The 53,513-nt window shown below is 37.5% G+C and overlaps 8 protein-coding genes and 1 long non-coding RNA gene across 11 annotated transcripts; 4 read left to right on the forward strand and 5 right to left on the reverse strand.

The window, feature by feature from the left end:
- Window positions 1-179: 179 nt before the first annotated feature.
- On the reverse strand, window positions 180-1,206 carry LOC114758092 (BRI1 kinase inhibitor 1; the record flags this gene model as incomplete). Its single annotated transcript, XM_028947112.1, has 1 exon — window positions 180-1,206. A coding segment is annotated over one exon (807 nt), but the record flags the coding sequence as incomplete, so codon positions are not given.
- A 10-nt stretch (window positions 1,207-1,216) lies between these two features.
- Window positions 1,217-21,405, forward strand: LOC114758093 (uncharacterized). Its single transcript, XR_003741747.1, has 4 exons — window positions 1,217-1,285; window positions 2,513-2,514; window positions 9,962-9,969; window positions 21,394-21,405. It is a non-coding gene; the product is annotated as an uncharacterized LOC114758093 (long non-coding RNA).
- On the reverse strand, window positions 5,105-10,222 carry LOC114758087 (probable protein phosphatase 2C 12). Of its 2 annotated transcripts, none has more exons than XM_028947107.1 (10): window positions 10,084-10,222; window positions 9,301-9,588; window positions 8,537-8,708; window positions 7,519-7,672; window positions 7,366-7,429; window positions 6,765-6,872; window positions 6,522-6,647; window positions 6,121-6,359; window positions 5,836-6,035; window positions 5,105-5,716 (listed from the first exon to the last, which is right to left on the reverse strand). In XM_028947107.1, the coding sequence occupies exons 2-10, from the start codon at window positions 9,496-9,498 to the stop codon at window positions 5,691-5,693; spliced, it is 1,287 nt and encodes a 428-aa protein (XP_028802940.1). In that variant the 5' UTR covers window positions 9,499-9,588; window positions 10,084-10,222; the 3' UTR covers window positions 5,105-5,690. The 2 variants fall into 2 exon arrangements, with proteins under 2 accessions (XP_028802940.1, XP_028802941.1); XM_028947108.1 differs by lacking the exon at window positions 10,084-10,222 and adding an exon at window positions 9,685-9,947.
- On the reverse strand, window positions 15,832-19,455 carry LOC114758089 (putative dihydroflavonol 4-reductase). Its single transcript, XM_028947110.1, has 5 exons — window positions 19,029-19,455; window positions 18,814-18,942; window positions 18,554-18,718; window positions 17,014-17,319; window positions 15,832-16,869 (listed from the first exon to the last, which is right to left on the reverse strand). Exons 1-5 carry the CDS (start codon window positions 19,299-19,301, stop codon window positions 16,729-16,731), a joined length of 1,014 nt encoding a protein of 337 aa, XP_028802943.1. The 5' UTR covers window positions 19,302-19,455; the 3' UTR covers window positions 15,832-16,728.
- LOC114758088 (uncharacterized) lies at window positions 20,718-24,628 on the reverse strand. The gene is made up of 7 exons (XM_028947109.1): window positions 24,071-24,628; window positions 23,556-23,613; window positions 23,278-23,358; window positions 23,093-23,125; window positions 22,607-22,846; window positions 22,322-22,463; window positions 20,718-21,600 (listed from the first exon to the last, which is right to left on the reverse strand). Exons 1-7 carry the CDS (start codon window positions 24,247-24,249, stop codon window positions 21,137-21,139), a joined length of 1,197 nt encoding a protein of 398 aa, XP_028802942.1. The 5' UTR covers window positions 24,250-24,628; the 3' UTR covers window positions 20,718-21,136.
- A 2,544-nt stretch (window positions 24,629-27,172) lies between these two features.
- LOC114758091 (uncharacterized) lies at window positions 27,173-32,481 on the forward strand. The gene is made up of 7 exons (XM_028947111.1): window positions 27,173-27,953; window positions 28,284-28,372; window positions 28,460-28,613; window positions 30,494-30,589; window positions 30,692-30,814; window positions 31,224-31,486; window positions 31,651-32,481. Exons 1-7 carry the CDS (start codon window positions 27,791-27,793, stop codon window positions 31,759-31,761), a joined length of 999 nt encoding a protein of 332 aa, XP_028802944.1. The 5' UTR covers window positions 27,173-27,790; the 3' UTR covers window positions 31,762-32,481.
- A 1,483-nt stretch (window positions 32,482-33,964) lies between these two features.
- On the forward strand, window positions 33,965-36,646 carry LOC114758086 (uncharacterized). Of its 2 annotated transcripts, XM_028947106.1 has the most exons (3): window positions 33,965-34,627; window positions 35,700-35,878; window positions 35,986-36,646. In XM_028947106.1, exons 2-3 carry the CDS (start codon window positions 35,705-35,707, stop codon window positions 36,430-36,432), a joined length of 621 nt encoding a protein of 206 aa, XP_028802939.1. In that variant the 5' UTR covers window positions 33,965-34,627; window positions 35,700-35,704; the 3' UTR covers window positions 36,433-36,646. The 2 variants fall into 2 exon arrangements, with proteins under 2 accessions (XP_028802939.1, XP_028802938.1); XM_028947105.1 differs by lacking the exon at window positions 33,965-34,627 and having other exon boundaries at window positions 35,190-35,878.
- A 630-nt stretch (window positions 36,647-37,276) lies between these two features.
- On the reverse strand, window positions 37,277-40,468 carry LOC114758085 (26S proteasome non-ATPase regulatory subunit 14 homolog). The gene is made up of 6 exons (XM_028947104.1): window positions 40,248-40,468; window positions 39,823-40,000; window positions 38,718-38,799; window positions 38,397-38,573; window positions 38,127-38,294; window positions 37,277-37,775 (listed from the first exon to the last, which is right to left on the reverse strand). The coding sequence occupies exons 1-6, from the start codon at window positions 40,378-40,380 to the stop codon at window positions 37,584-37,586; spliced, it is 930 nt and encodes a 309-aa protein (XP_028802937.1). The 5' UTR covers window positions 40,381-40,468; the 3' UTR covers window positions 37,277-37,583.
- Window positions 40,469-40,673: 205 nt separating this feature from the next.
- Window positions 40,674-53,311, forward strand: LOC114758094 (uncharacterized; the record flags this gene model as incomplete). The annotated part of the gene is made up of 8 exons (XM_028947113.1): window positions 40,674-41,692; window positions 42,549-43,712; window positions 43,906-45,048; window positions 50,315-50,356; window positions 51,225-51,301; window positions 52,730-52,814; window positions 52,986-53,069; window positions 53,195-53,311. Coding segments are annotated over exons 1-8 (3,441 nt in total), but the record flags the coding sequence as incomplete, so codon positions are not given.
- Window positions 53,312-53,513: the final 202 nt, after the last annotated feature.

Raw genomic sequence — 53,513 nt, forward strand, 5'->3', positions numbered from 1 at the left:
CAGAGCTATCTTGGGCTTAATTCCTGACGCATGTCTGACTGCCATATGTTCGTTCAATCTTATGTCAGAATTTCCTGGTATCAGTACGGTAAGGGTGAGAAAAATAGAAAAGAAAACTCTGCCTTATCAAGAAAGTAATTAGTGCAAACCGAATGGACAAAAAGAGATACTGTTATTGCAGGGCTGGAAAAGGCAAATTATAATTCTTGGTTATCCGAGTACCCCAGTTGCTGATTAAGGGCATGAGTCCAACAGAACAAGTTTTTTTGTCCTTAATTACTATCTCCTCTCTTAATTATAAGATTTTATTTATAAACAATCAAGGAGTGATATTGGCTGATTGTGAAGATGTGAAAACAATAATATAAAAAGTAAATACAAGTACGACATCTTCGTCCCTCAGCATTTGAGTTTCTCTTCTTTTGCAATTGAGTTTTTGCAGTGAGCAATTGCAGCTTGAATGGCAGCCTGCAACTCTTCCATGGTACTATCATTAGCAGGAGGAAGAGTCATAGTAGGAAGGAGGAGGCCACTATTACTTGGAGATGTCCTTATTGATGCTGGTGCTGAATATTCTCCTCTTCTTCCTCTTAATTCTGCCTTATTTCTGACGCTAAAATTTTCTGAATACGAATAACTCTGTCGACGGACTCTAATTCTCTGTCTTCTCCCTGTAAAACTCGACATTAATGGTTGCACCATTCTTAAGTACCTTTTCAACACATGGACAACCTGAAACTTCTGTTTCTTTTTCTGCTTCTCTGTATCTTCTTCCTTATCTCTGACTTCACACCCTTTTCGCCCTCTTAACCGGAACAATGAGAAAGACTTGGACTTGCCTCTTCCTTCTTCTTCCTTTGTTCTTCCATTGTTGTCACTGTTGACTTCTTCATAGTTGTCCAGGGCCATGTTGCTTCCACAGAGATCTTCCTTGCTGGGTATTTCATCCTGTATTAATTCTGTGATGGGGAGGGTGAAACTGTCCATGGATTTGGTGGAAGAACGAGGAGAAACAGAGAGGTGGGAAAGGAAGTGAAGAGGAAGCAAGTGGCCATGGAAGAAAATGTCATCAGCAGGAGATAAATCAAGTGCAGATGAATTAGGTGAAGTTGTAGATTTATGAGTACTAGTAGGGTTTGTAGTTGAGGAAGACGAGTATAGAGAGACAGAGAAGGAAAATTCGTGAGAAGGAGAGGAGGATGCAGAAAAGGAGATTCTGTAGATGATGATTGCTTTGCTGATTGGCCTTCAATTATCTTTTCCACATCGTTTTCTGTGTAATTTTGTTGCTGATGCTTTTCCATGACAAAAATTTTCCCTCCTAACACAAACAAGATTTGATGCAGTGCCTGAACTCCTCGCTCTACAATCTTTCCTGTTTTTTTTTTGGTAGGAGAGATTCTCTTTTTCTTGATGTATGGAACTAACCAAGCTTTGGGAGGGATAAAGGGATTGGAAAAGCAGAGGAAGAGAGAGAGAGAGAACAAACAAGAGAGTCTTTGTCAAACCAGAAGCGGACTTGGAATGTCTCGCTTGAATATCATCATCAAGAAAACTTACCTGCGTACATTATTTTAGATTTTAGGAAGCATTATCGTCGAGTTGTTTTTTCATACTTTGTTACTACCACCACTATCCACACGGATGATTGGTGGTGACCCTAAAGCTAGAGTAAAATAAATACACAACACTTTGGTGTGTCAAAAAGAGTTGTTGCTTTGGTAGGTCCAGGTCAAGTCGTACACAGCAAATGCCGGTACTGATTTTGGAAATGAGGTAAGAAAAATCCAAACTTGGCCACCAAAGGAAGATGGGATTGGCACGGCGGACTGCACTTTAGAAAATGTGTCTTTATTTTGGAGTAGTTTATGCAAAAGGGAGGGGTCCCCAGTGAAAGAATTAAGCTGCCACGAGCATAATGATGGGAGAAAAAAAAATGGAATCTTTGAATTCATATACAGCTGCGGAGAAATTATCTGCTTCTTTCGTTGTCATTGGGTTCGTTCCTCGTGTGCATTCAAAAAGCAAAATGATCGGCCAACGTTGCTACTTAGTGATTAATTAATTAATTAATCAGTTTAAGACAAAGTTGGGTTTTACGTCAACCAGAAAAAAGGCCTTCGACTTTTGGCGTTGAAAATGATGCCACTAATTAACTTTTTTGAGTTGGATGAGATGGATGATCATATCTTAAATGTCAATCTAATGGAACGCCACATTCAAAGCAAGTTGCGATGCGATTATTGGTCCAGCAGGTTCTCGTGAATGATAGGGCTCGTAGGAAGACAAACTATTTATTTATATATAAATGCAACTAAGGATGATAGAAGAAGAATCCAATCCTAAAAGACTAACCTAGAACTCATATAAATCATACTCTTCCGATTCTAAATATAAGATCTTTATACACACTAATATAAAGATTTTATATTTAGGGCCGGAAAAGTATCATGTTTATAAGATTTCTCAATATAAAACTCATGACAGATCATGAGCGTTTAGATTGTTACAGTGGTAGAATTGATTAATGAAGAAGAAAAGTGGAATGAAGGAGGAGGAGAGAGGACAGGGGGGTGAGTCCAAAAGCAAAGATTGATCGGAATCGATGCGCAGAGAGAGGAGACCCACACGCACGTGTATAAGCTTAAGGTGGTCCATCCAACGTATAAAGGAATTTTGCAGTGTTGGTTAGCCTCTCCATTTCTGCATCAATCATCATGCATGCATTATGTGGTTGGATTCACTGCCTCATCTTCATCCATCCTCGTTTTGTTCGTTTCTTTCTCAATCAACGCCCGCTGATTTCAATGTTTATTGGGCTTTTTTTTTTCCCCCTTACAGGAGGATATCGAACTCACAATCTTGTCTACGAGAAGAAATATGAGGTGTCATGTGAACTATAAGTTACTAATATACGTAAATAATTTCATGAATAATCTATCACGAAAAACGTGTCTGTGTAATATAATACGTAACAATTGTTGTGCTATATGATACTCCTCCGGTCCTTAATGTGAGACCCATTTAACTAATTTGATTAGATTAAGGAAGTTAGGTAAGTTAGTTAATTATAAGAAACGAAACACATTTTTTCTAAAACACCATAATCATCTTTCTTAATACCCCATTTCCCTCTTCTACTTGGTTATGGTTGAGGAGTATCCATAGGGGTAATTTAGAGAAAATTGATAAATATAAAAAAATGAGTCCTATATTTAGGATCAAAACCAACTCAACAATTGGATCTTATATTAAGGACCGGAGGAGTATGATATATTTTGAACCATATATATCCACCTCACAGTTACAGTTGTCTATATCAAATACTCCTCCGGTCCTAATTATAAGACCCAATTGACTTATTTGAGGAGATTAAGGAAGTAAGTTAAGTTGGTTATTTATAATAAATAAGTGTTGTCATTCCTAAAATATCCTTGTTAATTAAGTATATTGGCTAAAACTATCATTATTAGAAGGATTATCTTGGAAAAAAATGTATAAATATAAGAGACAAAATGGATTGGGTCTTATAATTAGGACCAAATAAAAAGTCAAATTGGGTCTTATAATAAGGACCGGAGGAGTATCAGATATTTGAAGATTAAAAAGAATTACTAAATGTCACATGTGCCTGCTTCAATAAATACCACGGCATTAAAAACGATTTTTTTAAAAAAAATTAATTTGTCTTAATGGTAAAATTCTTAGAAAATAAAATTATATATTCATTATTTATAATATTAAGGAATATATATAGGTGAAAATAGCCAGAGTTAGAAGGGGAAAATCGGAGCAAGACTTTACAATTCTTCGTTTTCAGTACATTTTTAAAAATACTCAACCATAAAAATACAGGGAAAAATTAATTTAGATAATCATATGATATTTTTGCGAGTTATTAAGTATACGTAAATACTCTGGTCAAAAAGGTATACGTAAATACAAAACAAGATGTCAAAAGGAGACATTTCAAAAGTGATGATGGATTATGAATATTTCAAAAAAGATGGCACACGGCATCATATTGTCATATCGGCCATTGGCACTGTAAAGTGTAAAGTCACATGGCAACCCGCTTTTTTTCCTTTTTAATATTAGACGAATGCACATTATATAGAATATAAGAAATCATTTGTATATCTATAATTAATAAATAGTAATTTCTTAATGTTTTTATGTTTTATATATTTTATATTAACATCGATTATTGATGTGTGGGTTCATGCTCTCATCATTTTCCCTAGCATGGTAAATAAAAAGAGAAAAAGCTGGTAAAATAAAAAATAAAAAGAGAAGAAAAGGGGCAAGTTAGAGTTCCGTGTATAGAGAAAAGATTCACTATAGGAGAGTTTGGCAATACTTAAAGTTAAAATCATTTGGAAAAATTATATTTGAGGTACCTATTTTTTCTCAATTTTTAATTTGGTATCTTCGTGTTTTTTCTCTTAATTAAATTATGTAATTTTACCTTTTTAGTAATATTAATTCTTGCATTTTTGTTCTATTAACATTTTTAGTTTCTATGAAAGGATAAATGACGCTAATAGAACAAAATTAAAAATTTAATTAAGAAAAAAAAACACATATTCACATAGATATCAAATTAAAAAGAAAAAAAACAACTACCTCCAATATGGTTTTTTTTCAAAGTATATTCACAAAACCCTTCTCACGTACTTATTTAGTACATGATAAAATTATTTCTAAAAAACTAATATAAATACATAGGAACCTATGATCCGGAACATGTCCTTGTCCTATAACCCCTTGTAGTTATATGTCTCGGTATTTACATGTGCAAACACACCGCTGGGCGGGGCCATGTATTTTTTCCTTCTTTTTTATTTTTTTTTGTTTTGAACCTTTTTGCCAGCGGGGCCATGAATCTAATGCCCCACCCGACTCATACCCGTCCTCTTGGGGCCGACTTGATTAAATTACATGGCCTGACAACGCCAAACAAATCAAATTGATCAACACCCCGAATTATTTTATTGGTGCACACACGCAAATACATGAAATGGTTGTAGACACCATCGAAGATCTTTGTCCCCTTCGCATGCATCAAATAAACGTAAAATCAAGAACATTTCTATTACAAGGGTGAAGGGGAGAAAAATCCAATCTGGCTAAATCGGGGGGGGGGGGGGAATGTAATGGATAACATTTCTATTACTGGACTGGGGTTAATGTTCGTTCAGTAATAACCAAAATCTAATGCCACAACAACAAATCATTTAAACGGCTCAATACACTTCTAACCTAACGGGGGATTGAATTCCCGACAGCACATTTTACAACAAAAGCCCCTTCTTTTAAGGTCCATACCGTGATTCCAAAGGACCCATATACAAATGAACGGATTCGGCGCAGAATAATTATAGAAAAGAATCAATGGCCACCAACATCCTATTTTCTTATTGTACACTGCGGTTAATACAGCCTTCCACAGCACTTGGGCGGTTGCTATTCCACTTCTCCAAGTCAGAAATCACATAACATGCAATTGGCGTTCTGACTCTGAAGCACTGGGAAAAGGACAAATCCATATCAATTTTGACGTGTAATTTCAAACAGATCCAAAATCTCGAGAAGCTCCATGACAATGGAGGGAAGTCACTGTTCGGAAGTTAAATCCTCCCACTAAGAATCATTAGCTCTCTCAAAATGCAAATACACACGCGAATTCGTTAGTCACTCCCGCTGCCACGTCTATCTGAAAGCAAAAGATCAAAGAATAATTTACTATAAGCCTATTACCTGTGTATCATTGCAAGGCAGAAAATAGAAGTGTGCGCGTGTGCGTGGTGGAAAGGGTCAGGGTTACCAAATCACCTAATTTTCTCTTCCCTTCCATGGCTTCTTTCTTGTCTTGGCAACTTCGGCAAAGGAATGGACCGTCCCAGGGACGCAATTTCCCCAGGTTGGATGCCCCTTCGTGTACTGATATACCCTCCCCAGGCTTCATCTCAACTTGACAGACTGCACAGGTAAACAACTTGAACATGTTGCAGAGTGGATATTTCGTATCTAACCTGGATTACAGATGAAAAGGTTTTAGCGTTAGGAGACACAACACAGAGCATGCAGCTAACTTCAATGCTTTTTACGCAACCAAACCTTTCTGAAAGCATAGCAGATCCTTCCTCGTACATCTCCATTACCACATCAGGCTCCATATAATCTTTCTCATTATAAGAAGATGATTCCGCAGATTTTCTCCGAAACATGGATTTAAACATTCCTTTCATTGGTCTTTTAACTTGTGTCAAAGGAGGAGCAGGTGGTTTCTCTTGGGGCAGAATATCAATAACAACGCAGGTTGTGTCATCTCTAAGCCCCTTTGCTTGTACCGCCTCCTAGAGTTGAAAAGAGAAATGGAATAAAGGGTAATAATAGGCAATTAGTGCAACAAAATGACAAATTAAAGCAGATGGTGTTGAAATCACAATCAAATTAAGCAACCAACATGAAAACAAACGAACTATTTAGAATTAGAGAGACAGGTACACAAAGCATACTTTAACTATATGCGGTGCTGCAACTTCTGGTGGCATCCCACGACAACAATCAAGGGCTGTTTCTGCAGATAGAGCATCCCAAACACCATCACTGCAGATAATAAGTCTGCCTCCAGATGTGGACAGCTGCAAGAGCAGATAGAGCAATTATATAAACTAGAGCGACCTAATGAAGAGAGGCAAGTGAAAATTAACAAATAAAAAAAAACAAAAATATAATGGGCGAAAGAAGTTAGTGACAACCTTCACTTGCTTAACGTAAGGTACAGGAACAATGAATTGTCCAACATCCATATCACCAATAGATCTGGAAAGACACAAGCCACCAGGCCAACATCTCAAAGGACCAATCTACAACATAATTGTGCTAGTTAGGCATAAAATGTCATTTATGCAAATGCAGAAGCCTTTGAAGAATAAATATTGGTAAAATTAAAAAGCAATATAATAAATAAATATATGGTCAGTATGATTTTGAAATGTGAAGGACAGATTTTTCAAAGCTCAAAAGATTGTAAAACATTAGTGATCTGTCAAATAAGTATTGTTTGGTTGAAAATGTGTTCGATATCATCAAGCGTCTTCCGTTCTAATCAACGAGAGTATACTTGAATTTTTATGTAGTACACTACGAGCTGTTGCTTCTTAATTTCTCATAGCAAGTTTAACCGAACAAGATTAATTATGCCCAAAAGAGCATCAGCTAGAAGCCCCGGATCAATGCATTAGCAGTCCCACAGCTGGTGAGTGGGCCTTCTTTTTTTTTTAAAAAAAAAAATTTGTAGCCTGTTGACGCAGCCAAAATATCAGGGGAAAGAAAGGATCATAGTCAAAGGAGATGTACCTCTGCACCTCCACCAGTATTGAGCCGACCAACCTCACCTCCACTGCTCGTTATACGTGCCACCCTAACCAAAGGAAAACTAGGGATGAGGCTAAGCTGTAATGAAGTAAATCCAAAAAATGGTTCAACAAAAGCACGGCATTCATAACTTACTCCTCTTCATTGGTGTCTAGCCTATGATCCGCTGATAGGTAATAAAGCCCACCTTCAGAAGGTTCAAGTATGCATCGGGAATCACCAACAGATGCAACTGTGACAATCCAACCTTCTATAATCACAAATGTCACAGTTGTTCCTGATGTTTGAGCTGCACAAATGAAATAAGTATAAGAACCATACATCGCTGAACCTAAAATAGCTTAATAATTCTCATCAATGGCTACAAATCAAAGCCTCTTCATGGACACCAACTTATGATGCTTTACATGAGGAATATTTCATAAATCTACAAGCATGACCTATTAAACAGCCCACTAAAAAAAATATAAGAAAAATATAACCTTACATACGCAGAATCCCTAATGGATCTACTATCTACATACGCAGAATCCCACGTGGAACCTAAGCTTAAGTCTCAGGTCTTGTTGTTAATTGAAAGAAGAACTTCTCATAAAAGTCAAAATCATGCTCGCAACATAGAATGCTGCCCATATACTGGCTTCAACCCAGGAAGTATGGATCTCTAACCTGGCACAGGATTTTTTAAAGAGAAGTTTTCTCCGAATGTGAAAATGTAGAAATCTAATTATCTTGATCAATTCGCTTATTCAGGACACGGTAGCATCAAAAAGTTATAGTTGGATCTGCTGCCTGCAATAAGCACAGGTCCATATCCAGTGGGCTAATTCTAGCATTAACACACAAAGACAAAGAAACAATTCCTGTTTCTTACTGCAACTTTCTCATTCATAAACATTGGCAATCAACATCTTCAAATAAATATCAGTAGAAAAGCGTATTAGTGATGAATTGAACACAGGTAGCCACTCCTATCAGACAGAAGTTCAGTGATATTTCAAAGATTTTACAAATTTGTTAGGAAGCATCTCCATCAGAATTATTCTTTCTTCAGTGTTAACATTTTAACCTTCAGGAGCTCCATGTGATCAGCAATCACAAATACATTAGGTGATAACATAGATGGGAGCAATGAATACAATGACAGTTGTACCTGTCTCTTGAAAATCTTTATCAGTTTTTACAAAGCCCGCAACTAACGCCCTAGGCAAAGCTGCTATCCACTCATCTCTGTTAAGATCCGAAGGAATCACACTTAAAATATTATTTAGTAGATTCTCCTTGGCATAAATAGCAGCAGCAGATCCTTTGTGTCCATCAAATAGCTGCAAAACTTCGGGATTAGAAGTGGGAGGAAAACAGCCAACAAGAGAAGAATAAAACAACAGGTGCTAGGAAATAAGAGAGTGTATTGAGACCCAAAAAAAAAAAAGAAACATTCGATGCACTGGTAGCTAAAGATTCTTATGGCGATACCAAGTTAACTAATGTGAAGCTTGAACAATAAGAAATGAAAGCATAATTGATTTCATAGGTACAAATGAAAGCTTGATGATAACGATAACTGCCTAATGAAGATTATAACAGATGAAGACATCATATGCAACTCTCTAACCTTTAATCCTCTGTCTAAGTGGGTTCCAAAGCACGCAGCAAGTAAAGCAAAGTATCAAATATAGACCCAAAAATGAACAAAAGAAAAGATAGCAAAATGAGTCAAACAAAACTACTTAGTCAAGCCGCTCAAGTCACATAGTTAAGTAAATTTCGTTGTCAGTTGCGATTATTAGCATTTATCTTCGTATATAAGTTACGTAAAAGAATACATCACAAAGTGAATTAATACATCGCAAGGAAATCTATCCATTAATAAAAGCCATGCTTTTACTTTTAGCCAACAGGATGAAGGTAACATACCGCGAAAACAGAATATGTCGACACCCCGTCCCCCACCACCCTCTGGCATTCCGTTTTTAGTAGCGTGAAGTCCTCTCCCTTTTTGCTCTGGCTTGCTTGACCATGGTGAATTTCTGGTTTTTCAATTTTCTCGCTTGCTGATTCACGCTTCAGGAGCACCGAAAGGGGGACCGTATGGTGTTCGCCCTTGGTTGACATTGTCGACGCCCCTCAAGCTCAAATGCCAATATGACCAATTGCAGAAAAATGGTATAGTTCTAGTACTCCATGCTTTATTGTAACGAAATCCTGAACACAGAAACAAATACGCATTACTCAAAACATCTATTTCCACTTACTCCCAATTTAAATTCTGATCGAGCTTTTATTCCTCGAAATACGTACGGAATCAACAAAATCTCCAAACAGTGACAGGAAATTTCGACTTGTATCGGCAAGTGTTGTGAATGATGAAATCAAAACACATTATCAACACAAATTGCCCAAAATAAAAACATCGTTGATCGATCAGAATTCAGAACACAAATTGCGAGAAATACGAGAATGTGGAGTAATATACAAAAATCTAAGTCAGACAAACAGGATATTAACACTTGGGATTAAAGCGTTAAACCGAAATCCTAATCAATGGATTCCCCCGTTCGGGAAGGGGATTAAAAAGTCATGGAAGTCAAAAAGGAGGAGGAGGAGAGAACAGTAAAGGAAAGGGAGATTCAGAGAAAGAGGAGGCGAAAAGGTAAGAACATCAATCGTGCAGTGAAGTATGGAGAAATATTGAATTACATTGCTGGGTGTGATCGAAAAACTCGGATCCCGACGTCCTGCAAAAATTCCATTGTTGATAGAGGAAGAGGTTGATAAGAGAGAGAAGGAATATAGCTCCAAATAGAGCAATTTCTTGGGTGCCTTTTCCTCACTTTTTTCTGTCTTCTCAAAACACCAAAAGCGAAGATAAAGACGATGACATGGCAAAAACGCTTCGTTTCCTTCGCTGGAACTGGAACGCCGCGAGCCAGCGACAGCGTATATCCTGCGCCGTAGACCTGGTCATTTTCACTGTCTCTTTGCAGCACTCCATCAAGTGTTGAATTATTAGCCCTTGCCTTTGACTCGCACACAGCAATAATCACTCTTGTTCCCCCGCCAACTCAACTGGCATAACGAAATCGCGGTCCTTTTTTTTTTTGGTCCAAAAGAAATCGGGGTCCTTTGTCTATTTGTTTTTTCTTTTTAAAGCCGCGGTTGATTTACTTTTTTTAAAAAAAAATTAATTAAAAAAATTTTGTTAACTAAAAACAATCTCATCTAATTAATGGCCTTCCCAGTTTAATTAGTATTCTCAAGTTATTTTAAACTTAAAATTAGTTTTTATTGAACTGGGAGCATGGAATTTTATTCCCATTAACAAAAATTTGATTGATAATTAAATGTTCAAGTAATCTGTTGAAAGGAATAATATGATCAGTTATTTTTTAAGAAAATAATGAACAATTTTCTCAGTGAACCGGACATAAAAAAAATTAATAACTTTTATTTAATATTTATAATTATGGGAATCAAAATTGTGAATGGACAAATGATTTAACAGGGAAACCACAAATGATAATCATCACATGTGCCCATATGCCAGTCTGAACTAAAGGTTCTGGTCAGGAAAGCAGGGCGAAGGGGCGGCCACCGAAGCCACATGTTTTTTAAGGCTGTGTGTCCGAATGCCCAATGCTCAACACAGTGCCCTCAATCAAAGTTCCCACCCCTAAATAACAATAAATAAAAATAAGATTTAGTATTTAAAGAAATATTCTTGATAAGTTTGAAAAAAAAAAAAACCAGAGGGGTGCCAAACGGGCGGATAGCAGGGTCATGCAGGGTAGGCTACAATGAGCTTCCCTTTTTTTTTCTTCTCCTTAAAATAAATTGTCAAAATATATTTAGCGGGGAGATCAAACTTGAAACTGAAAGATAACAAGACCATTGACCCTCCTCGGAGGAGACCGCAATTATCGGAGCCAGTCACCGCTCGCAGCTCGCAAGGAGGGCCGACCTTATCTCTGCATGTGGTGCGCGTGCATTGCACTGCCAAACTGTTGGCTCTGCTGGTAAATCATTTTAATATTTTATTATACCATGATGGCCAACTTATCCTGCTTTACGTAGATATTTTATCTTCGATGATTATATAAATTTTAAAAAAAATTGTTAAAAGCTCCTACTAAAATATTTTTATCTGAAATACTTAAAATTTAAGAACTCAACCTCTTAGAGGCCCCATATAAACGAGGGCTAAAAGATCAAAATGTCTTTAATTATATAATTTCTAAAAAAATAATATAATCTTTGGTTTTTTAAATTTATCTTTATTTTGGTTTTGATCTTTTAAGTTTTAAATTATAGGTTTTGATTCTTTTGAAAAGCAAAATAGTCCAAATTTTTATTGGATTATAGGGACCAATGTTAATAATGTTATAAATAAAAAGAAACATGAAAGATCAAAATATATGGTTTGAAACTTGAGAAACAAAAATCAAAATAAAAATAAATTTAAGAGAGTAAAGTTTGTATTTTTCCTTTTCTAAAGCACCTAGATGATTGGGGCCTGTTTAGATTCACGATTAAGAATACTTATAAGCATATTTTATATTGTTTTTCATATATTTACCTCATATTTTATAAACCATAATTTAAAAATTATTTATAAACTATTTTAAACATGTCTTTGGTCCTTAGAAAAGACCTGAGAAGCTCTTGAACGATAAATTTTTTGAATGGATGTTTTTTGGGCAATTCTCCCTTAAGATTTATAGCTTTTTTTTTTTTACCTAGAATGAAATAGAAAAGATATAACTTTGTTTATATTTAAGTTGAAAACAATGTGGATGAACTACCTCCTATCTTTAATACTCCTCTGATCCTTAATATAAGACTTAATTCTTGAGTTGGTTTTGGTCCTAAATATAAGACTCATTTCTCATATTTATCAATTTTCTTTAAATTACTCCTATGAATACTCCATCAACCATAATCAAGTAGAAGAGGGAAATGGAGTATTAAGAAAGATAATTATGGTATTTTAGGAAAAATGTGTCATTTTTTTTATAATTAACTAACTTACCTAACTTCCTTAATCTAATCAAATTAGTTAAATGAGTCTTATATTAACGACCAGAGAAGTATTATTTTCGGTTTTAAATATAAGAGCTAATTGACTAATTTGAACAGATTAAAGAAATAAATTAAATTAATTATTTGTAATAAATATGTGTTATCTTTCCTAAAATATCCTTGTCAGTCAAGTTGGTTGGCTAGAACTACCATTATTAGAAGGATTATCTTAAAAGAAAGGATAAATATGATAGATAAAATGAATTAGGGTCATATATTTAGGATCAAAATAAAAATCAAATTTTTTATTTCTCTAAATTAATTAATTAAATATCATATTAAGAATTGGGGTTTTTTTCTTTGGGGGGGGGTTTTAAGGAGGTAATATTACATTGCTGGGAAATGTTGTTTTCGAAGAGACTCTGGCATGGAGGAATAGCGTTTTCCATACGGGCGTTAGGGGGTGTTTGGGTTCTTACCTAAATGTTTTTTAAAAGTAATTTTTCATAAATCGAGACAAATTTTTTTATATATTTGTTTCATATATCGTAAAATCACTTTTAAAACCATGGTTTGATTTTCATCAAACACCCCGTTGGTGGCGTCTGAATAAACCCCGCGTAAAAGTAATTTAATTGCAGACCCTGCGTGAAATACCGATCATTTTCCTAGTACTTCTCTCCTCTTAGTTTTTTAAATTCTATTCACAAGATATTTTATTAAATTTTTAATGCAAATTTATTATATTTTTTAGATATTTAAAAAAATGTGTATTTATTAAATAAGAGTAAAATTAAAAAATTATTATATTTTGATGAATAATTAATACAATTTAAGGTAAACTTGGTCTGTATGGAATATGTTAGAAGTGCCTTACAAATAAAACCTGATATAACGCTCTACCCAAAAAACTCACTTATAACATTTTTTTGTATATCAAGAAATATATTAAATTGATAAAAAATTTTATTTTACTCTGATTAAAAAAATTTATTTATATTTACAAATCATGTTCACTTTTTTCGCGTTCTCTCTCTTTTTAATAAAAATGAACTTTAAAAACAAGCATTAAATAATTATAAATTACTTATATTTAAGACAAACTTCCTTATAAGTGATTTGGATTTAGGACCAGGGTGGTCAGCGTTTTCTATTTATTATATATTTTTATAATTTATATAAAGACTTTGTAATTTTATAATTTAGCTTAGGGAATAGATACTCCAGCACTAGCTATAATTTCTCTGCAAGTTGTAAACATGCCCTGACCTTACTCCGCCAAGCTGGACGGCAAATATAGATTTTTAAAACAACTAATTTTCTTAAGGAACTATAAAAGTCACTTTGCTTTTACTTGAACAAACGGGCTAAAAACACTTACTATTTTTTTCATGTTTTTCTTATGTTTTTACTATAAATATTTTTAATAAACATGTGAAAAATGTAGTAATTATTTGACAATAACGCGAAAAGTGTATAATTTAAAGGACTTATTTAAAAATAATGTAGTTATTTTATTTTAATTAAAGAACTTGAAAATAAGAGTCAGAAAGCATGTAGATTGTTTTCTACGTAAAAATTAAAGGACTTATAATTTAAATCAATAATATTGTTTCTTATATACACAATGTTACAGAGTACTCGAGTCCCTTGGAACAAAATAGAAGGTATTGCCTGCGGGGGAATTTAATCTTTAGACTTCTCCGGGAATTAATGGTTGAATGGACCTTTTCTTTGTGTCACGATTTTTTCTTTTTTTAGTGGTTCCGAGTGCCAGAAGTAATGCCAAATCCAAACAAGTCAATTCACTGAATTCGGTACTCCTACTGGTCTTGTACGAAAACAGTCAAATACTTTATAGTACGGGTAGCGCGACGGACCTTATCAAAATGCAGCGATGGTCTCCGTATGCGGGTTGTAGGGTGTTTAATTTAGCTTATGAGAAGTAATTTTGCGATATATCGGTGACAGTAATTTTTTAAAGTGGTTTTTCTTTTCTTTTTTTTATGTGGGAGTTTTCCAAACTCTTATTTTAAAACCTACCTTGCCCATCAGATTTAGAAAATGTTTGGATGAAATCAAAAATATAGTTTTAAAAGTACTTTTATAGTGTACGAAATAAATATGTGGAGGAGTTTGTCTTATTTTGTAAAAAAATACTAACACTTTTGAGTTTTTCCAAACACCTTTTTATTCCTGGTCTGTGCGTGATGCATTGACCTGGTCTTAAGCTGTGGTTAAACTAAAATGAAAATGATTTTCAGAAACTAAAATCAATTTTTTAAATAAAATAACTTAAGAGTGATCTTGCTTCAATTCATTGCATATGCTTCTACATGACAAGTCTCATGTAGAAAAAGAAAAGAAAGAATAAAAATTAAACAATTGAGAATTAGATATTGTATAAGAATTGAACAACAATCGCAGGACCCAGAAGAGTCTATGGGATAGAAAATCTGTCAATAAAAAGAAAAGAAAACAATCACGGGATAGAAAATCTACCAAGGGACCCAGAAGAGTTCATACGCACGATCGCAGAAGATATCCGCTCCCAAAGGGAAAAATCAGCATAACAATCAACAAATCAGTACTACGGAGCTAGTGATATATGCTATTTCCTATATGTTATTATTGTCTGTTAGAACGAAGCTTTAGAAGGATATCTTAGTAAATAACTAGGAGTTAGTTACGAGCCAAGAATGATATATGTTGTGTACCTCCACCATTACCTTTTTGTGGAATGAATTTTGCACTCTCTCTCTTTTTTGTTATCAGCTAATTTAATTTTTAATCTAGTTTTCAATATAAAACCCTAATCCACTTTATTTCAAATATTTATTGACTTTTCCCTCAAATAATTTTTATAATAATCACATATGTTAAGAAATTATTATTAATAGGTAATTCAAACACATATAATTACTAGAGATATTTTAGAAAATACACATATTTTCTATAAATAATTAAATTAACTTATTTTTTTAATCTTTTCAAATTAGTCAATTAGGTTATGTATTAATAACGGGGGTAGTAATTAATAGGTCAGTCAAGACCATTTGATGGGCCAAAAGCCCAAAACGAAGGGGTGGGCCCGTGGGTGTGGGGGAATGAAAAGCATTCTGGTGAAGCAGACCCATCTATGAGGCCTGAATCACACTCCGGCGTGCGAGTGAGCAGTAAATCAGTTGAAAGTAAGGAAATGGATATGAGTTATTTTTTAGGTTAGCCAAACACCCTCAAGTCACAATTAAAACTGAAACAAGAAAGTATGAGACAACCCGGACAAAATCAGAAGAAACAGGCAAGGACAGAGGAAGGTCAATTGAAGATGAAATTAACCTGCCAGGCCTTTTAGAGACACATAAACCTTGTTGTCCCTTCAAAATACAGATATACAAGGCTAAACAATTATTTGCTCCAGCCAAAAAATTGACAGAATGTGATGGGAAGTTAAATTGAAGCCCAGCCAAGTTTATCGTTTAGGCATCGGAACTAAAAAATAATTATTTTTTTTTTTTTCATAAAAAAAAGTTACACTACTCTCTGAGTACATGCTAAATTAACGAATGCACCCCAGAAAACACAGACGAAGCCTAGTTTGTGACCCACATTAAGCACATAGAGAAGTGCGTGAACACTTCGCCGATTGGGTAATCCACAATCCTCTGATGTTTCATTACAGGAAGTTCATTATATAATAACAAGCCACTAAGTTTTCGATGACTCACTGATCAAACTGTAGTCACATAGAATGGACAAATGCGTCCCAATTTGTGAGCAACCAAGACGCCTTTCCATTTACCACTACAACCCGTTTCAGGGATCAATATTACAGAATACCATTCCCCCATCACGATTTATTCATCTACCAAAGCCATTGTTCGCACAGCTTTGAATGCTTTTCTTCGAAAAACTAGGCTGGATGGCCGTGTCTCAGAGATTGCCAACATGATTAGTCCTCTGAATTGTGACCTCCCACGAGGTTATGTCATCAGAGATGCCCTGAGGTGAATCTGAAAGACGAGAAAAGACCATCAGCAGCCAAGCATGGATTAGGGATAGGCTGGCAAGCAGTTAATCGATATCTGGAAGGTGGAGGGAAGAGACCAACACCACTACAAGAGAGAAAGAAGAGTTCCAGTAGGCCAAAAAGCAAGGGATTGACTAGGTGTGTGGTTACTCTCCTGATGGGAAGAGGATTGAGCGCTCAAGCCTATAGCGTAAATAAATAAATTTCCATTTGTCCAAGTCTGAAATGAAACTAGTTCGCTTGTGCAGTACTGAGGTGTCATTCCCAGCTGAACATAGAAAGTTAGAATCTTCCCACTAGTAGCTTATGAAGCCCAAGTCCTTCAACCATGGTAGCACCTCTGCTAGTCCATCTTTCAAACTTCTGGGTCTATAATCTAACTCCTGTTTAGCTTTATCGCAGGAATATTCCCATCGATGCCTTAAAACACAAACCGTCTGCAACAAGGTTGAGGCATGGATATTAGAAGTTTAGAACGAATCACGTTAAATGTCTGAGAACAGAACAACATCAAGGGAGAAGTCTGATCAAATATGGACAAGAAGTCATCATTTCTTTTCAGTCTAAATCATGTAACTTACTGGTGGACTGATGAGGGGAAGCTTTCCGCTGATTCGAGAGAATAAAACTGATAGCCAACCATATGCTTCAATCACCCACAGAGGGATATTAAATAATGGTCTTTTTGTATTAGTGATGATTGCAGCTATATCAAACACATGTGCGAATGATGCATTTTCACCTGTCAGCAGAAACCTATTACCGGGTTGCCCTTTTTCCATTACAGCAATGTGTCCCTCCACCACGTCATCAACATGGCTAAAAGAAAATCTATCATTTCCGTAGCCTATGTAACCAGGTAATCGTCCATTAAAACGTTCTATCATCTGAAGTGTGGCAGCATAAAAGAGCTTTTTCAGTAAGATGTAAAATGTTAATGGGATTGAAAACGAAGAGATCAGGTTAAATCATGCCACTAGTGTTTATACAAGAATTAGTAATACTCCTCCGGTCCTAATTATAAGACCCAATTGACTTATTTGAGGAGATTAAGGAAGTAAGTTAAGTTGATTATTTATAATAAATAAGTGTTGTCATTCCTAAAATATCCTTGCTAATTAAGTATATTGGCTAAAACTATCATTATTAGAAGGATTATCTTAGAAAAAAATGCATAAATATAAGAGAAAAAATAGATTGGGTCTTATAATTAGGACCAAATAAAAAGTCAAACTGGGTCTTATAATAAGGACCGGAGGAGTAACAAATAAGGTCAGAAGATTATTTCATTTCTGAATGCATTTATTCCACTAGATTGCCAGTTAAAAAATACCGCATGGCGGAATATAGTGAAAGAGAAAGTTAACGCCTCATTTATGTGCTAAGACAGGAGGAAGAGAAAGCTACTTGTGAAATAAGGGCGAGCGGGAAATTGGGCATGAAAGGATACTGGGGGCAAAAAAAAAAAAAAAATCATGCAAATTTTTCAACCATTTCATTGTCACCGTCTCGACCAAGGAGACCCTAATTTCAGTGAGATGACCTCTTCCTCACGAGCTCGGTTTGCAGTATAGAAATACTTGCGTAAAACTTAAAACTCACCCTAAAATCTGTAATGCATAAATCATCAGCCTAACCTAACATCGAAGTGCCGTTTAGTGCTTTTCTTCATTAAACCCAACCTCAACCATTTCTCCATTAATTTTACGTATACAACTAAAGGTAGAAAGCGAATTGATAAACGGATGATTAGGGACCTGAACTGCAAACTAGATGATAATTTTGCGTTAACACATAAACAACGTAAGTTGAAAACAGCTAAAATTGAATTTAAAGAGAAAGCATCAAGTGGAATCGCTAAATTGAAATCCACTTGCACCCTTAGACTTATAAGCTTCACAAATTGCCCTTGCCCGATATTTCACATAAATGAACCCGCGGGCATTGAAAAAACTCCAGGCAAAAAAGTGCCTCCTTATGCCAAGCGTATATGATATACGCCAGGTAAAACCCATATATGAGAACCCTACAAACAAGCGATCATCTTTCTCATCTGATAAAACAAGAAAAAGGAACGGCATTGCTACAAGTTGAATAAGAGTAAAGAAACAGAAACAGTACCAGCTTACAAACAATATTTCCTGCCGTAACTTTGCCAGGCCCGTAGATAACCCCGGGATAAACCACCACTAACGGCATGCCCTCGGACGCAGCTTGCAGTGCAATTTTATCCGCAGCAATCTTTGATTTCTCATATTCCGTGCAGAAAAACTTTTCATGATGGACCTGTAATTAAAATTTCCGATACCAATAAGAAAAGCTCGTGACATCTTCAGAATATAATTCTGCCGAATAAGCAACAAAATGAAAACTCTTCCCACTTGATTCTCATCGGCAATGCTTCCATCAGTTGGTCCCAGTGCAAAAAATGATGAAGTGTAAATAATTTTCTCCACTGTCTTTGTCTGCTTCACTGCCTCCAACAAATTTTTCAACCCACCAACGTTCACCTAATACAATTAAAAGAAAATTGTGAAGCTATCAGATTCAGTTATATGAAATGTATATACAGAGAAGTGAAAGGTCGTGCTCTAACAGAAAAGAATTTGGAGGGGTCGGGAAGCCAAGGCTCGACAAGAGCTGCTACGTGGAAGATGATGCGGCAGCCGGAGCAGGCAGAGAGGAAAGAAACATAGTCAGTGACATCACCGTAGACGATTTCAAGAGCTCCGGCATTGGCAGGAGAAGAAAGGGCCGAGAGATCACTGGTTGGCCTTGCGAGGACCCTAATTGAGTATCCTTTGCGGAGCAAAGCATTACAGAGCCTTCCCCCGAGGAAACCGGATGCGCCTGTAATCAGAATCTTCATCTTCTCTCTGTTTTGCTTGACCGTATTCGAAACCACTTCTCCGTCGTTCGTCCTCCACTTCAGCTCAGCCTATGTCTTGCCTCAGTTCTGGTGTTGACCCGCGATATGCGGTTTCTTCCTTTCTTTTTTCCGAATCTTCCGATGGGTGACTGCGCCCTCCCTTCATGGTTTCTGTAACATTTATAGGATTTATATTTTTGCATTTTGACGAGTTAAGTCTAATTTATTTTATTTTAAAAGATATTGTATGTTTTCATCAGATGCGAGCAAAAATATGGAAAAGGAAACGACCCGGGAAACCCCATATATTATTCGCGGGCAAAAAGGAAACCCCCATATTATTACGTAATAACAGGCGAACCACTTATTTGGAGTGGGATTTGATTTTTTTTGGGGGGATGATTTCCCCAAAAATGCTTTTTCTTGAGTATTTTTATGTAAATTGAGATATTTTTTTTTTATAAATTATGATTTGGTTTTCATCCAAACACCCATTAAGTATAATACAAAATACTGTAAAAAGATCATATGAAACTTAGTAATGAATCTGAAGTCCCAAAAATACCTAAGTGCAATTTAATTAAGTGTAAAATGACCTCTCTACCCTGATAAGATACATCCAAAGCTGTTGCAAATCAACACCCTATTCGCAGAAGGCAAGAGGAAAAAAAATACGCAAACTTCATCTTCTTTCTTCCTTACTCCCATGTGAAAATCTTGCCCACTTTATTGGCATTAATGAAGTTTGGGTATTTTTTTTTTCCTCTTGCCTTTTGTGAATAGGGTGTTGATTTTTAGGTTGAAATAGAACAACTTTTCAACAGTTTTGAGTGTATCTTAACAGGGTAGAGAAGTCATTTTGCACTTAATTAAATTGTACTCATTCCTTTGGGACTTCAGATTCATTACTAAGTTTTTTAAGACCTTTTTGTAATATTTTGTGTTCTATAAGATCCTAGTGTCATTTTTCCTTTATTTTTTTAAAACTAATTTAATTAACTTGAGATATAATTTAATATTGTTAGGGTGATAGTTTAAATTTTTTTTGCCACATTTGTTATAATTGACTGATTTATTTGTTAATACATTTAAATTAGTTAAAAAGCTTTTATACTAAAAACTGAAAGAAGTATTATATAATAAATAATAATAAATTTAAAATGTTAAAACTCAGTAGGCTAGCCCACAGCCGTAAAAGTTAAAAGAGTGAAAAAAAAATTAATTTATAAAATATTTTAATGATATATAATTATAAGCTGTGCACGTCAAATTTCAATAATTCAAATTTTTTATCTATTTATTTTCATATAGTAATAATAATAATTTTATAAAATATCAATTCGAAACATTCACTTATTGTATTTATTTAAGTGTTAAAATGTGATTAATTTGTTGAAGAAAAAGGAAAGAGAGGAATTCGGAGAGGATGCCCTGCAATTTAGACGCATAAATGAGTAGCAATGTTAAATAGTGAGCAGTACAAAAGTTGTTAAATATATTACACTTTTCATAAGCACTTTGACACCCCGTCAAGTGATATCAAACAGATAATATATACCTTCTCCGGTGGAGTAGCTGTTCAATTCATATTTCAAAGTTACAAGCTGCCTCGACCCATTCGTTGTACTCTGCTCATAGAAAACAAACAAATGATATTTAAGATTTCACCCTTTCAGCCTCCTATTTCAAGTACCGCACACGTCCGCGCCTTGGTGAATCTGCCAGGGGCCAACCATTTGCGTCCACATTTGAACGCAACATCATCACCTTCATAAGTTCGAAATCATGCTCGTCTGAGGGTTGTCAACCTGAGTCCTATGAAACTAGTCAATAATCTACAACCTCGAGCGCCGGATGCATTTTATAGGATTGAAAGAGCCATGCCTTCTTGTATTCCTGGAATTTGATTTGATATCCCAATCCTCAACGTTCTTAGGAACACATATATCAAACAACGCTTGGCCAAGAACCCCATACGCATTGATGCCCGGGCGGCTTGGTAAGTGAATTAAACTTTCCTTGCGTTCATCTGATACTGAGCCGACGCCCTTGCCCTCATAATAATTCATTGAACCAGACAACAAATCATCAGAAGCAACAGCAAAGCCCTGAAAACTGGTTGAAGTCATTGCAGCTTTCCTAAAATTACTGATTGGATATGAGATTTCATCTCCTGTTCCCTTCTTGCCCAGTCCCTCATCCCCAGTCGGTCTTTTTCTAGAAATATAAATTGCAGCTGCCTTGCCCAGGATCTCAGTGACTGCAGCCTTGTAGTCAATCAGATGGTGCCGATAATGACCTGTGACAAATTCAGGAGGAATTAAATTCAATAACAGAATGAGGGAGCCCTAGTTACTGAGCTCAGTACACTTTAATGAAACGCAGGTTTCTTGATCCTTTGTAGCCACACTCAAACAGACTAAATGATGCCATCATCAGTCAGCTCCTGCCTCTCAGCTTAGTTAACATTGACAAAAACAGGCAACCCAAAAGAAAGAAAAAACCGGTAGGTTGCTTGTCTCTGCCACAATGTTGATCTGATGTAAAATGTAAATTTAGATGAACGCAAAATGCCTCTTCCTACCAAAATAGTCAAACAACTAGTGATATGACAACCAAACTTGCATAGATGCTACCTCTTGTCTTTAATATAAGAACTAGATTGACATACAATTTGATCCTAATTATAAGACCATAATCTACTTTATCTCTCATATTTATTCATTTTTTTCCTAAGGTAGCCCTTGTAGTTACACATGTTAAATATTCTAACTAATAGGCATAATTAGTAAAGGTATTTTATGAGAGATAACACCTGTTTATTACAAATAACTACCTTAGCTAATTTTTTTAATCTACTTAAGTTAGTCAACTAACTCTTATATTAAGGATTGGAGGTAGTATTAAAGAATGATATTTTATCTTCAAGAATAAAATCATGATACGATCTTCACAGTTCAAACAGGAACTGGTCCGTCAAGTAGGATCTTCTCACAAAAGTGTAGACTGCATATGCCTACCTACATGAGGAGAGGTATCCCATTTCACCATTTTAACATCACAGCCAAGGTCTTTTAGTCGTTGGACAAAATTTGAAATAACTTGAAAAGAAGCAAGATCATCATTTTCGGAACAAAAAATGAGATATGGGGCCTGCATCCTCTGCAATAGAATATAACTCAATAAGCAGAAAATTCAAAAATCCCAACAAAAAAAAGAGAGAGGCATGAAAGCTATAAAATTCAAGAATCCCAACAGAAACAAGAGAGGCATAAAAGCTATGTTGTTTATTTTTTAACACTTACAATAGTGGAGTAAAGAGTTTGCCAATACTCAGCACGCTGTGACTCAAACCTGCTGAGGAAGAGAGCATCAAGACCAGATGCAATGCTATTTGCGATCCATGAAGCAAACCTTGGCGGATGGGACATTTTCAAAACAGATGGATGTAAAAGAAATCGGACACCCAAATCGCTGGTGAAATCAACTGGAGTGGAGTCGTAAATATAGCCACAAATAGAGTCTCTAACGAGCTGGTAATCAACCTGTAAAGTTAAAAGGGTTTAGAAGTTCAACTATCAGTAAGTCAAAAAGTTAAAAGATCAAAAAGCCACCATCCTAATAGAGAAATCCATGTCGCAGGAAACTGAGTTAAATACTTTGCCCAGGGAAATACAGGACAAATTAAACAATGAAATATATAGAATATTTGATTTTGGCTTTCAACGCTATCATGTGATATAATATATGTAATTCAAGCATCCCTTAAACTACAAATAGAAAAGACATACCATGTTATGTCCTTCGCACTTTCCCTCAATAATCTGAAATCAAAGGAAATTAAATCGTCAGAAGTCAGATTTTATTACGGTATGGTGCTAGAAAAGTTTTAACAACGAAGAAAAATAATATCACATTGATATATACTCTCAAGAAAAACAGGAAGATCAAGGCGATAGAGTATAGAACTGAATACCTGAAGAACCTCAAACATACAAGCTTTTGCACCCCCTGAAAAAGACGCAAACACTACGGGACAAGGCCCGCTTCTCAGCACCTGCATATTGACATGCATGGAGAGGCATTTCATAAGCTTCAACCAATGAATCAATTTTTTTACGGGAGTAAAAATGTATAAGTTTGGCAAAGTGTAAAAATAAAATCTCTCGATTATATTCCACTTGAAACTAGTTTTTTGGCGACCTGAACTAAGATTTGTTTACCAAAAAACTGGAGAGTTACGATCAAACTAACCTTAACAAGTTCATTAAGTATGTCAACAGCAAGACTTGTAGCTTTCTCAGGGAAGAACCTGCAATACAAGGCAAAATTATAGCGAACACTGCATTAATTTATTATGCTCCCAGATAATCCCTCGAACAGAGGGTCACGGAAAATTGAAGATCAAAGCAATTATAAAGACCCAGAACACAAGGGGAAATATGATTTCGACGGATAATAGGGTTGCCGGCTCAATCATACAGTTACTTCAGTGAAAATATCCAGATGGTAGGAAGAACTATCGACCAGCAATCTTGACATTTTCAGATTACAAAACTATCAATCTTGTAGTAAGAGTTTCAATTATCACCAGCAATTCATTTTCCCACAAAATTATAAATATATAAGGTGTAGTTGTAACGTAAGAACATAAACGGTCAATCAAGTTCAAGCACACTAGACATAAGTAAATGATTGGTCTTTAACTTCGGAATTAAGATGGAAGTGGGACGATCAGGGGTCAGCCAGATTGGCAAATAGGAACTCACATATTGAGAAACTGGGAATGACAGACGAGAGAGTTCCATCCGATAGACGAGTAGAGGTCTACGTATCTATTCAAGTGCCTCTCGTCGCTTGACATCCATGCGAATACCAAGACTATCCCTTCTGCTTTCTCAGGTACTAGATTTCTTCCCCAGTAGAACCTACCCCCAAATCCCCACATTTTCCTCTATTTCCAACAATAAATGAAACAATTCTCTACAGCAGAACTCCGAGCATTTAATTTCTAGCCTTACAGAGCTGAGAAGACAAATTCCTTAACAGCAGAGGATACAGATTGGATTAAATGAAGTAGCTTCCGAAGGTCAATACGGACTCTCTTCGCACCAGGTGGTTATCTAATCGCAGCTTTTGAAATCGGATGACGAAGATAGCGCTAGAATCGAAATTGAGCGTTCTGAAATGGTTTGGAAGTTGTCCAGCCTCAACCCAGATTTCGAAGGGGACACTCCCCAGGGCCGAAATTTACACGACAGAGAGGCACCCCTCGCTGTTGCAGTACAGGATTTGGCTTTCGGAAGATGATTTTAATTTATAAACTTGGACCAAAAAGTCAAAAAACTAATCTTGTGCCGCGTTCTCGAGATAAGCGCGATGCTTTCCCTTGATTTTGGGCGCTTGAGTGACGTTTTGTATTGATCTCAAAAAATCAGTTTGGTCCAACTTATTAAAGAATGGGGAATTCGCATATTCTTTTTTTTTTTTTGGGCAAAACCGCATATTCATTTCATTGCCCAAAAAGAGAAGTCCTTAAACTGATGATTAATCAATGCGTTGACATTGGATCATATCTTCCCCTACCATGCTTCGTCCATTTCACAGGAATTGATGCCCTGAAGGCTTAACTTGGCCGCCATAACAAAACTTTGAAACCTTGTTATGTGCATTCTTTTAGGTGAAATTATTACTACCTCTAGTTTTTAATATAAGATCTCTTTTAATTTTTATTCTGGTTTTAAATATAAGATTTCAATCCATTTTGTCTCTAATATTAATGTATTTTTTTTCCAAGTAGCCTCTCTAATAATGATAGTTTTAGCCAACACATTTGATTAGTAAGGATATTTTTATGAAAGATAACAACTATTTATTATAAATAACTAAACATATTTCTTTAATCTCCTCAAATTAGTCAATTAGCTCTTATAATTAGAATCAGAAGTAATAATAAATACAATATAATTAAATCAATAATAAATAAGAAGTTAGAAGTTATAAACTAACTAACTTTTACGGAGTTTGTTTCTTTTTTTTTCAAACGAAAAAGTGTCCTATTTTACTCATTTGATCCTACATATAAGATCCATTTTGTGGTATAAATTATACTACGAAAGAAGTCTTATAGTGAAGACGAGAAGAGTATAATACTATTGTCAATTAACATCAAATGCGTAGAGAAAGAGTATGCTGATGAACAACTATAATTTGTGTTTGTAGCGAATACTAGACCAGGATCATGCTCATCACAGTCACAAACATAATATGAAGAAATATAACTGCAAAATCTAATGACCCGTTGATTTTTCTAATTTATATTATGAAACATAAAACACAAAACTAACACCAATAACAAAGCCCAAGACACCAATAACGTTTAAATATAAGGGAAAGCAAGCCAATAAATGCCGGACCAATACAAGTTTTGGACTTAGAGATTGTTTGAATAGAAATAAAATTATAATTTTAAAAATAATTTTACTATATATAAAATAAATAAATAAAAAAAATCTTGTCTCGAATTATGTAAAAATAATTTTTAAAAGTATTTTTTGAGGATAACCAAACAACGCTTTAATCAATTGTTATGTTGGCCTTTCAATTGAGTTTAGGCTATGAATTGGAAATACTTAAATTCATATAGCATGGGTCTAATCTATAGCCCTAACTTCAAGTGAAAGACCCTTCACAAACCTTTGAGAGCCCTATTACAAAAAGACCAAAGTACAAAACTTTTGAAAACCTGCAAATGAAATAAAGGGCTCATGAAAGGCCGATGATGTTGACTGGGCTTATGGCCCAACCGATCGACCTATTAAAAAATGAGAAAAATAATAAATAAAAAAGTTAAAAAATGTAATATTTAAAATTAGGCAGCTAAAAATTGAAAATGACAAAAAGTGAAGTAGTGCATGATATGGTATTTTATAAACATAGTTAAATGACTAAAATGTCATAGATTAACAGGTTTTGAACTAGTAATAATTAGTGTAAAATAAAAAATGACAAGAAACGTATTAACAATTACAAGTTATTTATTAATAAGTTGTGAATTTATAACGACAAGTGTTGAACAATTAATGATAAGAAATATACTAATAAATACAAATTTGATGGTTTTTATTCAAATTTGATATAAGGACATTTTAGTTATTTAACTACGTTTGTAAAATACCAGATTAGATACCACTTTATTCTCTTCTCTGTCATTTTCAACTTTTAAATATCTAAATTAGGGAATGATAATTTCATGGTTCTTTTTCTAGAATTTTTTCTTGAAAAGGTGTAGGATGGATTGGTAAAATGAAAAACCCACATTAAAGAGATGTTTAGAAAATATGATCAATAAACAATGAGCTTGAGTTTGGTGGAAAGGGGGCGAGTTAAGATTCAAATCTTTATTAGAAAAAATGCTAACATTTAATGTTTTATAATACTTCATATAAAATTACTTTTAAAGGAAATAGGAATAAATTGTCAGAAAAGTTTTATTTTAATTTATATATAAATGTACTCGAAGTATTTATATTAACTAAGTAGTTGCAAACAAACAATTTGGAGAAGGAAAGTGTTGTTCGACCAGAGAGATATCAAACTTTAAAGAAGTCCAGAATCTTCATAAATTACTGGGAGAATTATAATGAGACAAAACAAGTATTAAGGTTGTCATTTTTTACTCTGAAAATTATCATTACAAATTATTTATATTATTATTAAAAAATTTAGTAATTATTTTTTTTTCAATCTTATTGTAATTCTCCTCGAATTATTTGGTGAGAAGTTTATAAACTCTGTACAATAAAATAATTGCTGGGCGAAAAAAAACAAGGTGTGGAAATTGCGTGCCCCCTAGCAAGGGCGTGAGGACGCGCTGCATTGGGGTGGGGCGGACGACTGCGGCAAATTTCGGAAGTGCATACTGAAGGGAAGAAGACATTGGCGAGGAACACTGGCGTGCACCATCGGCGGTTCACAAGCACGCTTTAGCATAATCTCCATCAATGATGATGGAACCACCAAAATGATTGGGTGGAGCACCTAATCCCAACAGCCATTGACAAAAATCGCCACGTTAGCACAAGCATGATCCAATGTTTTTTGAAAAATGCGATTAGCGATTAGCGAATAGTGATTACGAGTCTCTGGCCCCCGCCCACGCCCCCCCCCCCAAAAAAAGAAACAAAAAAAAAAGGGAGAATCGCGATTACTTTTTTTTTTTTTTTTTGGGGAACCACGATTCCTAGACTCAATTAACGGAGGAGCGAGAATAATCACGCTGCCGCTGTTCGACTCGTCGGATATCACAAACGAATCACTTTTTGGCGGTGAAAGTTGTCATTTTGAGCTTGTTTTGATTCATCGATTTATTTGGAGCGACGGCGATCTCAGATTCAAATCTTCAAATCTCTGCCCTTTTCGAAGAAAGAGAGATAAAGTGGGCAATGGTGGGATGAGGATAAAGAAGAAGAAGGGCAAGCGACAGGGCTATGGCGAGAATTGAGTGGGCTCTTCAAGGAAGAGGAAAGTGGGTTTGTTCGTACAAGAAAACCACCATCATAGTTTGCTTTTTCAACATTGCGATTGCTCTCTACTTTCTTCGCACTCTTTATGCCTCTCTTTATATCTACTCCGGAAACGTTTCGCGAAACAGTAAGTATTAATCTCAGGATTGGATTTGGTTGGCCAAAAAATAGGCGGGGATTAGATTTTGTTTTTTTTTAAATGACATTTACATTAGTGATTGTCGATGTTTCTGTTCTGCCCCCGTGTTTCCCTAATAGAGTAATGTATTGAAATAGGTTTCTGCTTGAAATTTTGTGATGGATTTCACTCTTTCCACCTAAAAGTTGGCCTCTGCTTAAGTGGGTTCCGTAACTTTAAACCCACTCCTGCTTTGGATTAACAGCGGGCTCAACTTTTTTGGTACTGAAACTCCAAATTCCTCCATTCGATTTAATTTTGAATTTATTGTCTTTCCAGTTGTCCCTTATACCTCGGATCAGATTCAGAAAATGGAAGAATCAATCCGAATCCGTAAGGCATATAGACCCCAGGAGCTGGTTAAATGGGTAAGAACCATTTATGCTTAGCTCCAGCTATCACTTCCTCATGAATTGAACAGAAGTTAATGTATTATAAAACCGTTGTCCCAAAAGGTGAAGGCACTAGAAGGGGAGTTATCAAGGGATGAGAGGGCGTCTCAGTTGCCTCAGCATTTAAGACAGAAAATAACGGATGATATATTGCAGAGGTTGAGGAGCTTGAATTCTAGCGGCACGAACACTACCCAGAAAGTTGCCCTGGAGCGAGGTCAGTGCATGCCTGTAATTTTGCTGGTGCGAATATAATATTTCTACCTTTCTGAACCTTGATAGGCATTTTAGTAACTTCGTTTTACTACGAAGGTTGGAATAACATTAAAGAATGTCAACGGCTATCTTTTTTTACCCGGCCAAATTCAGTTGCCATGGGTGGGATGCAGAATTTTATTATCATGTGCTTATGTATCACTAGTGTAAATCTCGAGTCGAAAGAATAAGATTATTGTTGAAAAGTACATATAGAATATGCTCATTTTGAAATTGGTAGAAGTTGATGCTTTGAACTGGACTTTCGATGAGTTGTCTTCGTACTGAGATTGTTGACATTTCAAACGTTAGACACTTCATAGCACGCATTTTCCTTTTGGGAGGAGCAGGGTTGGTTGGTTGATTGTGTGGGAAGAAGAGGATTCAAGCGTGCACCACATAACTACTGCATGGACATGTTAACATTTTTCTTCCTTGCTAGCTTCTTTATTAGATGCAAATTTTGTCGTTCAAGAATTAACCTAGCTATGCCAAATTTAAGAGGACTTCATACTAGCTCTGTGTACGTCTCAGGTCGGGCTAATATAAGGAAAAACATGCTTAGTGAGGAAATGCTCTAGTAAGGAACATCAGCAGCCTTTCTTCATTATAATTTGAACTCAAGCAGAGATTCTTTGATTTGGTTGAAATTTAGTCTTCAATCTTTTTACCCCCGTCTTCTTCTTTTTTTTTCTTTTGCCCCGGGGGGGGGGGATCATATGATTTAGTTTGAAACACATTCCTGATATTTCATATAGTTGGATTTAAGGTGATTATTAACTTCGTATTACAGTAGATAACATACAAGTTTGTGTTTCTTCCTGTATGAAAGCTTTCACACATTACCTGTATTTGAGAGATTTGAGGTTCTCTGGTGCCTGATCCTTGATCTTATGGATTGAAAACAAGACATAAGTTTGATAGTGGAGGCACGAAGAGTTCTCCATTTTTGTCGTACATTAACTCCCCCCTTAAAAAAAAAAATGGTGTAGAGATCAATAAGTAGTTATCATGGAGATCTGGATGCTTCATTCTGGTTGTAGTCATAGTATTGAGGATCTAATCAGATGTGGATATGCACACGATATCGCTCATCCTGCAAGTTTTTCTGGGGAAACCATTGCTCTGAGATGGCCAGGACATGGCTTATTGTGATTGGGTATGCTTGTGACACTTCGGCCAACAATTCTACACCACAGTTGTTTTCTTGTTTAATTGGTAGGTGAGCTGAAGGTTGAATTGCTACATTTCAAAGGCGAAACCTGGAGAGGTGAGAGTGGATGGTGAGGTTTAGCCTTCGCCACAGAATACTCAAGAGTGCTTCTTTGAATCTCTGGTTTACACCACAGCAAGATCTGGCTTTTACTCTGCTTGTTTGGCTTTCATGCTTGCTGGGGTGATGACTGATGCCATACTAGTTTGAGTGTGCAGAGTAGCGATAGAGAATGAGTAATTGTAAGGAGAAACAAAAAGTGAAACTGAGAAGTTAGGTGGAAATCAAAACAATGCCAAAAAGAGGAACTCTATATGGGAAATTGTCCATGCGCCTGTCTCTTGTTGGAACCTATCCGTATTTTGAGTCCAAACTTCAGAGGTAGTTATTATTTGCAATGCTTCTGGCATTAGAAAATGTTCATTTTCTAGAGAGCAGGGCATCTTAAATCCAACAATTTCTGCGAATTATTATAGCTGTTTTAATTTAGAATCTGGGATACGAAATTCATTCAGTTATGTTATATAAATATTAAGTTGCTAGAATTTAGTAGATTCTTTGCTTATGTATTTTTGACATTGATTCTCTCTCCTTTTCCTTTTGGTGATATTACATTTTAAACATTGCAGAAGCAGTTGAAAGTTGGCGTGAGGAAAAACTGAAAGAAGTTAAGTTGGCTCTTGTGAGATCGACTTCTAACTCAACCATTGCTCGTAAAGAGGCAGGTATGACCATGAATAGTTGCCCGGCAGTTTAGTTGCTTGTTTGACACTTTCGAATCCTTAACATGTCTTTCTGTATTACTAGTAACTGTTTCAACTTCCTAGGGGTGCTAGCAAGAGCTCTGGAGTCCGATTGGCCTGTGCTTTCTGAAGAAATTGGCCTCTGGATGCCTATTGAAGTTGCTAATGAAGAACATGATGATAAACCTGAGGATGAAGTAGATTTTGGTAATACAAGTTCTTCTGTCAATGTGTTGTTTTCTATCTTAGCGTATTATCTCTTAGTACCCTGTTTGATACTGGAAAGTCCAGCTGCAATAAGTGTTCTGTGAAAAGTTCGGCATTAGATTGGTTTGCCTGGGTGGGGGAACATGCATGCTAATCCTAGATTTGGGTGCTAGAAATTGGGAGAATTATAATCAAGTCCCACAAAAAAGAAATAATTATTAAAAGGTCCTAATAACAACCTCAACAGCCTATAATGACAAGTTCTATAATGAGAATGATAACCTCTGGGACTTGTTTTTTTAATTGTTTTCCTTGCTTGGGACCTCATTGTAATTCTCTTTTAGAAATTTGTGTATATTGTGACGCAAAAATTTATTCTTTTCATTTACTGAGTATGCATTCCTTTCAGAGGAGGAAATTCTTCCTGGCAGGCCCATGCCTCCAGAGTGCCATGCTGAACTTCACACAGATTATGATGGCGTGGCAGTAAAATGGGGTCTTACCCATCACAAAGATAGTGCAGCTGATTGCTGTCAGGCTTGCTTGGACCAAGCAAGAAATGCCAAACAAGGTGAACGGAAATGTAATATTTGGGTTTATTGCCCATCTGAGTTTGGCTGTCATTCTCCAGATATCTATCAGCACAAACATCAAGAATGCTGGCTGAAATATGTGAGTTCTACTCATGATCCTCCCCTGATATTTTGTATATGATCTGAGTAAATATTCTTGGACTATGTAAATGTGACGTCTGGGTTGGCCTGCCTGTTCTTCCTGATCTTGTTTCTTTTAGTGTTCCATCTGGCTAATATCGTCTTCCTGATGATCGTTGCCAGGCTGAGAAGCCACGACTAAATTTTAAGGATAAGTATCCTGAATCATACCGAAATTCCCACCCATCGGCACCAGTGATCGTTCCATGGGCGTCTGGAGTGGTGGGGGCATGAGTTGATCAACCAACACTGAAGGTATTATGATAAACCGGAGTCACTCTGTGGACTACAAGCACAGAAAGCTATCAGGCAAAGCTTTTATCATGCATGCCTGCGATCACACTTCTATTCTTCATCACGTTCTTTGTTAAAGAATGAAATAGGATAAGATACTTTCTGTCCCTTCCACTGGTACTATATATTGGACGGTTTGGAGGGTGGGGGAATCATTAAGAAAATGATGGTTATTTGGGGTTAGACACGATTTTTGACAGGCACACCTCTTCAGTGCATGGATATTCTTCCAAGGCCGGTCTAGCACTGGGGCAAGGTGACTTGACCGATTAGGAAAGTTGTTCTGTTGTGAATTCTTGATGGTGATGTTGATGGGGAACTTGTTAGGATGGAATATGCACTACCTAAGCTAAGTGCACTATAGAAGTGAGTATTCATGTTTAGTGAACTTCACCTTTTGACATATTTCGCACGACCATTTTTCACTGGTTTAGTGCGCCTCTCTCTGTTTTTTGGACTGGGTTTAGTGCACCTCACTTAACCGGGCATAAGAATGAATCATCATTTATGCGTGAATTATGTTTTCTTTTCTGATGATCCCTCCTCACCAAGAATTCTGTAATCCAGTCTATTATAGCGACCAGACTTACGGTCATCTGCTTCTCCGAAGCATAGTTGAAGGAGAATTTTAAAGCTATGGTTTTGCCGACATTTTTCATATGATTGGTTATCTAGTCTAAGATCTATGTTCAAACGAGAAAGGGTTTGTGCTGACTCTGTTATTGACGCCCATGCTAGAGTTCTCCGCTGATCTGACAAGAGCACAACTGATAGGGACCGTGTTGGGTTTTTTTTTTTTTTGGGCCTGAAACGTGTCGGGGTTTATTACCGAATATTAAATGAATCGGTTGGATCAATGGGTCTAATTAGTAATTTCATAAAATCTTAATATTAAAAAAAAAAATAATTTGTAATAATTTATTTATAATAAATGTGTGAAGTTACCATATATTACTTGAAAATGAAGTTGAATTGAATTTATAACTAATTTTTATATTATAGATTAGTTAGTATTCTTCTGATTTTAGTTTTAAATATAAGATATATTTTTCATATTTATCAGTTTTTTTTAAATTATTTTTATTGATATTCTCTCAATCATAATCAAGTAAAAAAGGAAGGGATGATATATTAAGGAAGATGATTATGATGTTTTAAAAAAAAACATGTTATATTTTTTATAATTAACTAATTTACCTAAATTTTTTAATTTAATCAGATTAGTTAAATATGTTTTATATTAATAACCGGAAGGTATTTATCAAGCACTATGTATACGAAAATACGGGCGATTATCTGCCCGGGGTTCTATTACAGTATCACTAACTTCCAGTCTCTCGTACCGGCCAAAAATGCAGTCTTGGACTCTTGGCTGACGTATCCCCTCTCCGAAAGTAATATACCAAAAAAAAAAAAAACAAAAGAAAAACAGTCTTTGAAACTAATATTTCGATTTGAAAATATCAGTTTTTTTTGGGCCCTGGCTGTTATTATTAATTGAATTATTCTAAAATAAAAGTTGCAGTTTTTTTTAACAATTTAATATATTGCACGTTTATCATGCCATAAAAAAATAGTGCGTTACATGCCAAAAAAAATAATTGCGCATCTAGTGAGAATTTATTTTTATTTTTTAAATAAAAACAAGATTAGGAGTGCTGGCTCCTGAACCGGTGTAGAAACTCATGGCTCTGTGAAGAAGGTTTTACTGGTAGGTTCTTGCATTCTGTGGTGGAGCCTGGGAAGGACCATACGTATGTTGTTGTGATCCGCTAGGGCAATATCCAGAAGTTGATTCACTGCATCTCTGTGACTTGAAATCCACGGCTATAAGCGGATGCGGTATGGTTGTTTCGGGTCTTCCAAGAATCAAACAAGAATCATTAACTTCGATTTGGAATGTCTCGTTTCTTCATCTTCTCCTGCTTCATGCTCCAACCGATGTCGTAGATGGTAATTTGGGGTCTTTTTATCGTCCACCGCTCGGCAAGCCCACCATGAGAATTTGACAGGAACCGTACAATCTGAAAGCAGAGTGTGGAAAAATCTCGATTGGGCAGGGATTTTTGCGATCTGCAGTATAACTCTTATCGATCGATCGGATTGTTTTGAACATACGACTTCAATTTCACATTCCTAGCGCGTGATATGGGTTCCGGAGAAGGCAAGCCCCACTGGAGTGTCTATGATGGCGTGAAGATGATAATCGCGGCGACACCTGAGGCTCTGATGGCGGAGATCGATTCGGCTATTTCCAATCTTGAATATGCTCGTGCCACATCTCTTCTCGAATCTTCTTCTACCTTTACCCCGAACCAGAGGTCTGGTGGCACTGGTGCTTTTTTGATGGCTCAATATGATGCCCGTGAGGCAGACGAAGCTTACAAAGCAGGGTGCGCTGCGTTGGCTGCTGGCAAACTTGATGAGGCTCTTCATTATTTGAACACTTCTCTTTCGAAATGCCCACCTGATAAGACCTCGGCCATTGCCAAGCTACAGGCTTTGATTTCTCTTACATCTCAGCAACTTCAGTGATCTGCCAACTGAACCGTTGGAGTTTATGTTTCCAGAACGTAGTTGGGTTTTCCCTTCTCGAACTCTACCCTGTGGTCAGATGCATGCCTCCGATGAGATAGTCTGTTGGAATAAATAGCAGTTGCAAGATTCTTTAGAGCTCTTCATTTCCAGTGGAGGACATGACTTGTATACAGCTTGAAGGGATAGAGCACTCGAGTTCACTGTTGAAAGTTTTCAGATTTAGTCCGGATCCTCAGTTCAGCCGAGATTATGGTTTTAGAGTTTTAGGGTATTATTCTTATCCTCTCTTGCGGCTCTGGCAATTTTTCCATCACAAAACATAACAGAATTGCAGTTTCAAAGGAACTGAATTGGGGAAGCACGCCTATTTTTATGAACCTTGAGTAGGGGAATTAGATATACTGATAGATCATGACAAACAGAATTTACACCGTAACCATGGGATCTCGTTAGTTAAACTTTTATTATTTTGTGCGTGAATTTGTTTGTCATATGCAAACTGAGCAGGCAAATGGATTTTTCGAGTTTGCAACGAAATTATGCAAGCTCCTGTGCCGATATTGGATCAGTTGTCAATATCCTGTTATCGGCTTCTGCCCTTGGAAACGTGTTATTTGATCAGTTGAAAAGAAGTTATTACTGTTCGTTACTTCCTTATGATAATGAAATGATTGCGATATTAACCGCATCTTTAACCTGGTTTGTAAACTATTAAATTTGGATGTTGTTGGAACTTTCCTACTATTAAACTGAGGAGCTTCAAGGAGACGTGCAAGAATAGATTTTGGAACAGGCATTACACGTGGACCCTTCTGGGAAAGTTTTCGTCTTGTCTAGAGCCTGACATTTCGTTTGGGTAACTTGACATAATGCCCTGAAATCAAGCGAGTCCACATCTATAAGATGCGAAAAAAGATTTTGCCGACGCTGTTGTTTTTTAAACTAGTAACTTCAATCGGAGACACCCAATTTAAGCAAATCAATGAAAGGACAGTATCAGTTGGGTGGTGCGTCTTTTGAACCATGACTTCAGCTTAAAGTGTATCTCTGGATAAGCTCCACAATTTGCACACGGATACAAGCACCACCAAGGCAGTCAAATAAGCAATAAAATCCCAATTGAAATTTATTGCCATTAGTTGAAATGTCTAGGGCTCTAGGCCTTTTGACTTGTCTTTACCTTAAAGGACGGAAAGTGTTAGTGATATCACTGTATCAGTGCGCTGTGAGGCCGCTATCAAAAAAAGCAGGTCAATTAAAACATGAGCAGATGCGTGAATATACAGGCATCAATGGGTGCCGTATAAAATCATATTCTGACAAATTGATCAGCAAAACTGGAACCATGGGCGTGTTTTACCATGAAGATGCTCCAAACCATACCACTCCTAGGAGATACAAATGTCTTGCAGCAACCCTGAAGGAAGCATTCTCCCATTGCCGTACGTTCCGTGGACGGCTTTCAACTGCAAGCCTCGATGAAGAGTTCCCTAACAGTGATTTTGATGACGAACAGGAAGTACGCTTACGTTACTGATCAACTTTGATAAATTTTTCCTCCTTGACTTGAAAATTTCTTCCTGATGTGAATCCTGTGATCATACTTCTGTCTTCGTGCTTTTTCAGGTGGTTGTTTCAGCGGTTAAAAGCCGAGCAATGGAGAGACAGAAGCACAAACCAGGCGTCACGAGAGACGGCTTTTCCTGGGTTTACTCTCCTGAGACAAGAGAACTGTTTATCACTCAGATGGTGACGCCACATGAAAGGGAAGACGTCGATGATGATGAAAAAGAAGAGTTCTTGTCGGTCAAAAGTTGTTTCTCATGTCGCTCGAGTGTTGTGAGTGGTGGAGAACAGTTTTATTCCGTGAGGACAAACTTCTCGCCATGTTCAAGCTTCAACGATCTTGACTTCCCTGAGTATTGGAGGCGCTCCATTATTCTGGAACTCTGTCATTGCGAGGGATGGCCATTTGGCCTCTGCAGGAAAGCTGTGTTACTACCACCCCTGCCCAAGTCCCCTTCTGATTCATGGCTGTGGCGTAAAAAGCAGCAGAGTACGAAAGATGCCTAAGGTTATTTAGCTTTTGTTGAAGTTAACCACAGTTTATGCTTCATGTATATCCCTGTAAGAAATAAATTCCGATGTAACTCGTAACACGAGACGAGAGGAGAAGAAATGTATGCGTATGAGAGTCATTGCCGGAGGTAGAGGATGAACCACGGTGCAAAATGTAAAACGCAGTTTCAATATAAAAGAGAAGGAATGGAAATGCGAATTAAAATTATTTTTTGATTTTGTTGAACAAAATAATAAAAACACGTATAAATATATAATAAACCCAGAAGATGGCGTTTGCAATGCTTTAGCAGCCAGGAGCTGTGATGGGGGGTCGAGTTGATGGACCGGAAAACGAGTAGAGTCATGTTGCCAGAAAGAGCTCAGAACGGTGAAGATAAACAGAGAAGCTTTAGGCACATCGCATCTGGCAGACCGTGGAGAAAACTGGCTCGGAAAGACGGGAACGGACGCTAAAATTGGTTCACATTTACAAGGACGCCTACAAATATGCAGATTGGGTAGCATCTTGAAGTTGCAAAAGGGCGTGGATAAGCTTACATTGACTGCACCGCATTCAAACTTGAGACGTCTTCTACATATTGGAATTGCAGCGCAGGCATACGATAGAGAGTAATCAGGTAGGTTTCTGGTGTTTTCCCTTTCGGGAGCTTTAAGCCTCTATTGTCGCTTCGAAAAATAAGCGATACTTTTTTAGACCAATCTGTAAAACCCATAAGATTAAATTAACTTTGTACTGCCCTTCATTTACTTTATTTTATCATTTAGTAGCATATTCTATATCAAACGTTTTCTGTAGCGAGTTAACTACAGGCAAGAAGGCGCTGAGCTTCGCAAATTTGTACGAGTCGCCTATGACTCGCTAGGAAAAAGAAGGATGCATTATTAATTCCAACCAGCTATGTTTGCTCGGAGACTTGTTCCTTCTTATCCTACACAAATTCCATTAAGTTCACAATCAATTACGACTAATATTAAAATATCAATATTCTCGCACAATAAGCAACCCATCCCTTCCTCTGAATCGCCCACATTATATGAAGCAGAGAGCGATAATCAACTGAGTTTCCGCTGGCAAACATGGAAGTGCTCTCTGAATACACTGAGAACCAGACACGACATTAGAAACACTGAGATGACAGACCCTAAAACACAACTGTGTCAAGCATCATTCCCAAAGTCTGCACTATGTTTGAAGACATCAAATTGGAAACATGCTCTTCAAGATGTTTTTTTGCATCTTGCCTTCCCACGTTAGCAATTGCAAGCTTCTCTGGTGGCAACTCATCTTCCTCCTGCACGGCCTTGTTGTACTTGATGGCTAAATTCAGCATCTCCTGATATATATAAATAATACGCAATCAATTGTGGGCAACATTTATATCAATACCATGAATTACTTAAATGAGAGGCCACCCATTATACAAGAGTAGAATAATTGATCCCGCAGAGTGCTTTAGGCCTTTAACACTACTTCCACCATAATTAAAATACATTAGCTATTGGCCATCGCAAAATGAAATTTCACGAATGACCATTAGGGAACACCTCTACACACATTTGGCCAAATAAGGCGTGACCTCATCCCATATGGGTGAGAGGAACAAAGTGGGACAACAAGATTATTTCCCCCAAAAAAAAAAAAGGTACATCTATTTTCATTTCATGTTACAGAAAACTTGACTTACCTGAACAGTCTGTTCGTTGGTTTTGGAATGTGCATCGAAACGCCTCAGCGTCAAACCATCAGTCCATTTCTTCTTGTGAAGATTCAGTAGCATCTTCTCTTCAAGCTCATTCTTTCTGTAATTAATGGCTATGGAGTAATAGTGTCGGTTCAAACCATGGATAAGAGCCTAAAAAGAGGGCAAGAAAAAGATGTCAAAATCAGGGGGGGGGGGGGAGGGGAGAAATTGTGCAGAAGTTTCACTTCTGAAAGATATTTGCCGAACACTCACTTGAATAGATGGTTTATTCAGATGTCCTAGGTTAGATGTCGTCTGCCTTGGTTCCTGACCCAACATCATAGTTTGTGGATTAATCAGCCGAAATGCATCAATTACAACCTTGCCTTTAACACTCTGAATAGGATCCACCACCACGGCCACAGCACGTTGATTTAAAGCCTCAAAACTCTGTATTACGTAAAGTATAAAATCAATTTATGCATCAATACTCTGCACAGGATTTGACATCATTGTTCCCCTTTCTGGTTCAGGGTCCTAGCAATGTCACAAATGCATGACATAAAGAAGTACGGGGTAAAGACAAGATGTAACCTGTTGTGTATTAATGTCAACTCCAGAAAGCCAACAACCAAACCCAGGATGTGAATGATACCACCCCACAACCATCTCTGGCCTGAAAAACCAAGACCTTACATATCAAACCCATGTAATCAACAGTGCAAAATGATAGGCCACCAACTATGAAGTTCTATTCCCGAGAGCATAAGAGGGCTGTTCTAGAAAATGAGCAGTAGGGTGACCTAGCTGCTGGATAACATAAGTAGGCACTGGAATGAGTGAGTTAGAAGAAAAATGAATGGGTGGAACGCAAGAAAAGAGGAAGTGGAGACATGAGTATCAGGAACAGGCCCCATCTTGAGCAGCCGAGGAGGGGTTTCTTTTTTTCCTTCCTTTCTGAAGAATTTATTAGCAGTAACATTAGAGGTTAAGTCTGAGTTGCAGGCTTGCAGCTGTAGCGAGGCAAGGAGCAGGGGAGCATGTGTGATTGTAAACTCAATTGCTTCAAATGAGGACGTTTTTCTGATAATCATTTTGAATTAAAAGATTTTTTGGTCTTTTACCAAAAGTGATTATTTGAAGCACAATAGAAATTGCCGCAACTACATAAACAGCTTAACTTGTGTGATCCAACTCTTGGACAGAAACAAACCATACATGTACATTTTAAATTTCAGTAAAAGAAACAATTTTCAAAAATGCAATTTGATTCCACAACCTAAGAGGATCAAATCAACCACCCTCGTGGACTGTAAATAAAATACTAAGTAAACCTTACCATTCTCTGTTAAACATGATAAAAGGAACCCTATTCATCAACCAAATGACTAGGTTATCATTAAAAAAGCCCAAGAGTGTTTCTAAATAAAATACATAAAATTAAGGTGCTTGTATGCCTAAAAGTAGGGATTTTGAATCCTATAATCTAATCTAATTCTATACCGAAAATTGTTGACAGGGATAACGAGATTCTTGCCCAACAGAAAACAGAGATTGAAGAATTATAAGAAGTTACCAGAAATCTAAGCTACTCAACAAAAAACATTCAAGCGCAAGGAAATATCGTGTTAAAGGATTCAGAAAGAAACATTCATATTTCAGCAACGATAAGAAGCAAAAAGAAGGAAAACGAAAATACCTTCCAGTCTGTTTCAGCATATCAAGCATGTTAGTCTGAAAAACATGATCGACAGCTTCAACACTAACACCGGTACCACTTTGTGGCATCGCAAAGACATCTACAACGCGGACGGTATACTCATCCACAAACTCCCCCAGCATCAAACCCATAACTTCCATGGGAACACCGGCTCTTCCTATAAATCACATCAAGTTTATCAGACGAAAGGTAAACCGCAAGCACAACCAGTACTCTACGATACTTGCGACAAGGGTTTCAAATCCGTTATATGCGTATAGACAAGGGGAGGGGAAGTTTGAGAACCCTAATCACTCCTGGAATGTAAATTTAACCCGCTAAAAAATCAAAATTCCCCAAATTCATCTAAGTTAGGATACAGTCATGAGATTCAAGAGATGTAAAGGTATGCAAAGAAAACTAACCGTGTTTGAGCATTTTGAGAAGGGCCAGCGAAGAAATATAAACCTGCTCAGAGGAATCAAGTGTCGGCGAATCAGGGGGTGGGTGCCCCAGTGCGCCTCCTGCACCTGCAAACATCCTCTGTAGTCTCTCCATACCCGATACCTCTCACTTTCCCTTCAAATCTGGAAGATAGCTGCAGATTTCTTTTCAGGCAAGATTTCCTCGACGATACTCCAACTGCGCTCTGCTTTTGAACGAGCAGAGAATTTGGAAACGCGAGTTTTATATCTTTTTGGGCTTCTGTTGTAATTTGGGCCTGGCTTGTTTTTCTAGGTTTATAAATCCGGCCCATTACTATTCAAAGGGTACCGCCTAAATTAGATGGTCATAAGCTTGATGTACTCCTGCCAGATCATTCCATTTCTTCAATTCCGCAGATCGCCTTGTTTGTTTACCAGTTTCGTATTATAGTGAGTTTGGTCCCGCCTGCCCGCCATCCTCGCCTGCGAAGACAACTAATTTCTGAAAGAAAAATACCCAGAGACTGAGGAAGACCGAATTTTCTTCTCTTTCCTGTATTTCATGAGATTCTCTTTCTTGTCCTTTCATTTCTTCTTTGTGAACTCTTCCCTTGTTTTATAAGATTCTTTCGGACCATCTTTAGGCTTGCTTATCATCAAGAGCATTTTGCCAATCACCACGGAGAAATGACAATAATACTTGCTGAAACAAAACAATGTATCGATTCTGTTTGACTTCCAGAATCAATCGTCGCTTGCTTCATCCTCGCTGTATATCTTCATCGAGGAAACCGGTTAAACCGCCCGACAACGTAGAAAATGCTCAGATAGTCCCGCAACAAGTACCTCAACATCTTTCTAGCCCTTTCTCCTCTCTCCCTACCTCATCTTTCTCTCGCAGTTCTGTTATCGCTGCTTCTGCTACTGTCATTTCCGCTTTCCTGGCCTCCATCGCTTTCCTTTTATCGGATCACCACCGTCAAAGACAATCCGATGACGAAGCCCCTAATAACCTATATGCTACAGTTGAACAAGCGATAAGCAAGTCCCGCGACTCCTACCAGAAGGTTTTCCATCACCTCAAACAAACTGGTGTGGCCGCCTCGGTCCTGTGGCATTCACTGACGTCGGTTTTGTCTTCGGCCAACCATGAGGTTCGCTCCGGTTTCGAGATTCGTGTTGCGGCATTTCTTGCAGACATTGCCGCCGCAAATTCTGGCCGGAGGGCTGCTATCGTTGGGGCGGGGGGCGGTGCCGTGTTAGATTGGTTACTTGAATCGGTGGCTGTTGCCAAAGATGGGGGTGGCACTCAAGCGGAGTCAGCAAGAGCGCTTGCTTACTTGATTGCCGATCCTAACGTATCAGCTGGTGTGCTTGGGAGGCCTCATGCCATTCCAAATCTTCTTAGGTTTATTTTCTCTTGTCAGCCTCGGCGATCGAAGAAGGTATTTCTTTCTCGTTAGCTAACCCCTTTAAATTGTAATCCTCATGAAACAATGCTTCAACTCTTAGTTTCGGATTCGCATTGGCAAACTGAACTATCAATATAGTCGATGCCAAAGCGTGTCATTTGAGTTTATTGCGATGAGCATCATATTGGCTCTACATCCTGAAGTCTGGATCTACCATGACTATAGTGATTATTTATTGAACTATATAATTTATTTTCCTTCGATATTCTTTCGGTTCCTTATTCTATATCAAACATTCTAACTTCTCTTTCTCCCTCGCAAAAGCCTAGCATTAAAAACTGAATCTAGAAAATGCATATCAATCGATGGTGACACGGAATTGTTCAAACAAAATCTCCTCATTGAAGCCTAAATTTATCGTTTGCAAAGTCAGTAATTTCTATGTTGAATTTATTTATTGTGTGCGAATTCAGTAATTTTTATATTGAATTTATTGGTAATCACCTGACTTATCTGGTATTGAAGTATTACCTTTGCTGTTCCTGCATCTAAACATAAACATTAACAGGAATTAGCATTCTGAAGTCTAAACAGTCGTCCAATCTCAGAAAATAATGATCATGTGGTGGTGCAGTTTTATTATAGTTTTTGTTAGAAATAGTTTTAAATTTGTTATTCCCATGCCCCCAACTATTAGGTCTTTGTATATAAAATGTTTCTGGTATGTCATGCCAATGCTGTCGTTTTATGCATTTTAACATTGTTTTGTGTATTTTTATTTGGATATGTTAAATTTATTATATTAATGCCAAAGCCACTTGCGGCATTGTTGATAATTTCTATTCTAGTTTTAACATTAGCAACATCAATGAACTTTTTTCTGCTGCAGCATTCAAGACGAAGTTCATTTGATATTTCTGATTCTTTAAAAGGTAGGAGCATGCTTGTGGCTGCCATTATGGATATAGTCACTTCCAGTTGTGAAAATTCAGAAGAGGTTTCTTTTAAGCCACCGTTACCTGGAAATGCTGAATTGAAAGATATTGCAGCTGCCCTGCAAGTTATTGAGGAAGGTGGTTTGCATTTAGATGAACCACGTGAGAGTGGAGATGACGAAGATGGCGGGACAGGAAGTAAAGGGATTGGGATCAAGATACTTGATGGTACTGTGGGTTTAGGCCTTTCACGGATCAGCATGTTAATGAAATTGGATAATTCTGATTCTCCTCATGTAGCACCACTGATGCTTCATACTCCTAAAACCATCATGTCAGAAAATAAGCATGACAATTCATTAGCACAAGCAAGTACGGTTTCTGCTGTTGTTCCTGGTCTCTGGGATGATTTACTCTGTGAACATGTTGCTGTTCCTTTTGCTACATGGGCATTGGCAAATTGGGCATTGGCATCGGAGGTAAATAGATGTTCTATAAAAGAGCTGGATCAAGATGGAGACGCTATCATGTCTGCTTTGACAGCACCTGAGAGATCTGTGAAATGGCATGCGAGTTTGGTGGCACGGTTGTTATTAGAAGATCGCAATATCCTTTTGAATGATTCTGTTTCTGATTGGAGTTCCAGTCTTCTTTTAACTGTTTCTCAGGCATGTAAGCATGAAGATATTTCCCTGGCTAAGGTTGCCTTATCTGCCTTTGTGTTATCCGTTGAGAGAAGTTCCAGTTCGCAGAAGATAGTAATGGAGAAGGGCCTTAATTTGATGAGAGACATTTCCAAGCAGACCACAAAGCATAATCAGGTGCAAGAAGCAGTAGCAAAAGTATTAGAACTACTGTGCACCAAAGAGCTCCATTTATCTCTTGAAGAGAGTCAGAAGTGGTCAGGCATTCTTCTTTCCTGGGTTTTTGGAAAATTTTCTTCTGATGCTTTACGGTCTTCAGCCATAAAGATTCTTTCTCAGATATTTGAAGACCATGGACCAACAACATCTGCGGTTTCTCAAGGATGGTTAACCATGCTGCTAACTGAAGTCCTCAGTTCCATCAAGAACACAAATGATAAAGGAGCCAGTCAACCTAAAAATAATAAAGTAAAGGTATAGATCCGTTTTTGTTCTTCTTTCTTATATCTGATTAGCTTGGGTTTGATGTTATTTAATAGTGGTATGTGCATGTTTCTCTTCCTCTCTCTTTTTCCTGATAGGTTGAGGTTAAGATGACATTTCACATTATGTGTTGCTGCAACTTCATTCAAACGTTTAATGTAATTTTACCTATGATAATTGGCAGACTTCAATTAATAATTCAAACATTTCTTCCGCTGCACAAGTTGCAAATCAGTTAGCTAGTGCTGCTGTTTATCTAGCAGTTAAGCAAATGGGAACTGCTTTTGATTCTGAGGATTCTTTTCCACTGGCAGATTTTCTTTCTCTGGAACCTTTAGTGGGACCATTAAAAAATTTAAAGAAAGATAATCTACCTAAACTAGATGCTGCAGATTCTGCCTCTGCAACGCTGAAAGGAATAAAAGCTCTGACTGAAGTTTGTGCCGAAGATTCTCTATGTCAAGAAAAAATTGTTGATTTGGGGATTTTGTGTTTGCTGAGGCGCTTTTTGCTGAGTGATGATTATGAGAAATTGGCCGCTATTGAAGCATATGATGCATCTAGAGCCCATGAAGGGCGGGAACAGATTTCAAATGTTGATGCGGAGCCATCTGTATCGGATACAAATGAATCATCCCATGTCCGAGTTCCACCTACGGCCCATATCCGCAGGCATGCATGTAGATTGTTGAACATCCTTTCACTCCTTCACAAAGTCCAAAAGGACATCATAAAAGATGAAACTTGGTGTAAGTGGCTTGACGATTGTGCTAATGGGAGGATTTCAGGATGCAGTGATCTCAAAATCCGAAGTTATGCCAGGGCAACACTCCTAAATATATTTTGCAATGACCAGTTTCTTAATAAGAAGTCGGGAAGTGGAAGTCATTCTGACACTGGTGTACAAACCAACAAGAGATTATGTCCTCGTTATGATGACACGATATTCTTGATAAATCCTCATCTTCCCCACTGGAAATGTCCTAAGGAAACAGACCGAGAAAATGTAATATCAAAAGACATATCTGTGGCCACTGCTGATAATGACGATGGTACGAAACCCTTGAATGACACCAACGTCTCTGGTTTTGTTGATATATCCAAAAGTGACTCTGATGAAAAGATTCCTCCATTAGATGTAGTTTTTGTCCATGGCCTTCGTGGTGGGCCTTACAAGACTTGGCGCATCTCTGAAGACAAGCCCTCAAATAAGCCTAACTTGGTTGAGAAGATTGACCAGGAGACGGGAAAGCTTGGAACCTTCTGGCCTGGTGAATGGCTTTCCAATGATTTTCCTGATGCCCGCTTGTTTACCCTCAAATACAAGGTTTGTTGTTATAAGTTTCTAAAATGCTTGTCTCATCAATCTTGCATTTTTTCAGGGGAAAAAAAAAAATCTTGATAAGCCTAATAGCAAGTCAGCGTTCCTTTATAAGTGTAAAGATATGAAATATTATTGTAATTAGTATAGGATATCAGATATGATAGCATAGGATCATATTAGATATGATACGATATTATCTCCTAATAATGAGCCATTAATGCCTAGGCTCCTCCCTTGTGTATATATCTCCTCATTCTCAATGTGAATAATACAAGAAACATATTTCATATTATTTCCAAATCAATATGGTATCAGAGCAGTCCGTTTAGGAGTAATTTCCCTCTGTTTGAACGTTGCTGCGCCCTACACGTACTGTTCCTACCGTCCAGCTTTGTGCCCATCATTAGGGCTTCTGTATTTGGCCTCTGAACGGAGCACGCGCCGGCCAGGGAGGATCGCACGGCGCCGACCGGCCGATCCCTGAAGTTTCGCGGCCGTCCGAGCAGCGCGTGACCGTCACTCGCCGTCACCCGCGGCGGTACTGTTCACGCGCCGCCGCGTTTTTCGCCGTCCGAGCAGTTCGTCGACTTCGTCTTGCATTTTCCGGCGCATCCCTGGTACTTTTCAGGTCTGGATCTGTCCCCTGTGTGTTGATTCAGAGCTGTTTGGTTACTGTGCCTTGTGAACAGTAACGTTTTCAGACTGGTATTGCTGTTCCTGCCTTCTATAGATTGTAGGAGGTGTTGTTTGGTCCCTGGAGTGATCATTTGTGGCTACTTATTCTTTCCTGTCATTGCTAGACTTATTATCTCTTTTCTATTTATCTCTCATGGGTGATACTAAGTCTACAGTTACCTCTGAGGTGGTTCCCGTAGTCGTTAAGATTACTGAGCACAAATTAAACTGGACGAATTATCTAGATTGGAGTAAAACTATTCGTATCTACTTACGGAGCATTGAGAAGGAGAATCATTTAACTGAAGACCCTCCGACCACAGACACCCGTCAATCATGGTTAAGGGATGATGCTCGGCTCTTCTTACAGATTCGCAACTCCATTGACAGTGAGATTATTCCTTCTATTTCTCACTGTGAATTTGTTAAGGAACTGATGAATTATTTAGAATTTTTATACTCAGGCAAGGGTAATATTTCTCGTGTTTATGAGGTTTGCAAAGCGTTTTATCGCGCAGAGAAGCAGGATCGCCCTCTCAAGACCTACTTCATGGATTTTAAACGGATGTATGAAGAATTGAATGTTCTTATGCCTCTTAGTACTGATCTGAAGGTCCAACAGGCCCAACGAGAGAACATGGCTATTATGAGTTTTCTCACTGGTCTTCCGCCTGAATATGAAACTGTTCGCTCTCAAATTCTGTCTGGGTCTGAGATTCCTACCCTTCAGGAGGTGTTCTCTCGTCTGATGAGGACTGAGAATCTTTCATCACTGCCTACCACTGCTCCTGTTAGTGCACTAATCAGTCGAGGCCAAAATGATGGTCGTGGAACGACTAACCGTGGGAATTCAAGGCAAGGGGGAGCGACTCCAGAGTCGAGTGGAGTGATATGCTACTACTGCAAAGAACCGGGCCATACGAAGCGTACGTGTCGTAAGCTGCAAAATAAGCAGCAACGTAATAATTCTGCACATGTGGCAACGCTAGCCAAGGACACGGTCACGATTTCCGCTGATGAATATGCCCAATTAAAATCCTCCACATCATCCGTGAGTGCTCCTGCTGCTACAGGTAATCAGGCTACTGCTCTTGTCTCTTCTTCCTCCAAATGGATCATAGATTCTGGTGCTACTGACCACATGACAGGTAACCGCCATCTCTTTTCCACTTATAATTCTTACGCCAATCCTTCAACTATCACTATTGCTAATGGCTCCCATTCCCGAGTAGTTGGATCTGGCACTATTAAACCTACCCCTTCTATTCCCTTGTCATCTGTGCTAGATGTCCCTGACCTTGCATTTAACCTGCTTTCCCCTAGTAAACTTACTCGCCAATTAAACTGCTGGGTCTCACTCTTTCCTGATCATTGCTTGATACAGGATCTTTTGACGAAGAAGATTATTGGTAGGGGCTATGAATCTGGTGGACACTATTTCCTTGACGAGCAGGGTTCGCATGCAGTAGCCTGTACCGGTGGTGTCACTCCCTTTGAAGCACATTGCCGTTTGGGTCACTTGTCTTTGTCTTCTTTAAAAAGGATTTATCCTCATTTTCAATATTTGTCATCTTTAGATTGTGAGTCGTGTCAGTTTGCTAAACATCATCGTCTTCCTTTAGTCTCTCGAGTCAATAAACGGGTTTCATCCCCTTTTGAGTTAGTTCATTCTGATGTTTGGGGTCCATGTCCTACTGTGTCCACTGCTGGTTTCAAATACTTTGTTACGTTTGTTGATGATTATTCCCGTACAACTTGGTTATATTTAATGAAAAATCGTTCCGAATTATTTTCTCATTTTTGTGCCTTTTCTGCTGAGATTAAGAATCAATTTAATTCTTCCATTGGTACCTTACGAAGTGATAACGCCAAAGAATACTTCTCTGCTTCATTCCAGTCCTACATGCTTCAAAACGGCATCCTCCATCAATCCTCTTGTGTTGATACACCAGCTCAAAATGGTGTTGCCGAACGTAAAAATCGTCATCTCCTAGAGGTGGCACGAGCACTTTTGTTTCACATGAAGGTTCCGAAACCTTTCTGGGCTGATGCTGTCTCCACCGCTTGCTTCCTCATTAATCGCATGCCCTCTTCCATCCTTGATGGTGCCATTCCCTACACCACCCTTTTTTCCTTCCAAACCTTTGTTTCCCATTGATCCTAGGATTTTCGGGTGCGTTTGCTTTGTCCGAGATGTGCGACCCTCTGTCTCTAAATTAGATCCAAAGTCTCTTAAGTGTGTCTTCCTTGGTTACTCTCGGGTTCAAAAGGGCTACCGATGTTTCTCTCCTACTCTTAATCGTTATCTTGTTTCTGCAGATGTCACCTTTCAAGAATCCGTTCCCTATTTTTCTCCTTCCACTTCTCCTGTACCTCCTCCCTCTGCGGAAGAGGATGATCTTCTAGTATACCCTGTTGTCCCACTGTCAACTCCACCACCTCCGGTTCTGGCTCCTGCTCAGCCTCCTGCACGACCACCCGTGTCTCATGTTTACACAAGACGTTCAAAGGAAACCCTTGTTACTGCACCAGGTTCTGCCCCTCCACTATCTGCTTCGTCATCAGATCCTGAGTTGAGTATCTTGCATCCTGAGCCGACACCTATCTCCCACTCCGAGACACCTCCGGTTCCTGAACCAGACCCTTCCCTTGACTTGCCCATTGCTCTTCGCAAAGGTACACGTACTTGCACCCATCCTATTTCTTCATTTGTTTCATATAACCACCTCTCCCCTATTTCTCGTGCCTTTGTCTCTTCCTTAGATTCTGTCTCCGTGCCTAAGACCCTTCATGAAGCTTTGGCCCACCCGGGTTGGCGTGCAGCTATGGAGGAGGAGATGGCGGCCCTTGACCAGGCTGGCACTTGGACTTTAGTTGACTTACCAGCAGGGAAGAAGGCTATTGGGTGTAAATGGGTCTCAACCCCTAAAACCCGTGCTGATGGTTCTCTTGATCGCCTTAAAGCACGCTTGGTTGCTAAAGGCTACGCTCAAACCTATGGTATAGATTATTCTGAGACTTTCTCCCCTGTCGCAAAACTTTCCTCTGTTCGTCTCTTTATTTCTCTGGCAGCAACTTATGGCTGGGATCTCCATCAGTTGGATATCAAAAATGCCTTCTTGCATGGTGATCTTCTTGAGGAAGTTTACATGGAGCAACCGCCAGGCTTTGTTGCTCAGGGGGAGCGTGGGAAAGTATGTCATCTCAAGAGATCCTTATATGGCCTGAAACAGAGTCCCCGGGCATGGTTCGACAGGTTTAGTACTGTTGTGCAGAAGTTTGGCATGTGTCAAAGCAAGTGTGATCACTCTGTGTTCTATCAGAGAACAGACATCGGCATGATTCTATTAGTTGTGTATGTGGATGATATTGTGATTACAGGGAGTAATTCCTCAGGGATCTCATCACTCAAATCCTTTCTTAACTCTCACTTTCAAACAAAAGATCTGGGTCCATTGAAGTACTTCCTCGGAATTGAGGTCTTGAGGAGTAAGAAAGGCATACTATTGACACAGAGGAAGTATGTCCTCGATCTGTTAAAGGAAACAGGGAAGCTGGGGGCTGCACCAAACAGTTTTCCTATGGTTTATAATCCATTGCTTGATGCTGATGGGAGCATACCAGTTGAGAATCCCATTGATGCTGCTAAGAGCAAACCGTTTGAGAATCCGGAAAGGTATCGCAGATTGATTGGAAAATTGAATTATCTGACTGTGACCCGTCCTGATATTACCTATCCAGTCAGTGTACTTAGCCAGTTTATGGTCTCACCTACTATCAGACAATGGGAAGCCTTAGAACATGTACTTCATTACTTGAAAGGTTCCCCAGGTCGCGGGATATTATACAGAAATCATGGTCACACAGATGTTGAGTGCTTTTGTGATGCTGATCATGGTGGTTCAAAAGCCACTAGAAGATCCACTACAGGATATTGCGTCTTTGTAGGAGGAAACTTGGTATCCTGGAGGAGCAAGAAGCAAAATGTGGTGTCACGGTCAAGTGCAGAGGCAGAATATAGAGCTATGGCACAATCTGTGTGTGAGATAGTCTGGATATATCAATTATTGAAGGAGGTTGGTCTTAAAACCTCATTACCAGCAAAACTATGGTGTGACAATAAAGCAGCTTTACACATAGCATCTAATTCGGTGTTCCATGAACGCACAAAACACATCGAGATTGACTGTCATTTTGTTCGGGATAAGCTCAAGGAAAACTTCATTTCAACAGGACATGTGAAATCCAGTGATCAGCTGGGTGACCTCCTTACTAAAGCTTTAAATGGGGTTCGGGTTAACTATCTTTGTAACAAGTTGGGCATGATTGACATTTATGCTCCAACTTGAGGGGGAGTGTAAAGATATGAAATATTATTGTAATTAGTATAGGATATCAGATATGATAGCATAGGATCAGATTAGATATGATACGATATTATCTCCTAATAATGAGCCATTAATGCCTAGGCTCCTCCCTTGTGTATATATCTCCTCATTCTCAATGTGAATAATACAAGAAACATATTTCATATTATTTCCAAATCAATAATAAGTATCTAACTGTTTAATTAATATTTTATGGCTTTATGTAGACTAATCTCACACAGTGGTCTGGAGCTAGCCTGCCTCTTCAGGTTAGAACTCTTCCCCATGTGTGCATGTTTTGTTTTATATTAATAGATTAAGCCATTAAGGAAAGAAGCATATTATGCTGTGCTGCACCACTAAAGCAGCATGTTTTGAGGCTTGACTGGGGGCTGCAGAAAAAATTCATTTCTAATGCCATTGCAATTTGGGATTTGCATTATCTTACACCAATTTGCAATTGCTGCAATAGTTCCCTTTTCAGGAGACTGAAGTCCTACTGCTTTTTTAAGGATTTCAGAATCCAGATTATAAAAGTTGGACATATTTTGTGTATGGCAATTTATAAAATTTTTAAATGCACAATAATTTCAGGATGTTCATATTTCATTAGTAAAAATTCTTGGAAAACCTGATCCACGGTTCTTTGAGAGCTATCTGCCACCAATTTAGCATCCCTGGGTCTTGGTGATTGAACCTTAGCTTCTATGGAAGCTCAAAGCCATGGCAAATACTTTACTTATGATTAAAGTGTGATCTTCAGTGTTTGGTCATTACTCTAGCAATCTGGTTACTTAATGATCCTTAGGGATCAAGTGTATGGTTTTGTTTTCATACTGTAATCTGACTTTAGTAAGTTTGAACTTTGAACCTGATTGGTGGGGTTACAAGTTCTGAACTAGTTTTCATCTCCTTCCTTCTGTTCCTTCATTTTCAGTTTGCCAGTTTCTGGATTTCAGTCTGCAAATGAGGGGCAAATAACAGTGACCAATTCCCCATCCCCATCCCCTCTATCCGTGCTGCATAGTTATGGTTGTCTGGCTTTTTCTACTTCTCTTATATCAGCTGTGTTCACATCTTTGTTGTTTCTTTGCTCTCAATTTACATTTTGGTTTGATGACTTCTGCAAATTTTCAGGAAGTTAGTTCCGTGTTATTGGAGAAGCTTGTTGCTGCAGGGATTGGAAATCGACCTGTTATTTTTGTGACTCACAGGTTAGTATCGTTACATGGGAGATACATCATGTGCACCCATTCCTTGCTAGCTTTCTGTATACTTATTGTTGTGATTTTTTGGATGTATCTTTTGACTGCTAAAGTCATTCGTGCTTAACAGGATAACTTATTGACTGTCAAGCGATCTTTCTCTTTACTCATGATGATCAAGTAGAACTCTAAATCAATCATGATGATAAAGTAGAACCGTAAAAGATAGTGCATGGAGAGTATTATCAATCTTCTTTCTTGGCTTTGATTTCTTATTTTGGCTTCTTTTTTTTGGGTGGGAGGGGAATACTGACTTATGGACCAGCACAATAAGATTAGTTGAGGATAGGAGCCAAAGTGAAATATTTTTATTTGAAGGAAGCAAAGTAATTTTCACAAATCTTTTTTGAGGCTGTTAAGTAAAGATAAAATGCATGCAACATTGGAGAGAAAATGACAAGGACTGAATCAAGTCAATCAACTAATTACTTTGTAGACGCGGAGTTGAAATTGTTGTAGTTGTCTACAATACGTCAGTAGAGGGGGGGAAAAGGAAGTTAAAATAACTTTTACAAACTGCTGTTAGAATTTGAACTTATTGATAGAACGTTCAATTGTCATGGTTTCAAGAATTGAAGAAAAAAATTATGAAATTGAACTTATTGTATTCATTATATGTTATAATTTTTGTCTTTTTCTCTTTTTAAAATATGGTCACCTCATTATGGTTCATTGCTTTATCTATTACTTAGTGTAATACTCTATTTTATATTAATAAGAATTAATAAGAAAATACTTATATATACTCTGGTCTTAAATATAAGATCTATTTAACTAATTTGATTAGATTAAGGAAGTTAGGTAAGTTAGTTAATTATAAAAAAATATCACATGTTTTTCCTAAAATACCATAATATCTTTCTTAATATCCTCCCTCTCTCACTTACTTGATTATAGTTAAGAGAGTATCTGTAGGGGTAATTTAGGAAAAATTAATAAATATGAAAAATAGGTCTTTTATTTAGGACCAAAGTTAACTTAACAATTAGGTCATATATTAAGGACCGGAGGAGTATTATTTTTTTTTTTTTTCAGATTATGAATATTGAAATCTCATGGGATGCACGGTTCAATGTAACGTTTTCACCTATTTATTAATCTATGTATTTTTCCATGGGCTTTTATTTATTTATTTACTTTTTATTGGGGTAGCGTTCTGCTAAGTATTATTTGGATTGTAAAACTTTTGGCCTTTTTATGACTCACCATTTGCTTGAAGTCCTTTTATTCAATGAACCAACTACTTTAAGATTTTTGTTCGAAATGCATTTGCTGAAGGTTTTTAAATCCTAATGTTGAATCAAGGAGCATTCCAATTCCATGTACTTTGTCTGTACGCTTCATGATTTAATATATGCAATTTTGTGTTGTTTGCAGTATGGGGGGCCTGGTTGTGAAGCAAATTCTGTATAAGGCAAAGGAGGAAAATTTTGATCACCTTGTGAATAATACCATTGGAATTGTAAGTCCTGTCTTCTCCATTGCATGTATGATTTCTGCCTGTGTCTAAATAACTTGTTTTAGCAAGTCCTGTCTTCTCCATTGCATGTATGATTTCTGCCTGTGTTTAAATAACTTGTTTTAAAATCTTCTTGCAATTTCTTTATTCTTGACGTTTTAATTTGGGTTTTAGGTGTTCTATAGCTGCCCACATTTTGGTAGCAAACTTGCAGATGTACCTTGGCGAATGGGGATTGTGCTTCGTCCTGCCCCATCGGTTAGTATGAAGTCACCAGCACATATTTAACCGAAGATGCTGATTTTAAAGTTGATTTCTCATTCTGATAATTGCTGGGTTTAAAAGATTTTTTTTTTCAGCATTTAATTCTTAATGTTTCATAGGTAGGAGAGCTAAGACGTGGGTCTTCAAGATTAATAGAGTTCAATGATTATATTCGTCACCTTCATAAGAAAGGAAAGCTTGATGTGCTCAGCTTTTGTGAGGTAGTCAATGATTTAGTTATTCCCCCCCCCCTCTATTTAGTTACTCTGCTGGGGTCTATTCTTGAATATGACTAGCTAATGATTGTTTTACAGACAAAGTAACTCCTATAGTCGAAGTTTATGGTGGATGGGCCTTTCGAGTGGAAATGTCCCTATTGAATCAGCATATCCTGGATTTGGTGAACTGGTGGTGAGTATATCGTGAAATCATAACTCA

Source organism: Neltuma alba, unplaced genomic scaffold (assembly GCF_004799145.2).
Source record: "Neltuma alba isolate B1F8T4 unplaced genomic scaffold, ASM479914v2 tig00010669_pilon, whole genome shotgun sequence".
In the NCBI taxonomy this organism is placed as follows: Eukaryota; Viridiplantae; Streptophyta; class Magnoliopsida; order Fabales; family Fabaceae; genus Neltuma; species Neltuma alba.

Excerpts from the sequence above, each read along its gene's own strand:
- LOC114758087 (XM_028947107.1), bottom strand. The coding sequence starts at position 9,498 with ATGTCAACCAAGGGCGAACACCATACGGTCCCCCTTTCGGTGCTCCTG. Across the intron at positions 6,036-6,120 it reads TCTGCTATGCTTTCAGAAAG|GTTAGATACGAAATATCCAC; the intron begins GTTTGGTTGCGT and ends TCTGTAATCCAG. Across the intron at positions 5,717-5,835 it reads GGAAGGGAAGAGAAAATTAG|ATAGACGTGGCAGCGGGAGT; the intron begins GTGATTTGGTAA and ends TTTTGCTTTCAG.
- LOC114758089 (XM_028947110.1), bottom strand. The coding sequence starts at position 19,301 with ATGAAGATTCTGATTACAGGCGCATCCGGTTTCCTCGGGGGAAGGCTC. Across the intron at positions 18,943-19,028 it reads ACCCCTCCAAATTCTTTTCT|GTGAACGTTGGTGGGTTGAA; the intron begins GTTAGAGCACGA and ends TAATTGTATTAG. Across the intron at positions 16,870-17,013 it reads TTCCCCTCATCAGTCCACCA|ACGGTTTGTGTTTTAAGGCA; the intron begins GTAAGTTACATG and ends ACCTTGTTGCAG.
- LOC114758088 (XM_028947109.1), bottom strand. The coding sequence starts at position 24,249 with ATGTGGGGATTTGGGGGTAGGTTCTACTGGGGAAGAAATCTAGTACCT. Across the intron at positions 22,847-23,092 it reads AGTGCGAAGGACATAACATG|GTTGATTACCAGCTCGTTAG; the intron begins GTATGTCTTTTC and ends TTAACTTTACAG. Across the intron at positions 22,464-22,606 it reads AAACTCTTTACTCCACTATT|AGGATGCAGGCCCCATATCT; the intron begins GTAAGTGTTAAA and ends ATTCTATTGCAG.
- LOC114758091 (XM_028947111.1), top strand. The coding sequence starts at position 27,791 with ATGGCGAGAATTGAGTGGGCTCTTCAAGGAAGAGGAAAGTGGGTTTGT. Across the intron at positions 27,954-28,283 it reads CGGAAACGTTTCGCGAAACA|TTGTCCCTTATACCTCGGAT; the intron begins GTAAGTATTAAT and ends TTGTCTTTCCAG. Across the intron at positions 30,815-31,223 it reads TGAGGATGAAGTAGATTTTG|AGGAGGAAATTCTTCCTGGC; the intron begins GTAATACAAGTT and ends CATTCCTTTCAG.
- LOC114758086 (XM_028947105.1), top strand. The coding sequence starts at position 35,504 with ATGTCTAGGGCTCTAGGCCTTTTGACTTGTCTTTACCTTAAAGGACGG. Across the intron at positions 35,879-35,985 it reads ATTTTGATGACGAACAGGAA|GTGGTTGTTTCAGCGGTTAA; the intron begins GTACGCTTACGT and ends GTGCTTTTTCAG.
- LOC114758085 (XM_028947104.1), bottom strand. The coding sequence starts at position 40,380 with ATGGAGAGACTACAGAGGATGTTTGCAGGTGCAGGAGGCGCACTGGGG. Across the intron at positions 40,001-40,247 it reads TCTCAAAATGCTCAAACACG|GAAGAGCCGGTGTTCCCATG; the intron begins GTTAGTTTTCTT and ends TGTGATTTATAG. Across the intron at positions 38,800-39,822 it reads ATGCTGAAACAGACTGGAAG|GCCAGAGATGGTTGTGGGGT; the intron begins GTATTTTCGTTT and ends TTGGTTTTTCAG.